Source organism: Anas platyrhynchos, chromosome 14 (assembly GCF_047663525.1).
Source record: "Anas platyrhynchos isolate ZD024472 breed Pekin duck chromosome 14, IASCAAS_PekinDuck_T2T, whole genome shotgun sequence".
Taxonomy (NCBI): domain Eukaryota; kingdom Metazoa; phylum Chordata; class Aves; order Anseriformes; family Anatidae; genus Anas; species Anas platyrhynchos.
Window position 1 is genome coordinate 23,517,068 of NC_092600.1, and position 72,089 is coordinate 23,589,156.

The window sequence follows — 72,089 nt, forward strand, 5'->3', positions numbered from 1 at the left end:
AATATGCCTACTCATACTACTGTACAAACACAAGATTTGCATTAATTTATGAAGTCCTGCAGCTTTTGATACTGTACATTAATTAAAAATGATTTGTTCACAAGAGAAGAAGAAAGTTTCACAGGAATTTACAAAGAACTTTCTGCAGTTTCTGGAAGAGATGTAGGGGCTCTGGTTTGGGGTAGGCTGGGACATCGTGGGGAGGCACTGGGAGCCCATGGCACCACTGCCTGTCATGAGCAGGTGAACACTGATACAACTTGCATGGGGGTCACTCAAAACTCCCTCTCTGATAAGCAGTGCTACATTTAGTAGGCTGATACTGTGCTCAAATAGCATGCAAAGCTACTTAAGCAGTCTATCTTCGACCACAAAAAATATGTGTCTGTTGCTCACTGACATGCCAGATATGTGATGCTCCCTTGCTTCTGGGAGAGGTCCCAATTTATTCTCTGTTTCCCTTGGAAATGACAGGTTTCCCTACAGTTTCTTAAAGGATTATGGTAAAAAATAATCTGTCCTTTGTGATGGTTATGAATAGTCAAATGTAATATCAAGGACTCAGAACCAACATTGTTAATCTAAACTATCTCTAACTGAAAGCATCTGAACAGAGGCTCAGATGAGTTTCTGGAGAAAGAAATAGTTTCTCTACAGAGAAACACTGGACGCAACTGCATAATCAAAAGGGATTCATTTCTTGGTTCATTCAACTCCTAGGTTTTAGTTTTAAAACATGTCTGTCTTGGCTTAAAGCACTCTTCCAATCTCTATTTCCAGTTCCTAGGATTTCCTGAAATAGGGAATCCCACTTTTTCCTTTTACAATATCCCAGTCTCTTCTTTTTTACCTCTCCCCAAGAAACTTAGCACTGCTCTCTTCATACTTGACAACTAGATATGGAGCTGTATCAGCCAGAAGGAAGTTTCCTTCACACTTTCTGCTTCTTACGGTATCTGGGCTCTTACCTTTACACTTACTCACCCTTCCTACATTAGCACAAAGAAAGCTGTTTGGGAGATCTGATGTCTTGTTTTCCAGAAACTGCCCTGAATCACCTTTACGAGAGCTGTCCCACGCTGCGAGCACAAGTCTTGCAGTCTGGCCAGATATTTGCCTTCTAAGTCAATAACCAAATCTGTTACAAAGGTAAGAACATGTAATTAATGGAAAGGAAATCCTTTTATCCTTTTATTTTGATCCAAATTCACTTTTTTTTTTTTTTTCTAGTCCAAGAATGAATCGTGGAGAACCACCAAAACTCAGGTGAGAAATGAAATGACAAATGTTAAGGTCAGGAAGCTTGCCCACTGCCATTGCTACCCTGAAAGCAGATGGAGTGCATCTTCATACGCCACAGCCTGAGACACTAGTCGACAGGCCAGCCCGTGTGAGGAAGTCCATTGCTGTCCTGAATTTTAACATGACAGGGGGACTCTTAAGCCTCTTGTTTATGCTTTAGTACTTGCGGTCTATGGGAGGACCACAGCACACTCTTCTCTGTCTCCCCTTATTTGTTGATCGTCTGTAGGAAGAAGAGAACGTGCAGAGGCCCTCACCCGTACATTGGGTCTGTTCTCACTCTGTGCAGCTCCATCATTGAGCAAAGTACCAACCTTGAGGCTTCTGTAAGGACTTGACACAAACTACAGAATACTACAATGAAGCATTCACAACAAAACCACATTTTTTTCCTCAGCCAAGCATCAAAACACTTACAGAAGGGCATGGTCCCTCTCTGTGCACCTCAAGGGGAGATCCACAAATCCTCACGTGGTTTCATCGCATCCAGCACCCTTCTCTGTGCCTCCCAGCTAAACGTGCACAGAGGCAGCTGTTGCCAAAGTGCTGTGGTGACACAATTCAGTTCTGTTTCTGAAGTCATCACCACAGGCGCCTCCCAGTGACGGCACAACACTCTCTGTTGCTAATGCGTCTGTCTCAGAAACAGCTAGGGAAGTACCACTATGCCCAAACTGACTTGAATTAGAGTAGTTCCCAAATTATTCTCTGCTCCCCTACATCTGTGGAAGGTGGGTGATCAATCTTTTCCTTGAGAAAGGACTACAGAGCAAAAGAGCTTGATTCTGAGACGTTGCCCGTCCTTGTAGAGCAGTTCACCTTTGATTTCCATGTCAGAAAAAAGAAGGTGAAATCAACAATTCCCTTCCTCTGAGCTGGGAATAGGAAAGAAGCCCAATTCTCCAGGAAGCCTTCAAAAGGAAACTCTGCATTTCTTTGTTAAACACCTTGTTTAATTTCTTGAAAGAAATCTTTCCCAGGACTTTGCAACTGCGGTGGTTCAAAGCGGGTGGGCAGCCGAGTTCCACCACGGCCGCTCTCTCACTCCCCCTCCTCAAAGGGAAAGGGGGAGAAAATACGATGCAAAGGGCTCCAGGGCTGAGATAAGGACAGGGCGATGGCTCAACAAGTATCGTGACGGGCAAAGCAGACTCAGCAGAGTGACCCTCAGGGTCCCTCCCTGCCCCTGCTCCCCGTGGGGTCCCTCCCATGGGATGCCGCCCTTCCCCAGCTGATCCCACACGGGCTGCCCACAGGCAGCAGCTCCTCAAGCACTGCTCCCACACGGCTCCGTCCCACGGGCTCCATCCATCCATCCATCCCCCAGGAGCAAACTGCTCCAGCACGGGTCCCCCACGGCTGGGCGGCAGCTCCCCCCAGCCCCCCTGCTCCTGCGGGGGCTCCTCTCCATGGCTGCAGCTGCGGCCCGGGGCCTGCTCCTGCGGGGGCTCTCCACAGGCCGCAGCCTCCTCCAGGCCACAGCCACCTGCTCCACCGGGGGCTCCTCCACCCACAGGGGGGCAGCAGCGTGGAGATCTGCTCCATGGGGGACCCATGGGTGCAGGGGGACAGCCTGCTCCACCAGGGGCCTCTCCCTGCACAGCCCGCAGGGGAACTGCTGCTGTGAGCCTGGAGCACCTCCTGCCTCCTGCTGCACTCACCTTGGGGGCTGCAGGGCTGCTTCTCACTCCTTGCTCTTCCAGCTTCTGTTGTGCAGCAGTATTTCCCCCTGCTTACATCTGTTCTCCCAGAGGTGCAAACAACATCGCTTATTGGCTCAGCTCTGGCAAGCGCCGGGGCCCTTTTGGAGCTATCTGGAGCTGGCTGTTGTCTGGACTGTTCTCACAGATGCCATCCCTGCAGGCCCCTGCTACCAAACCCTTGCCACGTAAATCCGATCGAAGTGTATGCAGCAATTACAAAGCCGCTGTGCTTTGGGCTGTCACGATCCTTCTGCAAGTGCAGGGGAGGTGCAGGGTTGCTTTGCATTTCCAAAAGGAGGAAGAAAGCCTCCAACCCCACTGGACCTCAGCCACTTGCAGGATCCAAGCAACGCTCCCCACTTTCAGTTATCTCCCTCCCATGCACACAGTGGGAGCAAGGTTGAACAAGCACATTTTTGAAAATGTTTATCTTAATGAAGAATAAAAGAAGTCTACAACACCCAATCCCTCTGTGCACCCAAGGCAAAAATCGTGGACTATTCTGCCTCAACACTATTTTCAGACCCAATTTGTCAAGTCATCTAGCAGAGGATTTCTCTCTTGTTCACTCACTAGCTTAGTAGAGCACCAGTTTACATAGGTGCTGGAGCAGATTCTTCAACCATCTGAAGGGACTTGATCCCAGAAAAGTTCAAAACTGCAGATGACTCATGATTTTGTGGTGAAGCATCTATTAGATTAGAGCTGTTCCGCTTAGGGCACAGTGAGACAGTGTGAGAAGAACCCTGTATCTCACTGATTGAGGCTTTATAACTCTACAGAATTGTCAGTCAACAATAAATGGAAAGTGCAGGAGATATGTTCTTTCTTCCTCCTTTCCCTGCCATACATTAGCAGAGAGATTGTGGTGGGATATAGGTTCAGAGCCTCACAGAAGAAGGATTTGAACCCAGGCTCTCCACAGTCTGCACCACTGCCTTCCTGACGGCTTTTGACTATTTTAATTTATTCTATTATTTTATTTTATTATTTTATTTTATTTTATTTTATTTTATTTTATTTTATTTTATTTTATTTTATTTTATTTTATTTTATTTTATTTTATTTTATTTTATTTTATTTTATTTACTTTATTAGTATTATTCTTATTTTTCTGGATGGTGTCTAAGTGTTGGGGGGGAAGAACCAACTGTGGGAGGAGGGAATGCTACTACTGTCTGTGACAGTGGTGATTTCTGGACAGTGTTAGCAACAGAGCTTCTGCAGAGAAGAGAAAATGCCAGGCAGTGTCTCTTGGTATTCCATGTACTGAGTACTGAGTGCAGTTTTGGGCTCCACAGTGTAAGAAAAAGTATAAGAACAAACCAGTGCACTGTGATAAAGAGACTTTAATAGGGTACAAAAGGAATAAAAACAAACAAAATAAGAAATGAGAATATTGATAATTTATAATGTATCATAGAATCATAGAATCATAGAAGCATAGAATATCCTGAGTTGGAAGGGACCCTTAAGGATCATCAAGTCCAACTCTTGACACCGCACAGGTCTACCCAAAAGTTCAGACCATGTGACTAAGTGCATGGTCCAATTTCTTCTCAAATTCAGACAGGCTCGGTGCAGTGACCACTTCCCTGGGGAGCCCGTTCCAGTGTGCAACCACCCTCTCTGTGAAGAAGAGATTCTTCTTTCCCTCTCCTTATGTCAAGCCTAAATTTCCCCTGCCTCAGCTTAACCCCGTTCCCGTGGGTCCTGTCGCTGGTGTTAATGGAGAAAAGGTCTCCTGCCTCTCGACACCCCCTTACGAGTATAAAATATATAAATATTGTTTAATTAATAATATTAAATACTTATCGTTTTATAATAATGAAACAATGCCATACTGTACAACACAGTCAAGAAAGTGGATTTAATTAAATAAATAATAAAACCCAGGAAATTAAATAAAATTTTAAAATGTAAATTTAATACAAATAAAACCCATTTTTCCCATCCCAATGAGTTCCTATCCCCATCATCACTTCCCATCCCACTGATCATTTCCTATCCCAATAACCTCCCAGTTCTGATCCCAAGGCTGAATTCCCAACTCCCACCCAGCCAGCCATCCAGCCATGCACCCATTTTCTGCCGTCCGTGCTGGCCATGTCCACATCCATGCCCGGCCTGAGCATGGGCAGCGGGAGCGGGCTGCATGAAATAACTGAACATGAAATCATGAAATAACATGAAATAATAAATGAGGTAACTTAATTGTTGCTGTTGTTAACATTGCTTCATGACAACAGATGCAAACATGGATCTTGAGTTGAGGGCAAAGGTGACCTTGGATCTGAAGCACACAGGCGTTCGCTAATGTCCCCCCATCCGGAGTGAATCCACAACGACTCGGAAGGAAAACTTAAGTCCAAACCAGTGCACTGGGATAAAGAGAGTTTAATAGGGTAGAAAAGGAATAAAACCAAACAAAATTAGAAATGAGAATATTGATAATTTATAATGTATAAAATATGTAAATATTGTTTAATTAATAATAGTAAATACTTATCATTTTCTAATAATGAAACAATGCCATACTGTACAACACAGTCAATAAAGTGGATTTCATGAAATAAATAATACAACCAGTACATTAAATAAAATTTAAAAATTTAAATTTAATAAAAATAAAACTCAGAAATTTAAATAAAATTTAAAAATTTAAATTTAATACAAATAAAACCCAGGAAATTAAATAAAATTTAAAAATTTAAATTTAATACAAATAAAACCCATTTTTCCCGTGCCAATGAGTTCCTATCCCCATCATCACTTCCCATCTCACTGATCATTTCCTATCCCAACAACGTCCCAGTTCTGATCCCCTCGGTGTCCCAGTGCAAGAAGAGCTGCAGGCAGAGGCCTTGCTGAGTGAGCACCTAAGGAGAGGAATGTAATCCAGAAGGCAGCAAAGAAGAGCAATGCCCCGAAAGAAGAGCTAAGTCTTGTCTCTCAGCCCTTTGGTGTCCCAAGCAGCAGTTGCCATGGGCAAGCTTTCCCAGCCCAGCTGCTGCCAGCATCCCCCCAGCTTGCCATTGCCACCTTCCTGGGTGAGGCGCGCGCGCATTTGCCATTGGCATTTGCCGTTGCCCATCCCTGAGAGTGGCAAGCAGTGCGTAGGTCCAGCACGAGAGAGGGGAGAGGGCAAGCGAGAGGGGCAAGGGCTGAGGAGCGTGGCTGAAGCTGGAGCAGGTGCCTGCAGAGGTCTCTGTGCCTGCCTGCGTGCTGAGCGGGCCTGGGTGCTGCGGGGGCCATCGAGGAGAAGCCCGAGGTCGGTCACGGGTAGCCGTAAGAGTAGGCTCTGGCGTGGTCCTTCTGCCGCTGCTCGAAGAATTGCCCGGGGCCGATCCTCATGTGGTGGGCCGCCCGCTGCCGCTCCTCCTGGGCCAGCTTCTTGAGGCGCTCCCGCTCGGGACGCTGCTGCGGCGTGATGGGCACCGACGACTCCTGCTCCTCCAGCGGTGTGGGCGCTGCGTCGCCGCCCGCCCAGGGCCCCACGCAGGGCACGTAGTCCCCGCGGGGCTGCGCCGGACGCTGCAGCGTGCGCGGCTGCGTGGGCAGAGCCGTGGGCAGTCCCCTCCAGAGCGGGGGGCTCTGGAGGGGACTGCGAGGGGGACTGGGCAGGGCTCTCCTGAGGGCTGGGAGAAGTTGAGGCCTCTTGAGGGGAGCCAAGGGAGGCTGGGGCAGGGTTCTCCTGCGGGCAGGGATGAATTCCTGCAGGGGGGGCCTTTTGGGCAGGGCTCTCCTGAGCTGGGGCCGGGCTGCAGGCTTGAGGGAGGAGCTGAGTGGCGGCACAGCAGCTGCAGGGGGCTGCAGCGCCCGCCCAGCCTGCACCTTGTCGGGGTGCAGCCCAGGGCTTGAGGGGACCTCACCCAGCGCTCTGGTGGCTGCCAGTCCCTGTGTGCTGGGCTCCTCGATGTCCTCGCAGAGGTCGGGCAGCTGCGAGAGGAAGCGCTTGAGGACAGGACTGCTGGGGACAGCGGCGAAGGCGTCCTGGGGCTCCACGGCATCCAGGCAGCTGAGCAGCTCCTCCAAGCCGGAGCTGTCCAGGTCGGCCGGGAGCTGGTCCTGCAGGTGCTGCAGCTGCTGGCTGTCCCCTGCCAGCTGGGGAAAGGCCTCGGCGAAGGCATCGGGGCCCAGCTCCAGCAGCTCCAGGGGCTCCTCAGGCACCTCTGCAAGTGTCGCCGCTGAGGAAAAAGCAAGCCAATGCAATCCCCCAAGCATCCCCCGCTGCCAGCTTTGCCATGGCCCCTGGGTGTGGGGCCACAAGCGGCCGGCTGTGCCAGCCCCAAACTCACCGTCGGGCGTCACCGTCTGGGTGCTGGCGGTCGCTGGAGCCTGGGCAGGCTCGGGGGGAGTGGGGCCGGGCAGCGGGGGCCCCTGGTCCTCGCTGAGCCCCACGGCATGCAAGCAGGGCTCCGGCAGCTGCCCCCGGCTGCTGCTGAGGGTGCGGGGCGTGGGGAGCGCCTGCCCCCGCAGCGGAGGCCCCGGCACGAGGGGTTGCGGGGGGTTGCGCTGGGCGGGGGCCTGCAACAGGCAGGTGCCTGCGGGGTGCAGGAGCTCCCCATGGAGCACGGCCCTGGGCCCCAGCCCCAGCGCATGGTGGGGCACCAGTGTCCCCGTCACCATGGGCTGTCCCCACTGATGGACGGGGGCACAGGGAGGAGCGGTGTGGGGGAGCTGCCCCACGGCGGGGAGCTGCACCAGCTGCAGCTGATGCCCCATGGTTGGGAGCTGCACCAGCTGCAGGTTATGCCCCACGGCGGGGAGCTGCCCCCCAGCAGGGAGCTGCCCCATGGCGGCGGCGGGGAGCTGCCCAAGCTGCAGGTGGTGCCCCTGGGCTGGGAGGTGCCCCCCAGGTGGCAGCTGCACCCTGGCGGGGAGCTGCAGCACCTGCCCCTGGACCCCCGGCACCACGTGCCAGATGATGGCCTGGGGCAGTGCGGAGGGGAGGGTGGGTACCTGGGGGGGCTGCAAGGGCAGCGCCGTCGCTCCGGGGAGGGAGGGAAGCAGCCAGGCAGCCACCGTTGGCGGCACGGCTGGGACGACGAAGGGGGAGTTTTGCGTCTGCGCAACCCGCAGAAGCCGTCTGGGGAAACCCTTTGTGGGAACAAGGGCGCTGGGCTGAGCTCTGGGGCGCTGGGCTCACCAGCAGGGCCGCAGCCCCGGGAGGAGCGGGAGCCGGCTGCTGGACCTGCCATGGTGGCTGGAGAGTGGGGCGGTTGCTTGGGGAACGCGGGCAACGGGGGTTCCGTCCCAACGGCTGACCAGCCCCTCGCCGACATCTTGGGGAGGACTGCAGGCTTTGGAGCCAAGCAGGCTGCCCAGCGCAAGACTTGGCCATCCCCAGCAGGCTTTCCCTCCCACGCAGTACTTGCCATGCCCACGACGCTTCCACACCGCCTCTTGCCCGTCCTGAGCATTTCCCAGCCCAGGACCAGCTTTCATCCTCATGGTCATTTCCCATCCTGACAAGTTCACATGAGAACAGATTCCCATACAAAAGATTTCCCATCGACACAAACAGATTTTTCCCTTCATCCAAAGAGATCTCGTCCCAAAGAATTCCCCTCTCTTGGAGGACTTCCCCATGGTTTTCCTACTTCAATAAATGTTACCCACCCCATTAAAGATTTCCCATCCCAGTACTTTCCCATCCCAGGCGTGACTGCCCATCCCAATGCTTTTGCTTCCCAATGCTTTCAAACCCAGAGAACATTTCCCATCTCTTTCATTTCCGAGCCCAATGCCTTTCCACCCCAAGGAAGTCTTCCCATCCCAGCAAGGATTTCTCGGCGCACACATCCTTTCCCAACCCATTCCCATTTCCCACTTTCACCATCCAACACACAGCTTAGCCAGCCCACAGCTCTAGAGAGGGATTTGGACGATGCTGATAGACACAAGGTCACGGGGATTTGCTGTGCTGACGATTGCTCTTTCTTACAGATCAACACAGATCCCCAGTCCCAAGGGCGCCAGGCAGAATCTGGCCAATATGTAGATACGAGGCTCTTCCATTTCCTACCGGGAAAGAAAGAGATCTGTGCGTTTCTCTCTCTCCACCTCCGGAAAAAGAGAGGAAGGGGAGAGCGCTAATGAACAGGAGCATGCTCAGCTCAGCCACCGGCATGGAGGCTGCCCGCTCCTCAGCACCTCGAAGCAGCAGCACCTTCAAGTCTCCTCCTGCAGCAGCAGCACATCAGTGTCTCTTGTCCCACCAGCAGGACAGTGGCGTCTCGCATTGCACCATGCCGACCTCCACGCCTCGAGTGCCAGCAGCAGTCCTCAATGCGAGCTGGACGCTCAGGGCACTTGTGGCCACCCACCTTTGTGAGCTCCAAGGCTGACAGTGACTCTCTGCTGAGCTCCCACGGCTCCCAGGCGTCCCGCTGGCAGAGCTTATGGCGCTAAGCTGACTGCCAGGAGAAAAGGCTCCTGTGAAATGGCTGCTCCACAATGCCAGGAGCAAGGTCTGCTGGGCTGGGGGTTCGCAGAGGAGCTCGGCCTTGGGCCTGGCAACTGCGCCTGGAAGCCAGGGACGGCCTTGGTGTGCAGCTGGACACCTGGGCCTGAGAAAGCAAGGTCTCTTTCAAGACGCTTGGCACCATCGTCACCCAGTGGCTGTCTCAGGGCGACGAGAGAAATGCACAGCATCTCTTGCTGCCCTGCAGTGCTGCTGTCCTACGCCCTTGGGTGTCTCCGGGATAGAAAAAGGGACGGATTTTGCCCCAACACCCAGCTCCTTTCTATCAAAAGCATCACGTCCTCCTCTCTTTCTTGGATTTGGCTATGACTTTAGGAATCCCTGCAATCCCTGCAGCTGTGTCCCCTGCCAGCTTCTTGTGTGCCCCAAGCATCCTCGCTTGCAGGGCAGTAGAAGATGCAGAAAAGGCCTTGCCTTAGTGGAAGCACTGCCCTGCAGGAGCTCCAACATCCCTCTTAGCAGCACGCTGTAGCCCCCAAATGCCCCCGAAACAGCACATTTCAGCTCCTGGGAAGGAAATGAGCTCGCTCAAGGGGAGCTACCCGCTCAAGGCCCAGGTGTCTGTGAGGCGGTGTTGGCAAGGAGTCCTGTTGTGTGAGTCCATTCTTTGTGGGTGCTCTGTCCCCACAAGGCTTGCTTTGGAAGGCCCAGGAGAGTCTTGTGGGCACTGGCCTGGGGTCCCAGGCTGAGCCAGCTGCTGGCTGGCAATCAGGGAGGCTCGCTCAGTGTCTCGGCTTGGGTTTGCGTGGCCAGGCTGTGGGAGCGGGGGGCTGCAGGGGTGTCCTCTGTGAGAAGAATGCAGCAGCTGCCCCATGGGAGCTCAGGGCCGCTTCCAGGAGGCTCCTTCCAGGAGGGACCCACCCGCTGCTGCCCAGAACGCAGAGCAAAAGGATGATGTTTGCGCCTGGGGGAGAGCCCATCTAAGAAAGGGAACAAAAGCTGCTGCCCAGCAGTGTCTGGCTCAGGGAGGAGTGGGAAAGCTCTGTGCAGCCCCCAGGGGCCGTGCAGCAGGAAGCAGGAGGTGCTCCAGGCTCACAGCAGCAGTTCCCCTGCGGCCTGTGCAGGGAGAGGCCCCTGGTGGAGCAGGCTGTCCCCCTGCAGCCCATGGGTCCCCCGTGGAGCAGATCCCCACGCTGCAGCCCCCCCGTGGAGGAGCCCACGTTGGAACAGGTGGATCTGCCCTAGAGGAGGCTGCGACCTGTGGAGGAGGCCCCAGAGGAGCAGGGTGTTCAAGGAAAGGTTGGAGCTGGTGCTTAGGAACATGGTTTATTGGGTGACATTGGTAGTACAGTGATGACTAGACCGGACAAATGTGAAGGTCTCCTCCAACAATAATGATTCTATGATACCTCCACCACGTCCTCCTCCTCCACTTCCTCCTCATCGTCCACGGCCTTTTTCTTGTCCACTGCCTCCTCCTTGTCTACCGCGTCCTCCTCGCCCCCCGCCTGCTAAACCTATTTCTCATTTTCCTCCTCCTTCTCCTCCTTCCCTGCCTCTTGCACCTCCAACACCTCCTCCACCTCCACTGCCTCTTCCTCCTTCTCCTTCTCCAGCCCCACTGACTATTCCTCCTCCACAGCCTCCTCCACCTCGGCAGAAGCTTCCTGGCCAACTTCCTCTGCATGCTCCTTGCTAAGGCATGCTGGTAGCAATGATCGTGAGCCCAGAAATGGCAGGAGGAGTTGCCAGGAACCAGGTGTGCCAAGGCGGCTTCTCTGGGAGGCTATGGCTGTGAGCGCTGCCCACCGCTTCTAATTCTAGTTCCATTTGTCACCCCACAGGACCATGGCACTGTGACCCTGTAAGGTAGCAGCTGGCGGCTCCTATCATCTTGATGACGCTCTGTGATGCGTTGCTTGTTGCCTGGGTAGCGATTGTTAGCAATTATGCAAATGGCTTGTCATCAATCGGGGATGTGGCTGCTCCTCCCTATAAATGGGCCAAGGGGGGCAGTGGGAGCCAGAGTGTTGCAGAGGGGAGATGGGAGAAGGTGGAAACAGAAAAGGAGGAGGATGAGGAAGAGGCATAGGTGGAAAAGGGGGAGTAAGAGAGGAAGGGGGCAGTAGAGGAGGTGGCAGAGGAGGAGGTGGCGGAGGAGGAGGTGGCGGAGAAGATTGAGGAGGTGGCGGAGAAGATTGAGGAGGTGGCGGCATGAGTAGGAGTGGTGACAAAAGAGGAGGTGAGCAAGGGATAGGCAGAGGGACACGATGGAGGTGGAAGAGGAGAAGAAGGTGGTGGAGAAATAGTAGAATACTAGAGGAGGAGGTGGTGGCAAAAAAGAAAAAAAAAAAAAGTGGAGGAGGAGAAGAAGGTGGTGGAGGAGGAGGCCGCCAAAAAAAAAACAAAAAAACAAAAGAGAAGGAGTAGAAGGTGGAGGAGGAGAAGGAGGTGGAGGCGGTGGAGAAGGAGGTGGCAGTGTCGGAGGAGGACGAGGTGGCGGAGGAGGAGGAGGCGGCGGAGGAGGAGGTGGCGGAGGAGGAGGTGGTGGCGGAGGAGGAGGTGGCGGAGGAGGAGGTGGCGGAGGAGGAGGAGGTGGTGGCGGAGAAGGAGGAGGTGGCGGAGGAGGAGGAGGTGGCGGAGGAGGAGGCGGTGGAGGCGGAGGAGGACGCGGTGGAGGTGGAGGCCGTGGAGAAGGAGGTGGAGGCGGTGGAGAAGGAGGAGGCGGTGGCGGAGGAGGAGGAAGTGGCGGAGGAGGAGGTGGCGGAGGTGGAGACGGTGGAGAAGGAGGTGGAGGCGGTGGAGGAGGAGGAGGAGGTGGCGGCGGAGGAGGAGGTGGTGGATGAGGCGGAGGAGGAGGAGGCGGAGGAGGAGGCGGTGGAGGAGGTGGAGGCGGCGGAGGTCGAGGTGGCGGAGGAGAAGGAGGTGGCGGAGGAGGAGGTGGCGGAGGTGGCGGTGGTGGCGGAGGAGGAGGTGGCGGCGGAGGAGGAGGCGTAAGAGGAGGAGGAGGTGGCGGAGGAGGAGGAGGAGGAGGCGGTGGAGGAGGAGGAGGCGGTGGCGGAGGAGGAGGTGGCGGAGGAGGAGGAGGAGGAGGCGGCGGAGGAGAAGGCAGCGGAGGAGGAGGTGGAGGCGGAGGAGGAGGTGGCGGAGGTGGAGGTGGTGGAGAAGGAGGTGGAGGCCGTGGAGAAGGAGGTGGCAGTGTCGGAGGAGGACGAGGTGGCGGAGGAGGAGGAGGCGCGGAGGAGGAGGTGGCGGAGGAGGAGGAGGTGGCGGAGGAGGAGGTGGCGGATGAAGAGGAGGTGGTGGAGGAGGAGGTGGAGGCGGAGGAGGTGGTGGCGGCGGAGGAGGTGGTTGCAGAGTAGGAGGTGGCAGAGGAGGAGGTGGAGGCGGAGGAGGAGGAGGCGGTGGCGGAGGAGGCGGTGGCGGACGAGGAGGTGGCGGAATGGGAGGTGGAATAATCCAAATAATCCAAATGGCAGCGGTACATTAAATACATGTTAGATTTCCAGTTTTCCAGAAAGGTCCAGGGTGTGAACGGGAAACTTCTCCAAAGCATGCAACACCACGGGTGCCACGTAAGAAACCTGGCTGTACCCTTCTTTTCCTACTATTAGCAGACGGGGCCGGCGTGATGTTGGTTCACAGAAAGCACTCCTAGAACAAGAGTAAAGAAAACAAGTTTATAAATGAGGTGCTGAATAGACACACACAGATGTTCCAAGTAATTTTCCTATAGACTTACTTTTCCATCCCCAAATAATCCAAATGGTAGCGGTACATTAAATACATGTAAGATTTCCAGTTAAGTTATTCAGTCATTCCAATTGTTTCATCTTCTTCCCTTGTGTTTCCTATTCTTTACTGAACCAAGACTGCAAATTAATATCCCTGCAATCTTGCTTTACTACTAGGAAATAAATTTGTGAGGAGCATTTGTTTCCCCACTACAATCAGGCTGTACCTTTGCTGGCTTAAATCAAAGATGCTAGAGACTTCGCCTTGCTCTAGAGGACAGAAAATCTTCTGGACAGCACAGCAATAGAAACTGAGAAAAATAACTGATCCAGCTGTGACAACATGATCTAACTTTCCAACAGTGGGCTTGCATGACTTCCATACTAAAATACCACAAGATTAACACAACTTGGTGGCTTAACAAATAAAGACACCATTCAGATTTTTCTCAAGGTGTTTTAACAAGCCATTTCTCAGTTTTCTTTCTGCTACATAATTCACCATTGGTTTAAGAATCCTGGAAAACAGAAGGGCAAAAGGTGGCAACACAAACCCATAAAGTTGGGGTACTTTTAGCTAAAAGGACAGACAGGACATTTATGTGGTCTTGAGTCTTTCAAAGAATGCCATGGATTAAGTCAACGTGTTCTGGTAGTCTACGGATCACTTTGGCTTAGGAAGAGAAGCCTGGGCTTTTCAATTTGGTCATTCAGAGCAACTTCATTACCACTTGAGTCCCTTCACCCTTTCTCCTTGTGAATACCAAGCACCCCTTCAACACACAAACTTGATGTTACCCCTTCGTCTACCACCCCTCGCACTTTTAACAGCTGGAACTGTTTACAAAGACTCAGCAGTCCTGAGAATTTAAACATAACAGGGATCTATCTTTCTTTACCTGCTGAAACAGAGGCGTTTTTTCTCTGGTCTGTCAGGCATTCCATCTTTTAATTCATCTCCAGAAACCAAGGATGCATCGTCATCACTGTCGAACGTATCATCTTGTAAAATAGGATTTAAATGGTCTGAAAGACAAAAGAGGTTTGTTAACTTTCCTGAATAGCCTTTGTCTCGTTCTCTTACATGAATACAGCTTCTAAATCAGTGCCAAAACCCTTTCTTCATTTGAGAGCACACACTGAAAGCTATTTCCTAGAGTTCATCCCACCACAGATCTAAGGAGATGGCACAAGGCCCTACAAAGCTGTACTAAGTCCCACTGATGTGTACGTATAAGGTACGCTACTCTTGGTGATTTTTTTCTCCCCCTTAGAATAAAGGAGATTACAAACAATTTCCGCAGTTGCTAAATAGCTAAAAACAAACAAACAAACAAACAAACAAAAAAAAGACCATTTCTTTCTGGAGGAGGTTCCCACAATGAAAGCACGGGGATTAAGGATGTGATGGCCACAGAATTCCATTCATCTAGTAAATATCAATGCTAATTGATCTCACATGCACATGTATAGTACGATCCACAAACATTTAAATTAGGAGACTGGTTAAAAACGATGATAGCTAAAACAATATTTAGCTTAGACCAGTTATACTTGTATCCTGGTCCCGACATTCTTCAGAAAGGAATTAGAAACATTGACCTAGAAATGCTTCCCCTCCAAATATCTGAGTTTTGATTTTTTAAAGAAAAATAGGTGCCTTATACTTCAAACCTCAAGTCAACCTCTACAAATGCTAATTATCTTAGCTGCCGTCAGAAGCAGGATGCTTCAGTAGAGAACGCATCGTCCTTTACTGTGTATTGAGTCATTCAGGGCTTCCATTTGGCATTTCAGTTTCGAATCCAGAAGAAAACCTATGCGTTATCTTCCAGACATGCCCAAAAGAAAGACATGCACATGCAAATAATAAAATTCTACCATCATTATGTCTGAAAGGTTTAAGTTGATTGCACAAACCACAAGTTTTTGCTTTAGCAGAATTATAAAGAAGTGGATGCTGTGGTTATACCTTGCTGTCGGTCCTCCTTTAGTGCGAGCTGTGCATGCGGGAAGATCTTCTGCACAACTTGTAAAATATTCGCTCCTGATCTTTTAAAAAGTGGCTTGAAAATGGGTGATAGTGCTTGTCCGGGTGAAGCCACGATCCTGTTTGATGCCGGAACAACCTTCTTCAGAGCCATGAAAAAGTCCTTTGCTTTTATTTTAATAGAATTAACATCTAGTAGCAACTTCTCCCTACTTGCATAAATCTGAGGATAGCATCGACGTAGAGAGCACAGCGCAGCTTCAGTACATAAAGATTTGATATCTGCACCACAGTATCCTAACAAACAAAAATCAAACGTTACATCAGTCAAGGCCCAGGTTTACAACATGCAACATTTAAAGAATTTGTAATGCCAAAACCAAACAGGTTAACAGGGAATTCAAAGTGCTACCGCTCTGCAGGGAAGTTTCATGTTGCTCACTGCCTGATATCCTGCGCTTATGCAGCTGAAGCAGACTCCTCATCAAAAACTATACTCTTGAGGAAGATGCCCCAGAACCATTTAACGTTCTCAGACAACAAAAAGAACGACAACAAAGAGTAAATAGATGAAAGCATCTAACTCTGATTGCTATGAAGGCGTGCCAGCTGCCTCGTTGACTAGTTGTGCAGCAAGGCACAAGAGCTTGGGTACTGCCTGGTACAAGCTAAGGTTCTTTACAACTTGCTCACAAGCAAGAATCCATTTTGGTTTCAGTCTTACCAATGCATTTCTCAGCTAGTTCATCAAGCAACATGTCCGGTGGCTTAGGGGTCCAGTCACGAGTATGAATCTTGAAAATTTCTTTTCTAGCCTGGAAGCAAAATCATTGCGTTTTAGCTTGTCCCAAGTTTTCCTTAAAAATACCAAGAAACAAACAAACCAAAAAGCAAACAAACAAACAAACAAACAAAAAAAACCCAGTCCTTCCTCAAAACCCCTCATCTATTAATACGCTTTTCTTATTTGCTCAACTCTCAAGTATTTTACAGTTATTTAATATACACTCTGCATTTTCAACCAGGAAATTGAATATTTCTTATTTGTTATACTGAACTTTTTCTAGGAACCTACAATGAAAGAAAAGGCATTTATAGCTTCAATAACAAGTTTCCAAACTACGGGACCTAATGACCCAGAGGAAAATACTGTAATGAAAAATTTATCCAGAAACATTTCTTTGTTGTCCAAAAATCTTCTCTAAAACTTAGCAAGCTTTCATTGTGACAGTCTCATTACTTCATCACATTTGCTTTTCAGGCAGTAAATTCACAGAAAGCACTTCTGGCACAATGCTTCAAATTGCTACAATTACTATAAAGAAGAAAATAATTATGACTCAAACTACTACCACCGATCCGGGGCACAATCAAATGCAAACACGTCCCCTATTCATTCATAAGTGAAGGATTGAGACCAAAAACACAACTTCATGATGAAAACGCCCAAGTGGACTAAATAATTAAGCAAACAGGTACAACTTTGGGAATGAAAGGTTTGATTATAGAACTAACTACTTGGTGGTATCATCCTGACCATATATATCCAGTACCAGATTTGCCCTCCATGGAACAACGCAGTGTCTCCACATATCACTCTTTTGTTCAAGTTGTCAATTATTTTTTTTTCCTATAAAGTTGGACTTTGCCATGGTAGAACTAACGTTGAATTTAAGTTCTCACCTCTTTATTTGGCAAGTTGAAGAGGAACTCTCTGCCAAAGCGTCCTGGTCTTCGTAAAGCAGGATCTATAGAATCCAGTCTGTTGGTAGCTCCGATTACCACGATCTCCCCTCTGTTATCTGTGCCATCCATAAGCGTCAGAAGAGTTGAAACAATGGAACTAATAGAAAAATATAGTTTTTATTTACTGGTTCAGTAAATTTTGTTACATTCCACATGACTTTCTTGATGCCGGAACAACCTTCTTCCTAGTAGTCATTCAAAAGTGGGAAAAAAATAGTCTACCAAGTCGGGTTTTTTTTTTTGGTTTGATAATACATCTGCAGACTGGTAAGTCATCAAGCACTTCAAGACTGTTTGAAATAATCTCTACATTAATGGAAAAGGAGTACTGCACACTTCTGCTCAGGAAGAAAATCACGGAAAATGTTCCGTGATGTTCCCTCTTGCTTTGGTAATGCTCTTTCTCAGTGTTTTTAGTCTTGTCCTTTCTACCTTGGCATCTCTCTGCAATAGCTGAGGAGGAAAGCTTTTTAGAGCTACATTCAGTGTCACACTTGAGAGAGGAAGTTTGCCGCAATTTCTCACCAGGCTCAGAAGACTCTTTGCCGTACAAAACATTTTCTTTTGAAATAAGGTCACGTTCTTTTGATCTTCTTGGTTTCTCCTTGTCTCCACCGTCATCACATTGGTACTGTGCGAGGTATTCATCCTTCCCAGTAGATTTCGGAGGGTCCGCGACACTGCACAAAATAAAATCACATTTCTCACTTCTGCTGAAGGACGTGAAGATTAACAGTAAAACCTTCCAAAGGCAAACAAACAAACAAAAACCTCCAGACTACAGGAACACTCGCAAAGATATGCCATTTAGAAACCTCTCCTGCGATAAGGACACCTTCTCCAGCTCCCAGAGAAAGTGTTTTTTCCCCTCTTGCTTCTGAAGCCATTGCACTAAAAAAGCACACGCATCTGTCTCCCTCCACATGCTGCTGCTCTGAATAAGAGCCAGAAGATTCAAAACCACCCTATTTGGTCTCCCCACATAGCCGAAAAAGACACCAGTTGAAACAGAGTTTTCTACCTCTCTCCCAAGAATTTACATTCACATATCTTGTGACTGCAAAAATAGAAGGCGGGGCTCAGGAGGAACAGCCAGTGTTGGAAATGAAAAAAAGCAGCCCGTTTCTTCAGAGTCTTAAGCCTATTCTACTAGGAAAACAAAACAAAACAAAACAAGAGGAGAGGAGAACAACAGCGGGAAATTTACCTATTCTCCAGGTGTTCAATTGCAAAGCCTCCGCTGGAGGATCAACAGCTGTGAATTCAGCGTGCTTAGGAGAAATCAGATCTACGTCTGAACCACAACTATTTCAGTAGTATCACTAACTTATGTTACTCTGAAGAAGCAGTCAGCACCCTTTCTATGTTAGGAAATAGCTGAACAGAGTCTGTTATTCACAGGAATTATTCAGGCAGGCTTCTTTAGGAAGGCTGGGTTTCACTAGAACATTACTAGCCTGTAAGCCTCATGGCATCACCTTCCATCTTGACTGCTAAACCTCCTTGCTCCCTACTATCTTCTTTGCCAAGATACAGCTGTCCACGTTTACTTTTCCTACTTGGCTGGACTGAATTTAAGAAGGGATCTTGCAACTCTTCCTCTTGTTTGCCACTTAATCATCACACCAAATGAAAACTATTTGCCTTTCACCTCTTTATTTCAGGCATTCTTTCCTAGTGGTCATTTAAAAACGGAAAGAAAAAGTCCATCAGCTTTTTTTTTTAATATCCAGCAGACTGTTAAGTCACCAAGCACTTCAAGACTGTTGGAAATAATCTCTACATTAATAGAAAAGGAATTCCTCAGACACACTGCGGCCGCTTACCTTTAATACAATCGTTGGATGAGACGGAGCTGTATTTCTTGCTTTCGCCTGCACTGGAAGGCTTCCCTTCCTTGTAAGGTTGTTTACTGCTCTCACTTCTGCATTGCTCACATGAAGAGCCATCTGGAGGACGGGATTCTTCCTTCTTCTCCCGCGTTATCTTCTGGAAACGAGGATCTAAGTGTTCCAAGGAGCCTTTCACTTTCCTGCTGTTTCTCTTTTTTCTTCTTTTTCTTCTCCTTTTTCTTCTTGTTTTACGCTTGGGATTGGCATTGTCAAAGTGGAGCACACAGAAACACAAATCGTGAAGTCTGAAAGAAACATGCAAGTTTAAAAGAGAAAAAAAGATGTGGCACTTGTTGCCTATATGAAACTTTATTTATTTTACCACAGGTGATGATTTGCAGCATGTCAGCTATTTTGTGGTGCTTTGTGCACACGCAACTTAGTTTAGATGTAGCAAACTTAAGCCCTCAGATTGGAGGACCATAGGTCCTGGTTTGTACACAGATCATTAACAATGGCTAGCTCTGGAATACGTGCAAGCAGAAAAAAACTTTTAACCTAATCCAGAATGGTGTACGGATGTGTTTCCAACTATGTGGTCCAAAGCTAGTGCTCTGAAACAATTCAGCAATAGCTTTCCTATCTTCACTGATCAACCTAACAACATGATCCCCAGCCAGCTGATGCTATCTAAGTAACTTAGAAACTACCAGAAAAAAAAAAAAAAAAAAAAAAAAAAAGAAGAAGAAAAAAAGAGAAGAAAAAAAAAAGGAGAAAAAAAAAAAAAAAGAAGGAATACATGAGAAGCACCCAGAAAAGAATTAGGATAAAAAATGCGGAGTATGCTGGAATCCTTGCTTACTTGGAATCCTTCTCTCCATGTTTATCCTTAGACTTCTTTTTCTTCTAGAACTTGTGATATTTTTGCATTTTTTTCACCACCTAAAAGCTCCTTTTCTATCTTTCTGTCTTTCCTTTCTATTTCACTTTCACTACCTTCTGCACGGGTAGATTTTCTTTTTCTGTTTCCTTCTGTTTCATTTTTCTGGCGACAGTTCTCCAAATGAGCTGACACAGGTGGAAGCGCATGTCTTTCACGAGAATGTCTTCCAGAATGTTGCTGAGATACCGAGCAACGATGCAAGTCTGCTCGGGGTGTGCTAAAGCGACGTCCATCTTCATCTCTCAAGAGGGAACCATGAGGCCATCCACTTTTGTAATGATAATGCTTATGTGACCTGCCGTAGTAAGTTGCAGTCCATTTGTCAAAGGCTGCATCGCCGTGAGAGAACTTTCTCTCTCTACTGTCTCCTGTCGCATGAGGTGAATAGTAATCATTGTAATAGCTACATCTTTCCCACCTCCGTGCTTCATCTCGATAGTATCTTTCTCTGCTCCAACTTCTTTCCCCTTTGGATCGGTAATATCTATTGCTACCTTGTTCTGATCTTCCTCCGCTGCCAGATCTGGACTTTGAATATTTGACTGCTCTTCTGCCATTCTCAGGGCTGTTTCTTTCACCAGGGAAAGATCTGCACCTGCTTCCCTCCCAGTGCTCCTGCTTGTGACGCTTTTGATGAACAACTTCCACGCTCTGAGAACACCTCCTCTTGCTGGAAGGACCTGCTTTTTGACTCTCCTTCTCTTCACTAGGAGCATGTTCCCTCTTGCTTTGGTAATGCTCTTTCTCAGTGTTTTTAGTCTTGTCCTTTCTACCTTGGCATCTCTCTGCAATAGCTGAGGAGGAAAGCTTTTTAGAGCTACATTCAGTGTCACACTTGAGAGAGGAAGTTTGCCGCAATTTCTCACCAAGCTCAGAAGACTCTTTGCCGTACAAAACGTTTTCTTTTGAAATGAGGTCACGTTCTTTTGATCTTCTTGGTTTCTCCTTGTCTCCACCGTCATCACATTGGTACTGTGCGAGGTATTCATCCTTCCCAGTAGATTTCGGAGGGTCCGCGACACTGCACAAAATAAAATCACATTTCTCACTTCTGCTGAAGGACGTGAAGATTAACAGTAAAACCTTCCAAAGGCAAACAAACAAACAAAAACCTCCAGACTACAGGAACACTCGCAGAGATATGCCATTTAGAAACCTCTCCTGTGATTAGGACACCTTCTTCAGCTCCCTGAGAAAGTGCTTTCTCCCCTCTTGCTTCTGAAGCCATTGCACTAAAAAAGCAAATGCATCCGTCTCCTTCCACCTGCTGCTCTGAGAAAAAAGGCATAGGGGCGAGCGGGGAACAGCCAGTGTTTCTCCAGACAGTGGAGAAAAATGGAAAAACATTCTATGAAGGAACACAAGTTCTCCTTGAGGCACCAACCTGCATCAGAGTGATATGCTCAGTGCTGATCATTAGTTCTGTTCGTAACGCTGGACATACAGCATGGAATTGTACTAATTTAAATCCTTCCATTAAATACTATTAGTAGACAGATAAAACCGTAACGAACTTCCATAAGGTCTTGTCTTAATCAGACTGTGCTCATTTTACCTCGTTTCCTCTGACAAGCTGTTCAGCTGGCTGGCTGTGAGGGACTCCGTGATGATTTCTCGATTGACTGAAGGCATAGCTCCAGGCATCTGCAATCAAAACGCACAAGTCAGCAGACAAAAAAATACTATTTGTAGTAGTACTGAGGACTAGTCTTGTCAGAATTTCTCCATTAAATGGTAAGCAAGACCGTTTTGAGTTGTATGCATTATCTACACTTCAAAGATAACCCCAACTCACCTCCCAAAATCTACTTTATGAAACTTAGGAATTTTTATCTCAGCTGAGCTTAAGTTGACAAGTTCTAATGTAAGCTCAGGTCTGCAAATTCTAATGGGATAATACCACAAAGTCTTACAATCACATTTGTGCTGTGTTTTCTCAGTATTTCACCTGAATTAGGAACACAATAAACACTCCCGAATACATCATAGGTGAGAAATTCTCGATGGAGCAAATCTATGTTTCAAGCAATCCATTTGTTTTAGAAAAGAACATCTCAGAAGGTTTAACAGGTTCAACTCGGCAAGTGGAATCATCAAGTTTCAGTCCGTTTTCTTTCGATTCATTAACTAACCTAATAGCACCATTTAGTGAATCGGTTTTTGGCAGCTCATGCTGGGATCTTCCTTCGTCAGCATTCTGACAGGAAGAACCGGAATGCTGCAATGTACGGACTACCTTTCCAACCAAAATTCCATTAGAGGACATTGCATTGCAATTCCTTTTAAATAAGCCCTTTGACTCCTCCTCAGATTTTCCTGAAGATTCTGCACCGTAAGGGACTGTGTTATCAGAGCTGAGTTTAGGATTTTCATTCACTGTTGGCTCCACAAAAATCTCATCAGAAACTTTTTTGCTTGTTTGCATTTGCTTCATTTGCATTACCGAATTTGTAATTGTGGATGAAGGAACAGCCTGGTAGAGATCTTCGTCCTCCGCAGCACTGCTAAGACAGTCAGGCTGTGACACAGTCCGACGAGCAGGCAATTTATTGTGAATACTGGTGGTGATCTTCTGTTTTCTTGACGGATCAGTAATTGAAGGCCTGGTAATTGTCTGGTTTTGAACACAGGCCATCGGTGGTGCTGAAGATGGCCTTTTTAGGGTGACACCAGTGGTCTTTGCGTCCTCTTTTATGGATCCATTTCCATTTAAACGGCTTGAATTCTGTATTTAAAAAGAAGAAATGGCAAGATGGATTAACGCAAACACTGCATTTAACATTTTGAAACACAAAACTCTCCTACTGAGTATTTCTACAAATGGTCTTAACACCTACAAAGAAAAACACACTGCCCTTTAAAGATAAATGCAAGTCCAATAAGCGTATTCAATTCCTGCTTTTGGTTTACAGCCGATTGGAATCAAATTAACATCATCTTTGAAAACCAGCCAAACAACTTAACATTACCTGCTGCTATTCCCAAATATATTTATTTTCCCCTTTAAACATACCCTGAAAAGCCTGAAGGAATTGTTCTGGTGCTCAGGAATAAGACAATTAGTTTTCCCTGTCTTAGCTAAAGTGACGACGATAGGAAAAACAAGTCCTCTTTTAAATGATTCGAGGATTAGTACACTCTGCTTAAATTGTCAAAGAGCGTAGCTCTCTGTGCTTTAGAAAGCTGTCTTGGAGGTATAAAGTAATGGAGTCGCATGGCTGCACAATTTAGCAGTAACCACTGTTTGAATGACTCTGGCTGTAGCATGAAGGCTGTGAAGAAAGCTGCAGCATGGGAAGGAAAACAAAACTAAGATGCTGAAAACCAAACAAAAAACCCCACACCAAACCCCAAACCCACTAGCAGTTTGGTGCCGTTACCTGCCCTCCCACTTCCCTGAATTACCTTAATCATATGAGGAAGAAGTCGTGGTCCCATAAATCCAGCCTGCTTACTATTAGCCCCCTGCTGACCAGGAGGGAATGAACAGGGATAAGATGGTGCTGGCAAGTAAAACGCACGTTCTCCAAGTGTCAAATCATAGCGCCTTCAGAAAAGAGCAGTGATCGTAGTTTAGTTTTTCTTTCAGCCTACTCTTGGATTAAATCCCATCCTATAATTTTAGAGGAACAGTTCATACGATATGGAAGCCTTCTCTACAGAAGGCTTCGCCAAGACTACAAACTGAAAAGGAGAGAACAGTCTTCCTACTAAGACTATCACTTTCAGAACAATAATTCATTCTTACACGACAGATGACCTTCATTTTTCTCCTTCTCTAAATTAGCCAGCTACAGGTAACACATAGATAGCAATTTACACAAGTGCTGCAGTTTCAGGCCAAGCAACAAAAGATAATAAATGACACAGAGAATTTCAGGTTAGACAGAACTGAATTAGACAAATAATAATCTTTCCCTGGGATAGCAAGAAAAACACTTGCAAAACAGAAAAATATCAATAACAGGAAAGTAAATCTCTTCTGAACACATGTTAAGATTTGTTATTACCTGATATAAAAAAGTATGTAAGCTTGCTGACCAAGAACTCTCTTAATGTCAGTACGGACTACTTTAGCATCATTCATCTGATACCAAAGTCCATTACCAGCCTGCAAATAAAGACAACCATTTCTTTAGGTGAATTGCACGTGTTCCAAATGAAATCACGGATAGGAACAAAATACACACGTGTCAAATAAAAATATAATGAAATCTTTTTCCCTAGAAACAGTAGCTGCTAGTCACGCTTTCACTGGTTTGCCAGCACAACCTTTACCCTGTTAGAAATGCTGTTGACTTCTACCTTTACATAGCATATATAGTGTCCTGAGTGACAGCTGACACCGTGATGTACCAGCACCGCGTATAAGGCATAGAGCAGTGGTTCTCCCATTGACTGTGACATGTAGGCTCTCAGGTCCAAATACTCCGGATATTTCACCTCCTAAAGAGAGACCAAGAAGATAGAAAATTATCCCAGAGTACTTCGTGGACTAGCCAGAGAAAAACACTTCCAAAAAACACAGACTAGAATTTATTTCTAGAATATATTTCTAGAAGATATTTCTTGATTCACTACAAATAAGTCTTCCCATAAACAATGTTTAAGACTAGAAGTTGCAGAGAACTGTTTCCTGATGAATCAGCCTTCTCAGAGGAAAGCATATGCTTCTTGTCAAGCGGGAACTTTATTGATATTAAGAGAAAGAATAAGCCATAGTCGTTAGTCTACAATTACTGTCTGAAAATATAAACAACTTTCAGCTTTGGGGGATGTCCCATTACACGATGATGTAGTTGCATTACAGTGGTAAATATACCTTGTTGATCTTTCCACCTGTGAAATCTGCAAATCTTTTCAGTGATATTGTGAGAACCTTGGAAGAACGGTGTATGGTAAATCTCTTGGATGCAGGAACCATCTTATTACACCTTAAAAACAAGCAGAGATAAGTGTTTGAAGGCATCTTCTTTTTTCGCCCCCAAAACAAACTCGTTTTAATGTCTCACGCATGCCTATGCTATTTGAATGACATTTACTTGCATAATAGGTTGGTCTTTTTTCTTTTCATAAACCCATGCACTGCGTGTCAGGTTTGTTAATACAGTGAAGAAGGTAAATTCTCCCAAAACCCCGGGCATAGCAGGAACAGGAATCTCTCACGAAAGGGTATTACCAGGTTGGATGGCAAGGTACCATTTCTTGGTCTACAAAAGTGGCTATTTGAACTCCAATCCTGAATACATTCTTTCAGCTTTCAAGGGAAATACAAATAATGAAAGTGGAACGAGAGAGCCTTGGTCCCCAGGACTAGAAATTGCAAATAATCTCCAACATAGGTCGTCTATCAACATCAAAAATACAACAGAAGCACATGGTCATTCTACAGGAGGGAGACATTTAACAGTAGGAAGTCTTCATGTACTGAGCTTCATGTACTGAGCTTCATGTACTTCATGTACATGTACTTCATGTACTGAGCTTGTCTGGAAAGACACTGAAACTGTCTGCCATCCTTTGAAACACAATAGTTCAGTTTGATACATTGCCCGCTCCAAGGTAGGACCTACAGTGTAAGCAGTGAAAATTAGCCACTAGCCCAGAGAACAACGGAAACTGGGCAGTTTACATCAAGAAAAGTACTGTCGAGAGCTAATAAATAGAAAGAACAAAAGTATCTCTTTTTGAATTCTGATGGCAAAATACGAGCCAGAGAATTGCAAACCCATAGGGAATGCCTCTGAACAAGACTTCCCCCCTCCAAAGAAACAAAAATCCAAGTGTTTTATAAACTTCCACAAAACTCGTAAGTAGATCCAAAGTTTAGAGGTAGTCCAACAGAGTCATGCAACATATAAAACTGACATCTAGGATTAAGACCTAATTCGTCAAAATCTTACTCGCTACATTTATAGCAATTCTCTCCACCCAGCTCTTCAGGTTTCACAAAGAGTTCCAGAGCTCTGGTAACAGATGAAACCGCCTAGAGGAGTGAGAAAGAAGAGCGTAAAGTCACCGTAAATTCAAAATTCCAGAGACGTACTAGTAGTTTATAAGAGAATCTTACTAACATACTCCAGCGATCTACTATGAGCACTGTGAAGAAGGAGGCAGAAAGAGCATGCTCAGCATTGACCTCACCTGGAAGTCATTTGACTTCGGAACAAATACTTTTCCAGTAGCCTAGACAGCATCTATAGTGTGCTTTGTCATCAATACTGGGGACAAATTCATCAGTCTAACAATTAGATGTACATTGGGGTAGAACAACAGAGAAGTATGACAGCATTATAATTTTTGCAGAAAGAGAATTCTTTCCCCTTAAACCCAATGCAAATGTGGAGACTATTTACATGGGCTCCACAGAAGGACAAAGTCCAATCCACTTCCTTAGCACCACCAAGCTCTTACGTTTTAACATTATATGTGGTTTGGTTTTTTAAGGTAAACAAGTTTAATTTAGAAAGTTAGGCATGTACTTAAACATCATGAATTATATTTAGAAAACATCTTACCTTTATATCCAAAGTGATATCAAGAAATGCCTCATACGTATCCGAAACTGCTTTGCAATTCAAGCACTTCACTGGAAGCAAAATATAAATGCTTAACCTTATGTGAAGGAGACTAACTGTCCAAATTCAAGTTGTTGACAGATACTACTTTAGACAAACTACAGACTGCTTTACTACCGACAAAAGACACAGATCAGTTCTAAGGACAGGAATATTTTTTAAAGTACCTCTCGATCTTAGAAATCCTCCAAATATTTGATGAATGATGGTGGTAGCTTGAGAAGATCTGTCCAATCTGGAAATAAATTATAATCAGACCTCAGAAGATTTAAGGCGCAGAGTTAACTCTTCAAAGAGTTTTATGAAAACTAAGGATGATGTAGACTTTCGTTGCTGATAGTAAATAAGGCACTAAAAGGTGCTAGAGATCATTTTTGATAGTAAATAAAGGACTAGAAGGTGCTAGAGAATGTATGAAAGTGAACTTGTTTATGCTTACTCGGTGCTTCCATTCAAGCACGCTTCCTGCATAGCATCAACAGTATAGCGCAAGAACTCGTGTGCGTCTTCTTGACTGCCAAAACGGAAATGTTGTCCTATTCCTAAAGAAGAAGATGATAGCATTCACCTCATTTAAAAATGAAATCATTCTTGTATTTCTAAAATCTCTCTTCTTTCTAGTGTTAAAACCACTTATACACATCAAATAAGTATTTGAAGATTACAAGCTATCGAAAAGAAACACATCTGAAGCCACTTACGACTGAGATTACTGATAACATGCGTAGGCTCGATGGCATCAACAGTGCAACGCAGGGCCTGGTTAATGTGAGTCTCCATTGTGCACATCATGCAAAAATCTTGTTCACGACCTGAAGAGTGAAAGAAGAAAGCATCCCAGTCCAGCAAAATATCCATAACTACAAACAAACATCTAAGTAAAATTTAAACTATAGATACGATATCCACTCTCCTTGCTACATTCTATTCTCCCAAGATGCCAATGTCCCAACAGTCTTGTAACATTTCATTTCACACAACTTTACAGAATAAAAATATCCACTAAGCCTGTATTCAAATGCATTTTGTGATGAGAAATCTAAAAGACTACTGCAAAGTCACATTTGTAAAGGCTGACAGGAATGTGAACTCCACAGGCTGAAAAATGTATTACTCTCTAAAATTACTACTAAATGCATTACTGTCCAATGCACTTCATTATTCCCACGAAGCAATAAATGATCCTTTAATAAATACATAAATAAATAAATAAATAAATTCATTCATTAAACAAACAGTGCATTAATTGCACTCCGTATGCTATTCGGAGCCCACTGCTAATACAGTGCTCAAAGCCAGCTTCTACAGGTAAAATCAGGCAAATAAGCTTGTCTCAGAATCACTGCTGTTCTTTCACCTTCAGAGCTGTCCAACAGATTTGAAATACTCTTAGAAAGTACTCACATGACTGGCCGTGCTCGAGAGAAAGCATGTAATTGGCAAGTGGGGGTGTGTAGGTCAAACACTGTAGAGTAGCATTAAGAAAACATGTGTTGCCAAGATTGTACAGGCCAACTCCAACACTTTGTGTTTCTCGCCAATCCATACAAATCTTCTCAGGTGGAAAAAGAATGCTCTGTGGTGGAGCAATTCCATCATTAACGACTGCAAGAAAGTTAAATTTAAAAAGAGATTTTGTTTGTTTGTTTCTAAGGAAGGTATTTAAAAAAATACTATTCTGCAGGAGCACCTAGAGGAGCTAGCTACAATCCAAGCCAGAAGAAAATTATTGCAGACAGCTTTAATACCGCCAAATTCAAATTGGCTGGTCAACACAATGTTTTGGGGAAAAAAAAAAAAAAAAAAACAGCTTTCGTCAACCATTTTAATTTTTCTAAGGCAAGGCTAACTGCCATTCTGTTTGTAGTACCTAATGCCAAGTTCCTCTCCATCTATAATCTTTAACCTGATTAACTCAACTACTGTTTTTTTCCTTATTATAACTTAAACCACAAGCTTAGACTTGAAATTATACGGAAAAAAGGTAAAAACTAGTAACTAGGAATGACGGTACCCCTACAGATACCAGATCTTTTCCTGAGCAATGTTATCATTCAAAAAACGTGTGAAAAATGGAAGCTGTGAATAGCAACAATCAAACACTTTTCTTTGCAAAACGGAAAAGACATGGATGAATCTGTGCATTACAAAAAGCTCCCCATATTTCTCTGTTGACTGTAAATATATCAAAATTAATTTCTGTAACATCAGTCACTTCAGTTGCCTTAGGGGATTCGCTTTTGAAGTCTTTGTTCACACTAGTCCCCTTCTCTATCAGTGCAACAAGTAAGAACTGCATTTTCTACTTTTGCTTTGAAGAAAATGGAGTCAGGATAAAGCTCACACTTACTTAGATCTCTTGGGGCAAAAGCCTTAGATTTTTCAGATGATCTACAGTAAATAGCACCTCCACGTCCTTGGGCCACAGAGACTTGGCTTGAATCTTCTGCAGGCGGTATCTGGCCCCAGTTTGCGGTGCGTGACATCAGTATTTTAGTACTTGGTTTCTTGGATTTGCCAGACCGCCTTGAAGAGGGCTTTTTAGACTTTGAAGATTTGGGCTTCTTAACTACGGTCATTGTTGACATCTGCGACAGAGACAGAAGTTCTGGTTGACGTAAGAATATCAAGAAGCATTCCAAGAAGAAAAGAATAGCAGAAGTCCTGTCACTTAATCTCAAAGAAACAGCCTTAAGAACTAAATCGCTGGTATGAATGATTTAAAAAGAATCCCCAAACTAAACACACAAAGTGAAAATTTCCATCTAAACTCTATCGGTATTACTTTTAGCTTCTGCAGAACTAGTGGCTGATGCCATTTCTTTCACTTCCGTAGGATTTTAATCCATTACAACTCTGGAGTCTTTTTAATATAAAAATGTAGAAGACATTCTCTGAGGGGAATCAGTTATTTATTGATTTCCAGAGTTGCACAATTATCTGTTAATTATTACCTATGATCTAATAGATAATTGTTGCAATTATCTATTGCTGGCGTTAGTAATGGAACACTATTACTTCACTGCCTGCGTTTTTCTGTTTCGTGTGCACAAAGGTACCCAGAACTCACTGCTCCTTTTCTTCTGTCTTTCCAGGGATCGCCCTCTACCTCACTGTCTACTGCACCAATCATGAGGGGTTTGTTGTTATTCTATAATGAGCCTAGCTTTTAAATACACCTTTTCTGGGCGTCACTTTGTGATAGCAAGTTAATTTGTGAGGGCTCCTCAGTCTACATCATGTGGTCGCTTTTTCCAGGTGAAAAAGCGGAGCCGTAAGTGGCAGTACACTAAAGCCCTGGCATGTTGAGATCCAAGAAGAGAGATGTTTGGCCCTCCTTCTCACTCCTGGGAACCATATACCTCAAAACCCACAGAGGATGGGCTATATCTCAGAGAAATCTTGGGAAAGGAGAGCATGAAGAGCACGTTTGCAAATTTATTTCTCCCTGGGCTTCTTCTGCTTCTCCACGAAATACGAGTTTGAATATAACTTTGGCAGCAGTACTTCTGGTGTTTTACTCCTACCACATTTAAAACTCCTACAAAAAACTGAAACGTTAGACTAAAAAGCAGCTCTTTCCGTTCTGCTTTGTAAAGTTGCACGTTTTCCTCATGCAAAACAACAGGGCAATGCAAGCTAGAAACGGAAATGCTGAATGTAAAACAAAACAAAACAAACCTCAGCCCTCCAGGACAAAAGCCAATAACTGCTACAAAGTCCTTTTTAAAATGCTGATTAGGTTTCAAGGTGATACCGCTTTAAATAAGCATAATTGTGTGTCCGTAGGCAGAAGCATCCATGACAGGATGAACTTCTATACTTCATGTTTTGTTACTGTCTTACTGTAGCACACAGGGACTTGTTACCTATAGGGAAACCACTAACCTAATGGAGCGTTTAAAACATAAGCTAGTTTGTTATACCAAAATGACTGAGAGAACAAAGCATAAAGTGCTTTCAGATTTCTAGCACGCCTTGATTGCTATCCATTAAACTTCAGACACGTTAAACAAAACACAGTAAATAAGAAAACTCCTAGTCCCACAGCTGGCAAATTATGTGCAGAGGTTGTAACTAGAACTTTTTTCCCTTGACATTTTACATTTAAGATTGATTTTAAATCCATTCTATACACACTTTCCGTTCCTGAAAAAACAATACGCAAACCTGAAAAATGCATTTACACGAGAAATGAAGTCGTCCTTGTCCGACTGGAAGACTAAGGTGACAGCTCCTGGGCTCAGGGATTTTCAGATAAGCTCCGATCTTCACCAGTGACAGCTCCTTTTTTCGGATTGAAAGAGAAAATGTTTCAGCAACACACTGAAAACACACTTAAGGGACAAGAAACAAAATTAAGACTGTAGTGAGAAGGAGAAAAGAAAAACAACACTGGGGAAGAAAGGAAAAGGTAAAGGAAAAAGGAAAAAGGAAAAAGGAAAAAAGCCTTGATCTTTATACTGACCAACGAGATAAGCCTTACACATTTTTAAGTTTATTTTTGACAACTGATTGAGGCGTTACCAGGTATTAAGTACGATTCAAGAGCAAATATTAACACTAGAAAGAAGAAATCCGATCCACCACCACTGTTTCAAAATACATCCATTTCTAATGTGGAGATAACGTCTCTCTGACAAGGTAGTAGAAAAACTGTAAATACCGACAGAGCTTCCTCTCCCGATGTTCCATATACATACCGATGCTGTTCCTACACCTACGCTCTGAGCATAAATTTATGTTGACATGAGTATCGGGTGTTACTCCTCTCTTTGTTTGCCTTGAGAGACACACCTCTTGTCCACTGAAAAGTAAACTCAAGATTCCAGATCAGTTAAGACAGTTGCTATCCCCCCATTCAGAGTTCTGCAGCAGCACTGTTCAGATGTGTTTAGCAGCCTCTTTAGAAAACGTTATCACTTAGGACCTGCTTCTCAGTAGGTACACGTTTGGCCTCCGCTTAGCAGAGAGTCAATCCCAGCTTAAGCTTTCGTACAAGAGCCCCTTCACGAAACGGACTTGGGCCCTGACATAACTGAGCTTAACCTTTAACCTTGAAGCTTCCTTAAAGAAGGAAGCAGCACCCAGGCCAGGAAATAGAAATTAATCGTCACTTTACCCTGAAACGCAGTGAGCTATTCTGTGCTGGCAGGATTGCTGCCGGGCTGGCCGACGAGGCGGCGGGCAGCTCCCCGGGGCCACAGGGCCTGTCACAGGGAGCCGCCGGAGGTCTCCAAGGTCCGGGAACAGCGGCAACAGCGGCAACAGCGAGGACAGAGGGGACAGCAGCAACAGCAGCAGCCACCTCAGCCAGGGCCGTCTCCACAACCGCCAAAACGGTCTCGGAATGCTGCCGAACTCGGAGCTCCAGCGTGACGCCTTTTGAACCTGGCCGCTGGAAGGACCTGCTTTTTGACTCTCCTTCTCTTCACTAGGAGCATGTTCCCTCTTGCTTTGGTAATGCTCTTTCTCAGTGTTTTTAGTCTTGTCCTTTCTACCTTGGCATCTCTCTGCAATAGCTGAGGAGGAAAGCTTTTTAGAGCTACATTCAGTGTCACACTTGAGAGAGGAAGTTTGCCGCAATTTCTCACCAGGCTCAGAAGTCTCTTTGCCGTACAAAACATTTTCATTAGAAATGAGGTCACGTTCTTTTGATCTTCTTGGTTTCTCCTTGTCTCCACCGTCATCACATTGGTACTGTGCGAGGTATTCATCCTTCCCAGTAGATTTCGGAGGGTCCGCGACACTGCACAAAATAAAATCACATTTCTCACTTCTGCTGAAGGACGTGAAGATTAACAGTAAAACCTTCCAAAGGCAAACAAACAAACAAAAACCTCCAGACTACAGGAACACTCGCAAAGATATGCCATTTAGAAACCTCTCCTGCGATTAGGACACCTTCTCCAGCTCCCAGAGAAAGTGTTTTTTCCCCTCTTGCTTCTGAAGCCATTGCACTAAAAAAGCACACGCATCTGTCTCCCTCCACATGCTGCTGCTCTGAATAAGAGCCAGAAGATTCAAAACCACCCTATTTGGTCTCCCCACATAGCCGAAAAAGACACCAGTTGAAACAGAGTTTTCTACCTCTCTCCCAAGAATTTACATTCACATATCTTGTGACTGCAAAAATAGAAGGCGGGGCTCAGGAGGAACAGCCAGTGTTGGAAATGAAAAAAAGCAGCCCGTTTCTTCAGAGTCTTAAGCCTATGCTACTAAGAAAAAAAAAAAAAAAAAAAAAAAAAAAAAAACAAGAGGAAAGGAGAACAACAGCGGGAAACTTACCTATCCACAGGTGTTCAATTGCAAAGCCTCCGCTGGAGGATCAACAGCTGTGAATTCAGCGTGCTTAGGAGAAATCAGATCTACGTCTGAACCACAACTGTTTCAGTAGCATCACTAACTTATGTTACTCTGAAGAAGCAGTCAGCACCGTTTCTATGTTAGGAAATAGCTGAACAGTCTGTTATTCACAGGAATTATTCAGGCAGGCTTCTTTAGGAAGGCTGGGTTTCACTAGAACATTGCTCCGCAAGTCCCTTCTATTCCTTTTCCCCTTAGAATCTGGGGATGTTTCAGCTAAAAAGGAGGGCAGAAACACTCTCCGTAGGTCTCCACCATGTAGTAAAACAGTGCTGTGTACCTGGTTAACTTCTGCAACCAGCAAAGCATTGCTATTTGCAGCAGTGCCCTGACCCCAGCCTCTTGCTGAGCTCCGTCCTGTGCTGCTCGGATGCTCCCGCTGCTCAGACACGGGGGCTTAGAGAGCCACCGGGCCAGCACAAGCCCCCGAGCTCACTGTCAAACTTCACTTTTGGCATCTTTCACTTCACCAGCGCCGCCGGACGAGGAGCCCAGCAATGCCTGACGCCGCTCCGGGCTCACCTAAATGCGGGGCAGGAAATTCAGATTCAAAGCTGCGAAGGTTTTTCTTAGTGAAAGCATGGAATGAGTGGCCATCGGTGACTAACCTTACAGGAAGGCATTCACTTTGTGAATGCTGCAGTGAGTGAAGACTGAAGGCGTTTTCTGAGTGACCTAAGGAGAGCCCTCCCCGAAAAGCAGGACGTTTTATTGTCTATGTAACATCTCCTTTGAAGGCTCGAGCATGAGATACACCAGGTTTAAAATCTCAAGACACGGATCTGCCACCACAGAAGCAATACATTTCATCTACTAAGCCTAAATACCGTATTTTGCCTCCTCTGTAGGTTTAAAAAAACACGGCCATGCTTGAAGGAATGCATTCTCAGATATTCTACGTATTTACAGTGCTTTAATTAATACCACAGACATGTTGTGCTGTTGAGGGGAATTTGCAATTACATTTTCATTTCCAACCAAACGCAGCCTGACACAAATTGGGAGCAAAAGGAACTAATCATCTGGAAGCCGGGATATGCATCATTCGCCATTTTCTAAGAAAATGACAAAAATATAAAACCCCAGCAGTCTGAGAACGTGAGCGCTGAGGTAAAGGCCTGATCAAACAAACGCGCACAACTATGATTTGTCCTTTTAACTCAGCAAAAGTCTGCAAACTGCCATGGTAGCAAATGAGGAGAAGGAGCTGGTATTTACAGAAGTTGCAGCTGAAGATTCAGATAAACCATTCGGGTCGATGCTCCCTTCCTGCAGGTTTAAGCTGCGGTCACATCGCCTATTTCAAACCCTTTTGATTTCTACCAGTCACCCCAGATCCCACCTATTCTGCACGTTTTCCAATCAATGAATTCGCTACATGATTTCTGGGGCAGAAGAGCAGGCCTGGTGAAGAGGAGCATGCCTGGTGCCATCATTCAATCAAATCAAAAGCGTCCAGGAGAAGCCCGGGGTGTGGTACTCACAGGGAATGTTTGCGAGCGGCCAAGTTCAGCAGAAGAGAATAGGCAGGACTGGAAGCCCAGGGGAACGAGATGCATCTGTTGTTGCAGGCAGCCCCAGCAAAATGTTACAGCTTCACTAGCCTGGGGCATGATTCCCCCCTTCCCTTTTCACAGCCAAGTACAATATTAGCTTGCCTTTTCTTTTTTTTTTTTATTATTATTATTTTTATTTCTTTTTGCCATCGTCAGGCTGAGGCCGGCTGAGAATATTTTGTGTCTAGACTAATAAATGTTTGTGCAGATTTTGCAAGAGCGGCTTATGGGAACAGAATCCACTTTTTGTTTTCTGCTGGAGGAAAAAAAAATAAAATAAAAATAAAGGAGGAGCATTAAAAGCAACCAAGCACCCCCGTGCATTTGTTTGAAATTGCATATTACGGTGCTGCTATTTTATGTGCAATCAATACATAATTTGGAAGAAAAAAATGCTTTTAAAATTCAGAGCTATCCCTGAGCAGCTAAGGTTCTCTTGGAAACTGAAGGAGGAGTCTGAAATTATTGTTCTTTTGTTTGCCTCCCCCAGTGGGAAAGGCAGCACACAAGTAGAAACCACTGTGCTTTGAGGCGGCATGAATCATTAAGAATAAAGATTCCTCCCCCCCCTCCCCCTCCAATTAAACATGAGATATTAAAACTGAATCTAGGACAAAGGTAAACTAAACAGACTCCTTCCTTCCCAGGCAGTCAGTGGGTTAAATCAAATATCAAAGGGGCAACATCAACCTTATAACTTCCTCTGCCGAAATTAAAAAAAAAAATAAAGGTAACTTCTATTTTGCCTGCCCCGACCCCAATCGCATCGCCCGAATGGGTGCAAACTGCTGGGATATGTGAGGGCCCAAGCCTACATTTTCCCTTTTTCGTATTTGTTGGAGGAGGGCGGGGTATCTCCAGATGAAATGGCTGACCGAGCTTTTTATTTCCTCGCTTTGGGTGGAAATGACTGAATCTTTCCAGGCAGCGGAGCAGTGCTCGACCGGCTCCCTCGGCCTCCCCGCGTGGGAAGAGCTCTGCCGGGAGCAGCCCGCGTAACCCTCAGATGCCAGCCCCATCAGGATTAGGTCCAGCAATGGGATGTTGGCTCCTCTAAGTGAGGACGCATCCTCTCGAAACACATACACAGAGATTTAAATGAGATATTCCCAAGAACACCTGCCTATTCTTTCAGCACGTGTGCAAAGAGTAAATTCATTTTACTTCATTCCTCTTTTTCTCAACTCTCCCCTCCTTCCTCCGGAAGGAAACAGACAAGCAATATTAGCAGGGCCTTCCTTTTCCCCTGGTGGTGTCCAAGAACGCGAGAATTGAGAAAAGCGACTTGTCAGGAATCAAGTTTAAGAAGAGTGTTTGTGGACTGCGAGGTAAAATACCGGAAGCTGTAATCAGAAACACAACTTTTAACTAAAAAAAGCTTCTTTCCATTGTAAATTATTCCAGTTAGTGAAATAACAAATTAGTTCTCTGCTCAGCCACAGCCTCCTCCACCAAATTTAAGTAAAACCTGCAAAGAAGTCAAAGTTGTAAAACATTTGTCAGATGCAAGGGGCAGCGTTGCGTGGGTTAGCATCACGCTCAGATGCCCACAGTACCAACAGGTGCTTTCTTTCCAGAGGCACTGGCTCCTCCACGAGTTCCCCGCACGAAGAACTGAAGAAGCTGCAGGCAGGGTGAGCCTTCCTCAGTCCTCATCCTCACAGCAAGGAGTACTGGGGACGGGGAGCTGTGTTTCGGCTTGCTAAGAAGCAGAAACCCCCCGAGTTTTCAGGCGGGCTCCGCTCAGCTCCCCTTGTGACTGCTGCTCGGGACACGACCCTGCCTTGCTCAGCACCCTCGACTCCAGCAGGTGCTGCTGCTGGCAGCTGCCCTATGTATACAAAAAAAGAAGAAACCAACACAGTATTTTCCTGCTTTTAAGTATATCCCAAGGATTTACTAGGCATTGTGACGTTCTGCAGAAGCCCACAGCTGTAACTAAGGTTTGTGGGGTGTAGAGGGGCTGGGGGCTAAACAAGGCCAAGAAGAGCCACATCTCCTCCCCGTTTGTCTCCCCTGTACTCTTTTTAGGACATCCAACATTCCCAGATCTCGTTTTGTCCCAGTGACCACACAGGAGCCTGGCACTCATGCACTACGCCTTAAAACCTCTACAAACCGTGCGCCTAAGTCACAGCACTCATTATAAGCCGGCAGCTCTTTCTGGTCTCACAAACTATATGTGGCTTGAGAGATGCTCTCCAGATTCAGGGCGCTGAACACCTGCAGCCTTTGCCATAACCATGACAAAGTTCAGGAGCTCCCTGCTGGCTCCAAGGCTGGCTCCAGCAGCGGCTTCAAGCTGTGGGTCAAGAAGGCCAAGACACCCAACGAGAACCTGCAACACCAAGTGGCTTTCTGGAACGGCTCCAAACACAACTGGAAGCCTGTTGGTTTTTTTGGAAGTGAGCTCTTGTGGACCTGTTAGGTGCAAGCAGAAGTCAAACTCTCAAAGCATGTTTGCATCATTAAGCTCTCCATGATCTATCTCCAAGGTCTTCTAAGAGCTAGTAGCAACGTGGTCAGAGTTCTTGCCTGTTTTTCCCTTCACGTTCTTCCACGTCAGCAGCCCTGTGCTCCCTTTGGGCTGACTTCCAGAGCTGGGTAGAAAGGATCCCCTGGAAGCAGAGATGCTGCTTTATGCAACACCTTGCAGCTCACTGCACTCTGAAGGGTACACGAAAAGAGGTGAGTGGTCCTGGTGTGGTTCCTTCCAGCTCTCAGAAAGGCAAGAGAACTGGAAATGAACCATCAGCCAAAGGGAGGCACGGCGCAGCCTTACGAAATGCCATCTGGCTGCTACAGGATAAGGAAAGGAGGCATTTTTGGTGGCTCCCATCTCCACAGAAAAAGAAACAACTATTTATGCAGCAGAGTGGTTGGAGTATTTCAGGAGGCCCTGAGCTACCCCAAAAACCAACAACGAAACCACAAACCAAACCGAAACCAAACCAAACTAACATGATGGACTGCAATAAAAGATGAAAATCAGAATTAATACTACCAATGACAATAAAGATGTTGAAAACTTGAGTCATCACATCCCTTGTGTAGACTGCAGGAGGAAGCACCTTTAGTGCCTGATGTGACAGTGTCAGAAAGTTAATTAATAACACCACAAAACTGGATTCCTGTGAGCACACACTCGGCAAAGGCGATACAACCGACAGCCGGACTTGAACACTGATACTGGTACCTGACTGGGAAACAGCGAGGAAACAAAGGGAGGAGGGGAAACCGTGCTATCCTGAAAATTGCATCACTTGTTTACAAGTCACCGGCAACTCCGAGGCAAACCATCTCGGGCATTTATGGATCAGTGACCTCACGTCTCTGGCACAGGACGGAGAGGGAATACCGACCGTGAGTTCACAGAAGGGAATAGCGCGTCCAGGCCCTCCTGCACTCCGCCAAATGTGGTCAGAATGTCCCCTCCCCTCATCACCCCAAAACTTATCACGTAGGACTTCTATTAAACAGACCCCAAAGAGCTCGTTCTGTCAATTTTGCAACAGGCTCAGCATTTCTCAAAATTAGAGAGGCTAACTTCATAATATACAAAAATACTGCATCTGGCACAGGGGAATTCTCAGCTAGACTTCAGCCTTGAGACAAAGCAAAACTGACCATAGAAATAGAGATTGGCCAGAGCTCAGCCACAAGAGAGTATGCCTCCGTTATATTTATTATGTGCAAACAGAACTAGAAAAACAGTTTACACTGACTTGCTGCTTTAGAAGTTAGTTCCATAAAGATGGAAGAAATTCTCAACTCAAACTTGAAGAAAGCATCAGACTTCAAAACCAGCCGTAGATCTTTGAAGTAAGACTGTTATGAATTCAGAAGTCACATCCAAACAAAAAGATCATTTATATTAATGGTAACTAGATTAAAAAAAATTTAATCCTGTCCCTCAGGCTTTGTAAGTGACTGGGGGAAAAACAGCGCAAGGATAGTAATAAGCCTAAGTGAAACACCACAAACTGCTAAGGGAAGCAAAAGACCCAAAGAAACAGCCTTTTTGGTACATTAGGAACAAAAGGAATCCTAACAACAGCACAAAGTCCATCACTTGACAGAAATTCTTCAGCGTAGAGAAATTTACAAAAGGCAGAACCGTTCAAAACCAAGCTCTAACAGGCTCCAGGGACGCATGGACACGCAGCGATAAACATCGGTTTTCCCAGTAATAACCAGCAGAGATAAATGACGACAATTACGGCTAGCAAACGGAGCGCTGGATGCAGCTGAAGCAGGCACAGGTCATCGAGGGCTTGGCAAGAGAAGAGAGAGCCCAGGAGAGCCACAAGAAGCATTCAAGGAGTAGGAAAGCCTCACAAAGAGAATGCGTGCCCTACCTCCAAGTGTTATGTCTCAAACTTGTCTTTGTTAAACAAGCACAGTGCACAGGTGCTTTACGGAAATGCAAAGGGCTTTTTGGCTGAGGAAAGCTAGTAAGACTGCCAGCCTGAAGTTAGCAGTCACCTCGTTTAGAAAAAATGGCACCTCCTTCTAACGAGCTCCGGAGAACCCAATTAACAGCGTAACTGGAAGAGGCTGCCTTGCTGGCAATGTTTCAAGATGGTAACAAATGGGTTTTCTACATAATGTCTGCTTGTTCGGGGAGGTTTGGACTTACAGCCTATGGCATTTAGGTCCTGGGGTTTGCCTCATACAGGTTGTTCTCCACAGCTGGACCAGGTTCCTCAGAGCACCCACCAGCTCCTCGTGCGTGAAACCCCTCTGAGCAAACACCAACACAGCACAGGCTGCTGCTTAACACCAGCAGCGCAGCTTTCCAAACTCCCCTCTCCTTTCCCCCTCCAGCGGGCTGCTCGTGTTCACCTCAGGCCTTCCACAACATAAGCCCCCTTTGCACGGATCGCCGTGCACTTTGACAGCCCCAAGGCGCTCTCTGGGGCGCCTGTCCCGGCTGGGACCGCCACCTCAGCCTTGACTCACCCTTCAACGAAGCCAAACTCCTCCGTCAAGCCTGACAGGGAGCCCCAGCACCTACCGGGCAGCGCTGACAGCCGCAGCCTCTCCGCTCCCTCAGCGCCCCGCCGCCGCCTCCATTAGGTGCCTCGCCCCGCCGGCTGCCAATCTCCAGCGCCGCGCAGCACCTGGGGGTCAGCCGGGCGTCAGGGCGGCCCCTGGTACCGCAAAAGCCCCCGGCACCGCAAAACCCCCCGGCAGGGCTGGGGACATGGCCCCGCTCCCCTCCCACCGCCACACCGAGCGCGTGTGTGTATATATAGAGGGGGGGGGAGCCCGGTCTCGGCTGGCTCCGTCCCGTTTCAAGGCACGGAAAGCGAAGTTGCTCGCCCTGCCCGTGTGCCCCCCATACCCCCGGCTCTGTCACAGCCCAACCGCGCCCCGTTCCCCCCTCACAGAGCCGGGGAAGGGGTGCTCGCAGCCGCCCCTCTCCTCAGGGCCGGCCGGGGGAGCGCCTCGCCTTCTCCCCGGGGGTCTCCCGTGGCCTCTTGGGGTCGCCTCCCGCAGCCGCCTCGCCCCCCTCTCCTCTCAGCCCTGCCGCCTGCCTCCTCCTCCGCCGCCGCCGTTTTGTGTCTCTGGGAGTCGTCCGCTGCCGGCGGGGCGGGCGCTGAGCCGTCCCCGAGTCCCAGCTCCGCCGGCCGCCCGGGCCCTCGCCTCGCAGCCCGCGGCACCCACTCGCATCCTCCTGGCACCTCGCAGCTTCCCCCCCCCGTCCCCGGGAGGGTTTGAGAGCCGGGCAGGGCCAGGCAGCGGCGGGCCGCGGTGCCTCAGCCTCCCCCGGCAGGGAGCGGGGCGGAGCCACTCCGCCCGGCAGGCGGCGGCCGGCCCGGCCCGGCTCGGCTCGCCTCGGCTCAGGGCATAAAGGCGCTGAGGGCGCCCGGCTCCCCGACCTCGGCTTCTTCTCCAGCCCCGAGTTCCCCTCAGGTGCCCGGTGCTGAGGGAGGAATGCCCTCCGGGGCTGGCTGGGACACCCCCAAAACCTTTGGAGAAAAAACAAACAAACAGCGAACAAACAAAAAACCCACCCCCAACCCCCTTTTTTTCCACCTCCAAGTTGAATAAAGAGGAGCTCTTCCTTCAGTACGTGTCCAGATATCTTAGTCTACGCTTCGCTTTAACTCCCACTACGTCCTTCTCTTCAATACCGCTGCTTTTAGCAATGTTTTTACCTCAGACGCTAAAAGTTGATCTTTTCCCCAAGTCAGAAAAAACAGAATGGGGCTTCTGGGAACCCTTAGCTGTGACAGCTGTTCATGTCCAACCTAGATTTACTCCTTTATATATATTTAACTGTGAAGGTCTTCTTCTCTCCAGACTAATAACGGGGAGAAGTTTGCCCAAAACTTTGAAGAGCAAAAGTTTTGATGCCAGGAACGCTCCTGCTTCCTCGTTGCCTGTCATTCCCTTTTAAGTATGAAATTTTCCAGTTGCAATGCAATGAGCTGACTGTGGTTCCAGAGGTAAAGATGCATTTAGGATACCAGGTTTTCAACATCGTCTTGAAGTGGATAAGAAGAAACACATTTTTGCCTCAATGATATTTTTTTTTCCTCTCCTTTGCCTGGAGATGCAATGAAAGCTTCCTGTTGTCCGCTCAACACAGGCATCTTCTTCACGGTAGCTTTTTAAATACAGTGCTAACAACACAGCTCTTTGTTCCCTTCTGTACATCTACTGAAACGCAGATTAGGTGCCAGGCGTAGGTCAGTCTTGGAAAAAGCTGCCACCCCTAACACACTGACGGAAACGTCGGCATTGAGTTGCACCTGGCTCACGATTTGCCAGTGTTTGCCTAGAAAGCTCCATGGTTTATATAGCATAGATAGATCCTGAAACAATTGAGAAAAGTTAGACTTGGAGCACTGTGTCCAGCAGTTCTGGGCTCCCCAGTACAAAAAAGACAGGGGTCTCCTGGAAAGAGTCCAGCGGAGGGCAACAAAGACGATAATGGGGCCTGGAGCATCTCCCCTGTGAGGAAAGGCTGAGAGACCCGGGGCTGTTCAGCCTGGAGAAAAGACTGAGAGGGGATCTCCTCAATGTGTATAAATATCTGAGATGTGGTGGACAGAGGGATTTGGCCAACCTCTTTTCAGTGGTTTGTGGGGACAGGACAAGGGGCAATGGCCACAAAATGGAGCCCAGGAAGCTCCGCACCAACATGTGAAAGAACTTCTTCACGGTGAGGGTGACGGAGCACTGGGACAGGCAGCCCAGGGAGGTTGTGGAGTCTCCTTCTCTGGAGATATTCAAGGCCCATCTGGATGCCTACCTGGGCAACCTGCTCTAAGGAACCTGCTTTGGCAGGGGAGTTGGACCCGATGATCTCTGCAGGTCCCTTCCAACCCCTACAATTCTAACAAAAAGGACTGGTTCATATTCATACTGGTGCCACAGTGGTGGAAGACGCTTATTAGACTGGCCTAGAAACCTGAAGTAATGTGCTCAGGAGTGCTAGCTAGTATCCCAAAAACTCAGCCCTGTAGAATGCAGTCACGGGAGAAAGATGACAATGCACTTACAACAGATTAGGAAAAAAGCTAGGAAGCAGAAATGGATATTTTTATGGTGTACTCTTTTGAGCACCTCAGAAGTTCTTGTCACCTGTCTTGTCTGTGATTCCTCAACTTCATGTTCATTATATAAAGGATTTCTCAAAAAGTCATTTTAGAGAACAAGAAAAGCAAACCATATACACAATCCCATTAAAAATGTCAAGCATAGATAAAAAACATCATACGATGGGTGAGCAATGTCTGACGGGTAGGGCTCAGAGGGTTATGGTAAATGGGGCTACATCAGGCTGGTGGCTGGTCACCAGTGGGGTCCCCCAGGGCTCCGTTTTAGGGCCAGTTCTTTTCAATGCTTTTATAAACAATTTGGATGTAGGACTAGAAGGTGTTTTGAGCAAATTTGCTGATGACACTAAACTTGAAGTTGTTGACTGTTGAGGGTGGAAAGGCCTTGCAGAGAGATCTGGACAGATTGGAGAGCTGGGCGATCACCAACCGCATGAAGTTTTACAAGAGCAAGTGCCGGGTCCTGCACCGGGGACGGGGCAACCCTGGTTATATGTACAGACTGGGCGATGAGATGCTGGAGAGCAGCTCTGCAGAGACGGATCTAGGGGGGTCGTGGTTGACAGCAAGTTGAGTATGAGCCAGCAGTGTGCCCTGGCAGCCAGGAGGGCCAACCATACCCTGGGGTGCATCAAGCACAGCACTGCTAATCGGTTGAGGGAGGTGATTGTCCTGCACTGCTCCGCGCTGTGCGGCCTCACCTCGAGCACTGTGTGCAGTTCTGGGCACCACAGTACAAAAAGAACATTAAACTGTTGGAGAGTGTCCAGAGAAGAGCTACGAAGATGGTGAAGGGCCTTGAGGGGAAGACATATGAGGAGCGGCTGAGGGCACTGGGCCCGTGCGGCCTGGAAAGGAGCAGGCTGAGGGGAGACCTCATCGCGGTCTACAGCTTCCTCATGAAAGAATCATAGAAACACAAGGTTGGAAAGGACCCACAAGATCATCTAGTCCAACCATCCTTCTATTACCATTACTACCTATTACTAAAATAGCAGTAAGCACAAATGAAAGCTTAAGAACACTTTCTATTACTATAAAAATAAATAATTTGTAATACATGGTTAGTAATATTTAGCAAACAGTGTGCTACCACCATCACAACGGCCTATTACCCCTTCTAGCTTCAGAGGCATCCTTACACATCCAAAATAGAGAGGAGGATATAAACTATATGGATCTCTCTCAGCAGTGGTTTCACAACAATTAGAAGGAAGAAACAGTTGCTGAGAAGCCACAACAAGCTCAAGTTAATTTCTGGACTTTGAATAATTACTCCTTAAGTTCTCTCTCTCTCCATACAGTAGAGCACGCTCCTGACTAACTTGTACAGTGCACTCTGAATAGGAGAGATTTGTTTGCCTAAGCTAAAGGAAGAAATAGAAAACCAAGAAAGCTACTTAACTTTTAACACTTAAATTAAATGTTAAGTTACAAAAGTTCACAGGCCATGAGATAACATAAATAAATCCCTTCTCAAGCTAAAAGATCTCATTTTTTTTTTTCAGGAGCGGCCTCCCTGAATCTAAATAATCCTCTCACAGGCAGAACAGAGTGTCCGTTCTAACTCTTTATCACATGTGGAAGAAGAGATCGAGATGACCAGTGCCTAAAAAAAAGAGGCACTCTCTTTTCAAGGCAGACTGATCGGCACAACAAATTTCATCTGTTCTCAAGCACAAGCAACTCTAAGATAAATGGGTTCAAGGATCTTCAATGTGAAGAGTGAATATCCAAGCGTATACTGGGAACACCTGACTTGGACCATGGACGCCTCACACAGATTTCTGAGGAGTTCGGACAACTCCGAAATCATCTTTTACAGGAAGAGACCAGAGAATTTGACTCAGTGTAAAACTGGCACAGGCAGAAATCTCCCCAATTACAGATGCTCAAGCGCATTAGTTAAAAAGAGATTAGAGTGTGACTAGAGAGAAGTCTCAAACTCTTGTTATATACTTAAATTTCTCTCCAAGGATGGAACAACTGCTATCACCGTGCATGACTGGCTGTAGAGGGAGAGAGCGAGTGAAAGACTTAGAAAAGCACCTTCCCTTCGTAGTCCTCCCGCTCCCAAAATGGTTCCCAAGGAAAACTACTGACAGACTAAGGTTAACTGCTTTGAAAGGGCTGTGTGGGTGGACCCATTGTCTTCAAGTTCAAGCTTTTTCCTGCAGAAACTGCCAACAGTTATGCCAAATATAACAATTGTTTTGCAAGGTGGATAAACGTCTTCCAGACTGAAAGGGAGAAGTCTTACTGTTGTTGTCTGTGCACAGACAGCTAAGCAGTGAAGAGCAATGCTAAACAACCACGATACCCCAGAACACACAAATACTGCGTAACAGTGACAGAAAGTGCTAGAATTCAAAACAAAAATTACCTTCACCAAATCGGTTTTGTCGTAGTCTTCTCTCTGGTTGTAAATACACTGATTAATGACGCCATATACTTTTTCCAGGTGATAAATGTCAAATCCCTTCGTTATCTCAGTGACAAAGCATAACAATTTCTGAAGACAACAATGGAGCAAAACAACAACTTTAGAATAGTACCAGATCCTTTGAATACGCTCTATATGTTTTCGGAGGTTGAACAGTAACAATACAAGTGAGAGCCTACTTTTTCTTACGCTATTAAATAAAATGTGACACTTCAGAGAACAGATTAAATATCCCATGAGATTTCAGCAGGGAAAATGAGTTAATTTTTCATATTTCAGAGAAAGGAAAGGCTGAAATTTCGGACAATCTTTTACTACTAACCAATCTATCACATCAGTGGTTGTAATTGTAAGTCGACTGCTCCCAAAGCAGCAGGGAATGACACGATCCTCTTTGTAGGACAGCTGCTGCCACAGCAAAGCCACTGTTGCATTTCATTAGAGAAGCATTGCAGCAGCGTGGGGCACTGTAAAAAGGCTGCAGATCTTGTAGATACAGCTGTGCCAGCTGGAAAAGGAAGCACCCTTAGGTGATTACCTTTACCCACGTGTGCCATGCCTACAACTCTGCTGGCAGAACAGATTGCTCAAACGCCCAGAGCAAAGGTGGATTAGTTTGCTCAATCCTACCTTTAAATTCAGGGGTGGGTAAATAGCAAAGCGACTGCTTGTAGCAATCACCTCTCTCTCACACAGTCATTTCTATTACCAAAGATGCAGAGATGATAATCTCTGGCACAGCAACAGTGACAAGCTAGTGGCAGCACCTTCTTCCACTGCCACAGCTGTCCATTACCTGTGTGAGCCTGCAAGCATGTAGCTTTAGGGAGCAGCCATACCAAATGGAAATACTACTGCCCCCTGGAAATAATGCTGCTTATCATCTTATCAGCAAACTCTGCCTCCTTCATATATATATATATATATATATATATATATATATACACACACACACACACACAATATAAGAAATTCTAATACTGCACTTTCAAGGAATTTCAGAAAAGTAGTCACTTCTCCATGGCTAGCTAGTTTACGTCAACCTGCTAACTTCAGGTTTAATATCATCACTGCAAGAAATAAAGATCCTTTTCAGGTTCTTAGTACATCAAAGCATGAAAAAAAATCCCCAAATAAAAGCCCTCAAACCCATCATAAGAATTATGAATCATTAAAATGATATCCATAATAGTACTAGCAGGTTGTCAGTGTGGTATTTTAAAATTCAGCAAGGCCTTTTGTCTTAAAAATTAGGCAAAGAATCTGTCTCCTAAACTACAGATAACCAGAAGCAAATGGTAGCCTACAGAAATCTCCATGAGGTGTGGAAACTAAACAGTCACAGTGCATTAAAGGCTGAATTATTTCACTATCTGTATGTCCTTCCAATTAATTGTTTTAATTGGCATTGGTTAACAATGGGCTTAATTTGCAATTTTACATGACGCAGGAATATGTCCTATTTGAGCATTAAAAAAAAGCTGAAATTAGACATACTTTGAGCTCATAGCGATCCACAATAACTATGTAGTCTGTCTCCGTAGGGACTTGTACAGTGTTCTCATCACTTATCTGTTGTTGGTCTTCTTCCCAAGAACGTTCAGGAGTCACCGCTTGAAATGCCCAGGAATCTGGAAGGACACAGATTTCTTCAGTCAGGTTTTCTGTTTATCTAGAATACAGTCTCAGTGAAGTATCCTGTACCTGCCAAACAGTCTCTTTCTACAAATACAGAGACAGAATTGTTATCGTCTTCACTGAGAAATACTTGGCTTCTCCCTTCTTTCCAGCTAAAGTCACTGCTCCACAAAAATTAGAAACTAAGACAAAAAAAGCAAACAAAAATACCCACAAACAAACCAAAAGCACTAATGAAAAGCTTAATAGTGGAAAAAAATAGTCATGTTGCCAATTCAGGTTAGGGAACACATCTTAGAGTACAACATTAGGGCTTAAGTCTCCTATTCCACATGTTACTCTGGATCCATGCATCTTGAAGTGCAGCTTTTTCACCTAAGCTGCTCGTTATTGGAAAGCACCTCGTACAATAAAAGAATGTCAGTGACTGCTGGCTTTCAGTTAGGTACCATTAGAAAAAAACAGACTTCAGAATCAAAAAAACAGCACCTACAGAAACATGCGGGCTTGGCTTGCACAATTAGAGGAGCAACATCATTACGGAATAAACTGTGTGGTGACTTTTGAGAGCTGTAACAGAAAAAATAGAGTGAAATTGAAGGCTAAAGCTAATAAATAGTGCAATCCTCCTCAGCAAGAATAAGGTGCTAAAGGATCCGTTGGACTTCTCCCTTACCATTTGAACTTGGATTTTCATTAGTTATAGTTCCCCATCTTGGTGGGGAATATCCACAAAGCTTAGCACTTTCCTTTTCAGTGTTAAGTTTTACTTGACAGATGTCAGAAACATGTTTGTCCACAAACTCTTCTTCATCACTATCGTTTTGGTCATCTGTTGGTACTCTGTTCTCTGTATCGAATTGAGAACTCCTTCTTCGCTTTGCTGCAGCATGCGCACAGTTGTTCCTTCTGCACTTTCTTTCTGACGCACCTACAAAGAGACAGCATAAAAAAGTAATCCAAAACATAACCAAAAGAATTCTTTCTTCAAAATCCATTATCTTCATCTTACTTGACTGACAAGGAAAACAAAGGAACTGAGCTACCACTGCCTACATATGCTGAGAAAAGAGTTGAAAGTTAATGGGGTCAGTTTGCTATTAAGATTAAAAACAAGCAAACAAACCACACACACTGCTATGGAATTTCATTCACTAAACAGTCACTTTCAGGATTTTACATGCTGAGGATTCTTACTTTGGATTGGCAGTATTAATACAACGTGAGGTTATTTGATAAAGTCACTGTCTTACTGCATGAACTAATACAGATGAACATCATAAAAGCCTCTGGAAATAAGCTCTCCTTCGAGTCTGGTATCAAGCTGAAGACTTCAAAAGCTGAATACATGTTTGGAAGAGATTAATTAATGAGACAATTTTAAGGGAATATTCAAAGGAGAAAAAACGTGAAGACTTATACCTCGTATGCTTCCTGATTCGGTAAACCTTTTGTGAAAAAACAAACTTTGTGGTTTTGCCCAACATTCGTAGTATTCATATAGTATTGCAAAAGGATATGGGTGGAGTCCATGGCAAAATTCCCACTCTCACTAGTTAGACTTCCCTCCTTCAGCTGGAAATCACAGTATGAGGCAGCTAAGATTTTAGCATTTGGGGAAGGGAGGGGTGGAGTGGGGGTAAAAATACCATTTTGCATAATTAAAAACTAGTTAAGTATTCAGAAACTGCCATCCACAACATTTTTTACCTCAAGAATTAGCAATTTAGGGGCGACTAAATGGCAATTGGGCCGTCAAAGTTTTTGTTTGTTTGTTTTGTTTTATTTTGTTTTTGTTTTTTGTTTTTTATATTGTAAACCAACTTTCTTTGAACTTTAATTCATAACTATATTGAATGGATGACCTCTGGATTTCTCTCTCACATTTTGAAGTAAATTTGAAAACAAAATACCTCTGGCATAAAGAGCCAGGCATCAGAGACACCTGTTGCGTCTCAAGAACAGAGAAGGTATGAATGACAAGAGCAGCTGAATAAAATGCAACTTACCATTAGAAATGGGTGTACTGGCATCTACAGGTGCCGCTGTCATCGCCTCATTTTCATTACTCTCTTCATCTGGTTTGTCGTCTTCAGTAGCAGGGTTCTGCTGTGGTGACTTGGAGTTGTCACATGGAGCACATGCTGGAGAGGTGCGACCTTGCATTAAAGAATAGATACCAAAGATCTTCGTTGTGCATTTTCAGTTACAAATGCAGAGACAAGTCTTAAAATCCTTAGCGTTAAAGCACGTACCTCTTTTCTCACGAGATTCTTTAATTTGTTCACAAAGTCGTCCAAACTCTGTATCCATTTTGTTCCTCACCATTGAATATGCAGTGTCTTGCAAAACATAGGCTCTGTGACAATCTGAAATTTTACAGACTTTAACTGAATGTTGTCTACCAACCAATGAAACTGTTTTGATCACAGAAAAAAATTGCTTTCTTCATAGGTTAGTTCCAAAAGGTTATCTCAGTGAATATTTTCAGCATATCAACATAGAAGTTAATTAAAACAAAAGCACTAGTTCCTTGGGAACATTTATATCACAATTCCATGCCCAAGTAGCAAAATGATAAAATATTTACAATGTGGTAAGAGATGTTCTCTGTGGATGTCCAAAATCATCGAATCCATCCAAAGTCTATTGTCCGCACACAGCATTTATCCATCTATACGTTTGACAGATTTTTTAAACTAGGGCTAAAAAGCACATCCTCACTTGTAGATCTTTGATCTGGGTAGTACTCTAAGGCATTGTTACAGATTAGATCGATGTCCTTCAGATAGTCTCCTGCAGCGGGGTACTGGCACGAGTCAGTTTGAGTCAGAACTGTTGAAAGATCCATCGGCTCTTTAATCCTTGTGGCATAGTCAGGTACCTGCAGATCAAATACAAGCATTCAGAGGTTTTCTTAACCTTGCACACTGTCTACCAAAATTACTCTGAAAACTTTAAATAAACGACTTCCTAAAAACCCTGAACATTTGCGATGCATCAGAAGATGCTGAAATTAACCAGTTTGCTTCTCAAAAATGGAAGGGCTCTTTCAACTGGCATTAGAGCTGCTAGGAGAGGACAACAAGAAGTAGGGAGGTCAGAAGCACGTGCATGGTACAGAAGAAACACTGAGGGTGGGAGATTCATTTCACTTTGCTTCAGAAAATCACAACAGTGAAAGCTGAGTAAGCCATCCAACATTCTTTTTGCTGTCGACATTGAGGAAAAGGTGCATGAATTGCACCTGTGAAGTACCTATTGCAGGCATCTACTTTAGAATGAGATAACTGGGCCCAGAGGTGCTGATTTCTTCCCTCAGACCATAAGAGGAGCCTAATGACTAGTTCAGATGAAGACATACGTATCTGTCTAGATTTTTCACAGCTCAAGAACCTAGGAGAAAAGGGGAAGAAAAGCCAGTGGATGCCCACGTGAAGAGGCCTTTGCTGATCCGCAGGTATAGTCAAGTTACACCTGTCTTTGAAATATACGCCCCTAGTTTAGGCTTATCTAATCAATTAAGGAGAAAAAGGGATCTAAGCAGCCTATTGGAGGAAAAAGAAAACACACTGCACTTATGGTTGATTCCTCTTGAGGAGTTCCAGATGAAACAGAGAACAGGATCTCAAAACTTATTTTTACAAACTGCTGCTCCTATTCCTGTTCCCACAGGAACTGACAGTCCAATAAAGGGCTTTAGACTTCATTAAAGTAGTCCTGTAAGTACTGTTTGTAATTATAAGGAAAGATCTCTGTGCTTTTCAGTGCTGTGACATGCCTACATATCAAAGCCTTTTCACGAACAGACTGTGTTGGCATTTGGACTGGCTTCTTAGAATGAAACCAGGGCTTTCAGCGAATAATCCGATAAGAGACATCTGAGAGTCAGCAGAAGTAAAAGCACTGCCTCTGCTTCTTGCAAAATCCTAATAGTGCAGCCCTAAAAACAAAGTTGAACCTTCCCCAAAACGCTGAGAAATACGAACGCTGAGAAGTTACAGACACACACAGATCAGCACTAGTTTACCTTCTGTGGGTCAACGGGCTTTGCAAATTCCCTGAAACGTCTGTCAGTGGCAAGTCTGTGAGTAACGTCCCTCAAGAAAATTCTAAGTTCACGCAAGGCATCCTCCTCTTCCTCCTCCAGCATCCCTACTTCTTCCTCTTGTGGCTTCTGAGGCTCAGCTGGTGGTGCTACAGGCAGGACTTCCAATGTCCGATCAACTTCAATTAACCAGGAAAAATTAGCCAATTTACAGTACTCAAATACAAGCATATGACAAAATTACTGACAGAAAATGACCACCAAAGCAAATCCCAAAGAGCTAGTAACTTCGATAGGAAAGTTTTAGATGTACTTCTTATATCCTCCTCACCTGTTTTCTTTACAGGAGGCTTAGCCACTTGATTTAGAATTAGGTCCTCAAAAAAAGCTGCTCTCTCTGCCCTACCAGGCAACTCAATATTGCACACTTCTCCAAATTCCTTATTAAATAATTTTTGGATCTAAAGCAGAAGGAGGAAAGACATTTCAGATTTAAGGCCACAAAAACTCATCTTCTATTCCAAAAAGATGAGTACCTTTTAAAATGAATAATAACCTGAAGAACACAAACTGAAAAAAGTTATCTTCCTGGCCTTAAATGGCTACATTTTCACAGGCTGGCATGGCAAATTCAAATATCACCTTTAAGAATCACCTGTAGAATTAAATCTTGGTGAAGGGATTGTACGCTACACTGATAAAGTAATGGCTTTCACCACATCCAACATCGCTTCCTTTGTATTTACTGGCCCTGCTGCATCCTTTACTTAGAACCTTTATGGCTATAGAGGGAAGAGAAAGGCTTCAGCAGACAAGTGAGGGCTTTTTGCTGAGTTTTTATTTCTCTACCAAAAGGTGTCTGAAGTAGCTAGTACCTCTACATCTTCCTCCATTTTCAATTTCTAGTATTAAAAGGTAGGTAAGGAATTTCACTACTTATTTTAGAAGGAATTTAGAACCTGTACAAAAACTTCTGTGGGAACTCAAGCACTTTCAAAGCAGTTGATAATAAACACATCTAGGTAAGACCTGTTCTCTTCCCCCAGTAACTGAGACAAAATAATCGGAATGAGAACAGCGTGTTCCTGTTTTGGGCACCTTCCCTTAATGTAAACTCTCAGAAGTCAATGAAGTTCTGCATGTACTTTTACTACAGTTTATTTAGGAATACAACTAGAATTCCATTCCAAAGTTACTTGAGCAGAAATTGGAACTCAGCTTTCCAGCTTGGAAAGCTTTGGCCTATATGAAGAAAGAAACTGATTTTTTTTTTTTTTTTTAATCAAACTGTTTCAATTCTCTACTAAATTGCATTATTAGCAGTTTACCCAACATAGCATGGAATGGCAGACTGTCAGAAGAAATCTCTTCAGTAAAAACATCTTCTTGTCATTTCAAGCACTGCATATTCTTGACTGAACCACTTTGTAGCCACCGGAATTATTGTATTAATTTATTATTTGCATGCATGAGAAGGGGGTGAAAGTCACTTGCTTGACTCAGAAAAAACCTTAAGCAGATGCTTTCACAGTATTCTTTTTCTCTAAGCAAATTTTAAGTGATTTGTTAGGGTGCCTGAGTAATAACAGTAGGCATTTAAGAAAGCGCAGCATTTTGATGCTGAAAGCATTCATAAATTACAAGACACTGAAGAAATAGTAAGAAAAGTATTGACAAATACCTCTTCTGGGAAATCTGAGTGACGTACATCAGACGTAGCAAGCAGCAAAACTGGCGAAAATGCTGGAAGAGTTAGAGTTAGAAAAGTAAGTTTCAAGGCAGGTCCAACGTTGTCCCACCATAAATGGATATCTGGGACATAAATTATGCTTGGTGCTGTCTTCTGAGCATTTCGGATCAGCTAGTGAAAAGGAAAGCTTGGGTAAGAAAACTAAAACACGTAGAATAACCTGTTAATACATAGCTACATAGCCACCTGACTGCCCCATGAAACGAAACTATGTGAACAGAGTGGCAAGCATCCTTTCACATAAGGAATTTCTCTGTGCACCCTTTCAGATTACCAGTATTCGAAGAACTCTAGTCAGAAGATGGGAAGGATATATTCAGGCAGTGGCTAGACACCGTAGCTATATGGCCACAGCCACAATCATCGCATAACAAAGAAAGGAAATGTCCCTCTTATGGGACACATCAGTATTCAGTCGTGTAACATGTCTGTCCTTACTTGTATGGCTCTCAAATGTTCCCACTAAAGGTAAAAATATTTAAAGGTAGTGATGCCAAACAATAAAATGGATTTCCTGCCTAAAAGTAAAAACACCAGATCTGTTTATTTTTTCTAGTTAAAACCACATCAGCATGCAAATGAAGTGTTTAGTGAATGTTAATGCTTTTATTGCACATACTGCAACGGCACAAGTTGTGTATGTCCGTGTGAAAACAAAATAAACAGAAGCCCCAAACCTTGGTTGCCTTACTAATACAATTTAGAAGAAGGCTACAAAAAGTAGCCGACATGCAGTCTGATACAGAGCCATCTACTGGGAGCACACAGTCTTCGGAGGCAATGAGAACTACTTTCTGGATCCCAGGGAGATGAGCAGCATTTCTTTCCACAAAGAGATGTTTATTAGCAACACCGCCCAGCTTCCTGAGCTGCTAGCAACATCATCACTGTAAAATTGGGTATGGAAAATGTGGACATGTACAACATCCAGATTGTTTGTGGTTTTGTCTAAAAGAAAAGGGGATTTTCAGACAGAAGCAAACATCCCAGCACATTAAAACAACGCCACCTCCATTACCAATGAATTTTGCTCACCTTACTTGCAACTCGATTGATCCTTTACATACAGTCAGTGAATCCGATGAGAATAAAAAGAAAAAAGGTACCTGTCTGCAGATCTCTTCTGGCGGTGCAACGTTTGTAAGCAGAACAGAAAGGTCCAGGGTGTGAACGGGAAACTTCTCCAAAGCGTGCAACACCACGGGTGCCACGTAAGAAACCTGGCCGTACCCTTCTTTTCCTACTATTAGCAGACGGGGCCGGCGTGATGTTGGTTCACAGAAAGCACTCCTAGAACAAGAGTTAAGAAAACAAGTTTATAAATGAGGTGCTGAATAGACACACACAGATGTTCCAAGTAATTTTCCTATAGACTTACTTTTCCATCCCCAAATAATCCAAATGGTAGCGGTACATTAAATACATGTAAGATTTCCAGTTAAGTTATTCAGTCATTCCAATTGTTTCATCTTCTTCCCTTGTGTTTCCTATTCTTTACTGAACCAAGACTGCAAATTAATATCCCTGCAATCTTGCTTTACTACTAGGAAATAAATTTGTGAGGAGCATTTGTTTCCCCACTACAATCAGGCTGTACCTTTGCTGGCTTAAATCAAAGATGCTAGAGACTTCGCCTTGCTCTAGAGGACAGAAAATCTTCTGGACAGCACAGCAATAGAAACTGAGAAAAATAACTGATCCAGCTGTGACAACATGATCTAACTTTCCAACAGTGGGCTTGCATGACTTCCATACTAAAATACCACAAGATTAACGCAACTTGGTGGCTTAACAAATAAAGACACCATTCAGATTTTTCTCAAGGTGTTTTAACAAGCCATTTCTCAGTTTTCTTTCTGCTACATAATTCACCATTGGTTTAAGAATCCTGGAAAACAGAAGGGCAAAAGGTGGCAACACAAACCCATAAAGTTGGGGTATTTTTAGCTAAAAGGACAGACAGGACATTTATGTGGTCTTGAGTCTTTCAAAGAATGCCATGGATTAAGTCAACGTGTTCTGGTAGTCTACGGATCACTTTGGCTTAGGAAGAGAAGCCTGGGCTTTTCAATTTGGTCATTCAGAGCAACTTCATTACCACTTGAGTCCCTTCACCCTTTCTCCTTGTGAATACCAAGCACCCCTTCAACACACAAACTTGATGTTACCCCTTCGTCTACCACCCCTCGCACTTTTAACAGCTGGAACTGTTTACAAAGACTCAGCAGTCCTGAGAATTTAAACATAACAGGGATCTATCTTTCTTTACCTGCTGAAACAGAGGCGTTTTTTCTCTGGTCTGTCAGGCATTCCATCTTTTAATTCATCTCCAGAAACCAAGGATGCATCGTCATCACTGTCGAACGTATCATCTTGTAAAATAGGATTTAAATGGTCTGAAAGACAAAAGAGGTTTGTTAACTTTCCTGAATAGCCTTTGTCTCGTTCTCTTACATGAATACAGCTTCTAAATCAGTGCCAAAACCCTTTCTTCATTTGAGAGCACACACTGAAAGCTATTTCCTAGAGTTCATCCCACCACAGATCTAAGGAGATGGCACAAGGCCCTACAAAGCTGTACTAAGTCCCACTGATGTGTACGTATAAGGTACGCTACTCTTGGTGATTTTTTTCTCCCCCTTAGAATAAAGGAGATTACAAACAATTTCCGCAGTTGCTAAATAGCTAAAAACAAACAAACAAACAAACAAACAAACAAAAAAAAAAAACAAGACCATTTCTTTCTGGAGGAGGTTCCCACAATGAAAGCACGGGGATTAAGGATGTGATGGCCACAGAATTCCATTCATCTAGTAAATATCAATGCTAATTGATCTCACATGCACATGTATAGTACGATCCACAAACATTTAAATTAGGAGACTGGTTAAAAACGATGATAGCTAAAACAATATTTAGCTTAGACCAGTTATACTTGTATCCTGGTCCCGACATTCTTCAGAAAGGAATTAGAAACATTGACCTAGAAATGCTTCCCCTCCAAATATCTGAGTTTTGATTTTTTAAAGAAAAATAGGTGCCTTATACTTCAAACCTCAAGTCAACCTCTACAAATGCTAATTATCTTAGCTGCCGTCAGAAGCAGGATGCTTCAGTAGAGAACGCATCGTCCTTTACTGTGTATTGAGTCATTCAGGGCTTCCATTTGGCATTTCAGTTTCGAATCCAGAAGAAAACCTATGCGTTATCTTCCAGACATGCCCAAAAGAAAGACATGCACATGCAAATAATAAAATTCTACCATCATTATGTCTGAAAGGTTTAAGTTGATTGCACAAACCACAAGTTTTTGCTTTAGCAGAATTATAAAGAAGTGGATGCTGTGGTTATACCTTGCTGTCGGTCCTCCTTTAGTGCGAGCTGTGCATGCGGGAAGATCTTCTGCACAACTTGTAAAATATTCGCTCCTGATCTTTTAAAAAGTGGCTTGAAAATGGGTGATAGTGCTTGTCCGGGTGAAGCCACGATCCTGTTTGATGCCGGAACAACCTTCTTCAGAGCCATGAAAAAGTCCTTTGCTTTTATTTTAATAGAATTAACATCTAGTAGCAACTTCTCCCTACTTGCATAAATCTGAGGATAGCATCGACGTAGAGAGCACAGCGCAGCTTCAGTACATAAAGATTTGATATCTGCACCACAGTATCCTAACAAACAAAAATCAAACGTTACATCAGTCAAGGCCCAGGTTTACAACATGCAACATTTAAAGAATTTGTAATGCCAAAACCAAACAGGTTAACAGGGAATTCAAAGTGCTACCGCTCTGCAGGGAAGTTTCATGTTGCTCACTGCCTGATATCCTGCGCTTATGCAGCTGAAGCAGACTCCTCATCAAAAACTATACTCTTGAGGAAGATGCCCCAGAACCATTTAACGTTCTCAGACAACAAAAAGAACGACAACAAAGAGTAAATAGATGAAAGCATCTAACTCTGATTGCTATGAAGGCGTGCCAGCTGCCTCGTTGACTAGTTGTGCAGCAAGGCACAAGAGCTTGGGTACTGCCTGGTACAAGCTAAGGTTCTTTACAACTTGCTCACAAGCAAGAATCCATTTTGGTTTCAGTCTTACCAATGCATTTCTCAGCTAGTTCATCAAGCAACATGTCCGGTGGCTTAGGGGTCCAGTCACGAGTATGAATCTTGAAAATTTCTTTTCTAGCCTGGAAGCAAAATCATTGCGTTTTAGCTTGTCCCAAGTTTTCCTTAAAAATACCAAGAAACAAACAAACCAAAAAGCAAGCAAACAAACAAACAAACAAAAAAACCCCAGTCCTTCCTCAAAACCCCTCATTTATTAATACGCTTTTCTTATTTGCTCAACTTTCAAGTATTTTACAGTTATTTAATATACACTCTGCATTTTCAACCAGGAAATTGAATATTTCTTATTTGTTATACTGAACTTTTTCTAGGAACCTACAATGAAAGAAAAGGCATTTATAGCTTCAATAACAAGTTTCCAAACTACGAGACCTAATGACCCAGAGGAAAATACTGTAATGAAAAATTTATCCAGAAACATTTCTTTGTTGTCCAAAAAACTTCTCTAAAACTTAGCAAGCTTTCATTGTGACAGTCTCATTACTTCATCACATTTGCTTTTCAGTCAGTAAATGCACAGAAAGCACTTCTGGCACAATGCTTCAAATTGCTACAATTACTATAAAGAAGAAAATAATTATGACTCAAACTACTACCACTGATCCGGGGCACAATCAAATGCAAACACGTCCCCTATTCATTCATAAGTGAAGGATTGAGACCAAAAACACAACTTCATGATGAAAACGCCCAAGTGGACTAAATAATTAAGCAAACAGGTACAACTTTGCAGTGTCTCCACATATCACTCTTTTGTTCAAGTTGTCAATTATTTTTTTTTCCTATAAAGTTGGACTTTGCCATGGTAGCACTAACATTCAATTTAAGTTCTCACCTCTTTATTTGGCAAGTTGAAGAGGAACTCTCTGCCAAAGCGTCCTGGTCTTCGTAAAGCAGGATCTATAGAATCCAGTCTGTTGGTAGCTCCGATTACCACGATCTCCCCTCTGTTATCTGTGCCATCCATAAGCGTCAGAAGAGTTGAAACAATGGAACTAATAGAAAAATATAGTTTTTATTTACTGGTTCAGTAAATTTTATTACATTCCACGTGACTTTCTTGATGCCGGAACAACCTTCTTCCTAGTAGTCATTCAAAAGTAAGAAAAAAATAGTCTACCAAGTCGGGTTTTTTTTTGGTTTGATAATAAATCTACAGACTGGTAAGTCATCAAGCACTTCAAGACTGTTTGATATAATCTCTACAGGAGGAACAGCCAGTGTTGGAAATGAAAAAAAGCAGCCCGTTTCTTCAGAGTCTTAAGCCTATGCTACTAGGAAAAAAAAAAAAAAACAAAACAAAACAAGAGGAGAGGAGAACAACAGCGGGAAATTTACCTATTCTCCAGGTGTTCAATTGCAAAGCCTCCGCTGGAGGATCAACAGCTGTGAATTCAGCGTGCTTAGGAGAAATCAGATCTACGTCTGAACCACAACTATTTCAGCAGTATCACTACCATGTTACTCTGAAGAAGCAGTCAGCACCCTTTCTATGTTAGGAAATAGCTGAACAGAGTCTGTTATTCACGTGAAGTAGTCAGGCAGGTTTCTTTAGGAAGGCTGGGTTTCACTAGAACATTACTAGCCTGTAAGCCTCATGGCATCACCTTCCATCTTGACTGCTAAACCTCCTTGTCCCCTACTATCTTCTTTGCCAAGGTACAGCTGTCCACATTTACTTTTCCTACTTGGCTGGACTGAATTTAAGAAGGGATCTTGCATCTAAGAAAGGGAACAAAAGTTGCTGCCCAGCAGCCTCTGGCTCAGGGAGGAGTGGGAAAGCTCTGTGCAGCCCCCAAGGGCCGTGCAGCAGGAGGCAGGAGGTGCTCCAGGCTCACAGCAGCAGTTCCCTTGCGGCCTGTGCAGGGAGAGGCCCCTGGTGGAGCAGGCTGTCCCCCTGCAGCCCATGGGTCCCCCGTGGAGCAGATCTCCACGCTGCAGCCCCCCTGTGGCTGGAGGAGCCCCCGGTGGAGCAGGTGGCTGTGGCCTGGAGGAGACCGCGGCCTGTGGAGAGCCCCCGCAGGAGCAGGCCCCGGGCTGGACTGGAACAGGCTGTGCTGAGCCTGCTTTGCCCGTGACGCTCCTTGTGGAGTGATCTCCCTGTCCTTCTGGCAGCCCTTGAGCCCTTTCCAGCCTCTTTTCTCCCCTTGGCGTTGGAGGAGGGGCAGGGAGAGAGCGCTTGTGCTGGAGCTCAGCTGCCCAGCTGAGGAAAACCACCACGGTTTGCTCTCTCTTGCCGCTGCTGCAGCACACTGGTAGCAGCCAGCAGCATCTGTTCTTCGAGCCTCAGCAAGCCCACAGCATCTTCGTTGAAGGGATCCCTTTCCTTCACGCCTGCCAGGCGCCGCCTCCAGAGGCTGAGGGCTTGTGCCCCGTTTGCAAGCGCTTTCTCAGTGCCCCCTTCCCCAGAGAAGGATCCCAGCTGCTTGGCTTCCCTGCCCTCTGCTGCCAGGCTCCCACAGCTGCTATCCCAGCAGCGCAGCAGCCAGCTGACAATGTGCTCGCCTGGAGGACAGCTGCAGTCTTGTCCCATGGCTCGCAGCTCGCCCAGGGATGGGGATCACCTGCTTGCTGCTGCTTTTCTCTCTGCTCTCCTTTCCAACAGCCTCCTGTTCCCTGGGATGGCCCTACCTTGGGGTAGGCTGCCTTGCCTTCCTCTTGCTCCTTCCCCTTCTTGGGAGGACTTTCTGCCCTTCCAAAACGAGATGACTTCTGCATGCATTCCTTCCCCTTGTGTGTATTGGCGCCTGAGACAGCACCGGGGTAGTCCCCGGAGCCAGCTCTTAGGGCCTGTGCCAGGCTTGGAGGGGCTGCAGGGAACATGCCAGGGGCTCGAGGGGCTGCAGGGCGAGTGACAAGGCTTTGAGGGGCCTCAGGTCCCAGCGCAGTGGTTGAAGTCGATGCAGGGAACATCAGAGTTGTTGGAGGGGCTGCAGGTAAAATGCCAGGGGTTGAGGGGGCTGCAGGGTGCTGAGTCACAGCTTTGCATCAGGTCAAGACGCATTTTCCTAGAACCATCCATTTCCTCCTGAAGGGGCTGAATAGCATGGAACGGTCTTCAAAATGCACAGAGCAGACCCCAGCAAACGTAGGGATGCTGCTAGCAAGTAGGGAACTATTTTGTTGCTGTTCTTAACATTGCTTCACAACAACAGATGCAAACATGATAAGATTAAATAATAATCATTATAATTTTATAGTAATAAAACAATGCCATACTGTACAACACAGTCAATAAAGTGGATTGAATGCAATAAAAATAAAACCCATTTTTCCCATCCCAATGAGTTCCTATCCCCATCATCACTTCCCATCCCACTGATCATTTCCTATCCCAACAACGTCCCAGTTCTGATCCCAAGGCTGAATTCCCAACTCCCACCCACCTATCCAGCCAGCCATGCACCCATTTTCTGCATTTTCAGGTCACAAGACTCTGATGAAGGCCACCTCAGCCTTTTCCCCGAAAATAAAGCTGCTCTTTATTGTGAAAAACTTCACTTTTGCACAACACTGCAGACCCAGCCAAGATGGTCCTGCAAGACAAGGTGAAACAAACATACAAAACCCATATGGAGGTAAATTGGTTCATCTAAACAAATTCCTACCACGAAATCCTGATCCTCAATCTCAGCACCGATGAAAAAAGAGGATACAGTTCCCTCCTCCAAGGTCCCTCTCTGCCCCTGCTCCCCGTGGGCTCCTCTCCATGGCTGCAGCTGCGGCCCGGGGCCTGCTCCTGCGGGGGCTCTCCACAGGCCGCAGCCTCCTCCAGGCCACAGCCACCTGCTCCACCGGGGGCTCCTCCACCCACAGGGGGGCAGCAGCGTGGAGATCTGCTCCATGGGGGACCCATGGGTGCAGGGGGACAGCCTGCTCCACCAGGGGCCTCTCCCTGCACAGGCCACAGGGGAACTGCTGCTGTGAGCCTGGAGCACCTCCTGCCTCCTGCTGCACTCACCTTGGGGGCTGCAGGGCTGCTTCTCACTCCTTGCTCTTCCAGCTTCTGTTGTGCAGCAGTATTTCCCCCTGCTTACATCTGCTCTCCCAGAGGTGCAAACAACATCGCTTATTGGCTCAGCTCTGGCAAGCGCCGGGGCCCTTTTGGAGCTATCTGGAGCTGGCTGTTGTCTGGACTGTTCTCACAGACGCCATCCCTGCAGGCCCCTGCTACCAAACCCTTGCCACGTAAATCCGATCGAAGTGTATGCAGCAATTACAAAGCCGCTGTGCTTTGGGCTGTCACGATCCTCCTGCGAGTGCAGGGGAGGTGCAGGGTTGCCTTGCATTTCCAAAAGGAGGAAGAAAGCCTCCAACCCCACTGGACCTCAGCCACTTGCAGGATCCAAGCAACGCTCCCCACTTTCAGTTATCTCCCTCCCATGCACACAGTGGGAGCAAGGTTGAACAAGCACATTTTTGAAAATGTTTATCTTAATGAAGAATAAAAGAAGTCTACAACACCCAATCTCTCTGTGCACCCAAGGCAAAAATCGTGGACTATTCTGCCTCAACACTATTTTCAGACCCAATTTGTCAAGTCATCTAGCAGAGGATTTCTCTCTTGTTCACTCACTAGCTTAGTAGAGCACCAGTTTACATAGGTGCTGGAGCAGATTCCTCAACCATCTGAAGGGACTTGATCCCAGAAAAGTTCAAAACTGCAGATGACTCATGATTTTGTGGTGAAGCATCTATTAAATGAGAGCTGTTCCGCTTAGGGCACAGTGAGACAGTGTGAGAAGAACCCTGTATCTCACTGATTGAGGCTTTATAACTCTACAGAATTGTCAGTCAACAATAAATGGAAAGTGCAGGAGATATGTTCTTTCTTCCTCCTTTCCCTGCCATACATTAGCAGAGAGATTGTGGTGGGATATAGGTTCAGAGCCTCACAGAAGAAGGATTTGAACCCAGGCTCTCCACAGTCTGCACCACTGCCTTCCTGATGTCTTTTGACTATTTTATTTTATTTTATTTTATTTTATTTTATTTTATTTTATTTTATTTTATTTTATTTTATTAGTATTATTATTCTTCTTTTTCTGGGTGGTGTCTAAGTCTTGGGGGGAAGAACAAACTGTGGGAGGAGGGAATGCTACTACTGTCTGTGACAGTGGTGATTTCTGGACAGTGTTAGCAACAGAGCTTCTGCAGAGAAGAGAAAATGCCAGGCAGTCTCTGTTGGTATTCCATGTACTGAGTACTGAGTGCAGTTTTGGGCTCCACAGTATAAGAAAAAGACATAAACCTGTTAGAGAGTGTCGAAAGAAGGGCAACAAACAAGAGGGTCTCTTTTAACAGGGGGATTGAGGTTTGTGGCAAAGTTTTGGTAGCAATTTAGGGGCTGCACTGTGCTGGACACAGCAACAGACGCACCGTAAGCCAAAGTCAGACAATAAGCCAAGGTGTGTTTACGTGTGGTTTACTGTGGTTTAACGTGGTTTACGTATAGAAGAAAGTTTTCGCCTATTGGTGAGTATACTGCAGATTTGCTGCATTGTTCTAAATTAAATAGCAAGATAAGTGATGGCATCGTAGGCTGGGAAAATATTTCTAGAGTATCAGCGCATTTTGAGCATCATTTTAACTGTTTATGCAAACATGAAGATTATTAAAATCAGTGTTTATTTATGTCTGTATGTAAACAGGTGATCATGTTGTATAGCATGCAGTAAATGGTTTGTGAATGCTGCTTGAAGAATGAAAAGAGTAAGTCAGCTCCACAAGGAATAAATGAATTTTGTTTATTTGTGCAATGCAGAGATTAGAATTAGACCAACAGCATGGAACCAAAGTCTTGCTGTGTGCCTTTTATCTGTAGGACAGTTCATGGAGGCTTCAGCAGCCCTATCTGTTTTCTAGCACTCTGAAATGTCCTCTGTCGTGCTGCACCCAGTTGAAAGCCTGCACTGATTGTGCTGAACTTTCCTAACAGGAGGCACGGGTCCTTCGTCGGACGCTGGCTGGGGATGTATGCTGCGATGCGGGCAGATGATGCTGGCCCAAGCACTGATCTGCAGACACTTAGGGAGAGGTGAGTGCTGGTCCTGAGGGAACTTCGGTATTGTCTGCAGACGCTTCTTCGTAAGTACTCCATTAAAAGCACAAACCCTGAATTTATTAGTGAGACTTTCTTTGATGCCCTGGTAACAGTTCCTAATGAATCAATTCATATTCAGCTGGGTGAAATCATCCCAGCCTGAAGCAGAGAAATAGGCATAGAAGGAGAACAAATGGGGAATCCTGTCGCCATTCTTTTATAAACCTTTTAGTGTAACACCCAAGTTGAGGCCAAGGGAAAACCTGCCACCGTGGGACAGTGCTCTTACCCTTCTCTTCACTCCTCACTTGTCAGCAGCACGAGGTCCAAACCCCCCTGGTGCAAGCTCTTAAGCATGCATGTCACATCCCAGGATGCTGCCAGTGGAGTGTTTGGACTTTCTGTATGGATCTTATGTTGTTATTTAATGGGTGCTTAGAAATCCAACAAGGTCTAAACACAGCCTGTACTTTTAAATAATCTTGGAAGCTCAGAGATACTGGAATGGCTATCAACACGCAGCATGATCCGTCAGAATATGTTTGCAGTTGATGTTTTTGTTTTGTTTTATTTTCCCTGTTTTTACAATCTAGCCTATGATGATAAAGGGCAGCTTGATGACAAATAACAAGCTTGGAATTCTAGGAGCTCTACACAAAATGTAAATATTCGAGATGAATTGAAATGTCTTTTAACATCTCATTATAAAGCTTTCTGCTGTCTAGACATTTGATCAGTGTAATGAAAACGTCACCATTTTTTATTCTATATCAATTTTTCCTTTCAGATTGGCAATGGGAAAAACACAAAAAACAACCAGAAGAATATCACAGAATCCTACGATGCTTTCTCGACAGGAAGGCTTGCTGTTATTCAATCCACCAGATGGGTAAGAACAAACATAAACTTTCAGGTTTTTTCCACTGAAATTTCTACTGTGTTGAATCACTAATTTGCAGTATGTTAATTCATAATTTTAAAAAGTGGATGTGAAGACAAGGTGTATGCTTATACAAAAATAAAAAGGTATGCAGATGGGCGCAAAGACTAGTAGTACAGAAACATTCCCTGAGACCTAAATAAAGCCATGTACTAGAATGTAGCTCTTGATAAACTCTGTAAGCCTTGGGTACCAGAGTCAGTAATGTTAGAATAGACAGTCTTGTAGCTTATTGCTGTAATTTGTAATAAAGGGCACTAACATTTGTTAACTTGTAATTCTCATTGTAGTTTAGAAGCCTTTTGTTTATTAAAGAAACTGGCACTCCCTAAGTTTTGAAAAGAGCATAGATTGAGAAAATAATTGTTATTGCTAAATACAGATTGCAGTTACTCTAGAATGTTTGACAGTCACAGTATTTACTGTATATTGTTCCCACATTCTTTATGGTCTCATTTTTCTTTGATTTTGTGTACGTGTGTCTTTTTTTCACTATGAAAACAGCACAGGTGGGTGTTGGAGAGGGGAAGTCAATTGGAGAATGGTTTGGACCAAATACAGTTGCTCAAGTACTAAAGTAAGTGAGATCATACCAGTCTCATTCAGAACGTACTCCCCTGGGGCAGCCAAGAGAAGGCCCAGGCAGAGTTTTGAAGGCTGCATCTCCCCCTGTCCCACAGTCAGGAATGTACTTGCCATCTATTTACAAGTGCAGCATGGAATGTCATGCCACAGCTCGGTGTGCAGGTACTGAGTTGGGAATGGGTGACCTCTAAATTTTAATAAAGGAAGAGCCTGAGGAGAAGAAACTGCAGGAAAGTCTCCTGCTATGCCGTCTGCATGCCCTCACCAGTCACACCACAGATGTATATTCCTTTCTGCACAGTGGCACAGCTCTGGCAGGTCGAGAGTGCCACCGTGTAGGTCGGAGTGGTGGTGTGAAACATCAGAGAGAAGCCATCTCGGCTGAGGAGGGAACTGAGCTGCAATTCCTCCCTTTCTGAGCAGCAGTTCTGCCAGCAAGGCTACTGGATAAAGATGGGCAGCTCCTCATAGTCTGGGAGCCACACTGAAAGGAACTGAGGCTGCTCAGTTCTCCAGGGGTACGTGGAGGTGTCTTACCTCAGGCAGGGGCTAGGCTACAGGTCCTGCGAGCTCAGCAGCAAGTCTTTGACACCCTGGAACAGGCACATGATCTGAAGAGGGAGGGGAGCTGAAGCATGCCCTGGACTCCAGATCTTTCATGGCCAAGTTTTTCATGGTGAAACGCTCACCCCCATTTCTTTCTGGCTTATTTGAAACAGCTAATTCTGCCAGTGCAGCTTAAGAGTGTAGCTCCCTTCCCCAAAGGTTTGGATTTTGCAGAAGTGGACATAAAACTGTGTGCTGCTGTCTCCCACTGAAGTTTTGGTGCCCCAAACCCTTAGCTGATTTAGCTTTTAACGCCCCATTTCTGCTGTGCACGCAGGCTCAGGCAGAAGTAATTCCACTGAATTCAGTGGAATTTCTTAAGCAAAAAGTAATCTGCAAAACTGGCATAGGAATTTTTTTCTTTTCCAGATGAGAAAAGACACAACTGGGCAAGAACCCAGTGCAGAGACTGTCGAGTGCAATAAAAAGTAATAAACTTGATGTAGTTGGACTGTTACTGTCACTGCACTTAGCAGTAAGACAAAACAGTTTGCACATGGTGCAGCGCATATGTTTTTCCTGGTACCAGTCAGTACCTATTTTTCTAAAGATATTAAACATTTAATGTTTAAAGTTTTCTTTTTCTTACATGGAGACTTTAAAAAATGCAGAAAGGATGTTTTTTCTTAAGAAAAAAAAATAAATAAATCAAATGGTTCTGAGTGTAAAGCTACCCTTTTGATCCAACTAGTTTATATTAATTAGTACCTTAATGTTTTCTAGGAAGCTTGCTTTATTTGATGAATGGAATTCATTAGCAGTTTATGTATCTATGGGCAATACGGTGGTCATTGAAGACATCAGGAAGTGACACCTCATCAGTTTTCTGGTAACAGTTTCTGATTTGACTCCATTTGCCAGCATGTATCTAAACATGAACAAATACTTGGGGGGCCATGGCTTTGTCTTGCAAGGGTAAGAAGAGGGAAGAAGGACATACAAACTCAGTTGTGTTTTTTTGATCCCTGATGCCAACTTCGTGCTCACATCACTGGATGTGAAGAGCTCCTTGAAGAATTTCTACTGTCATCATTGCTGCCATTTCATTTCTCTGGCGTTTTATAGGCAAAGCTTGACACTATTAATAACATTAATAGGACATGTCACTGCAGTCTTAAATTGTCATCCCCCAATCATTTATCTAACGTCTCACTTGGACGTGCCAGCACATACTGTCTGCTAGAATTACTTCTACTAAATAGCTGTAATTGCCATGCCCGGCTCGTTTTTTCTTGGGTGCCCTATAAAGATCCCTGGCAAACTAGCTTAATTCACTACTGAGAGGAAGATCTGCTTTGTGTTCCTCTGTGCGTTGACTGATTTCTAGTTTTATTCCCGCAGAAAAAATGTGCTGGTGCCCTCCTCAGAGCAGCAGCGCGTCCCACAGCAGTGCACATTTGCACAGAAGTGCTCTTGGCCGAAGCAAGAAGGCAGGAGGACTCTGCACAGGCTGGAAAGCCCTCTTGCTTATTATACCTCTATGACTAGGGATAAATCACATAAATCCCGTATATATTGATGCATTTAAAGTAAGGTTTTCTTTCGATTCATTGCTCGTTACTGTCAAATAAGTTTGGGTATCTGTGATGTCAGTAAAGAAATGAATGACAATTTCCTTTATTCCTTTTGAACTCCTAGGAATGCTTTAAGATGCCACAGTCTTTGGGAGCATTAGGAGGGAAACCAAATAATGCCTATTATTTCATAGGATTTTTAGGTAAGGAAAAAAGAAACTTATTCCAAATGTGCAGATGATCAAAAGAGAACATTTTTTGAAGGGGAAATAGTAAGGAGTCTAAGCGTGAACCTCTAGAAGTAAAGAAAGATGAGAATAGAATAAAATAAATGAAGAAGCATATCTAAAAGAGTTTAGAAACAGTATGAGATGATCCTTAACAGGAGCAGAAAGTTAACAGCAAAGCTAGGTGTAAAAATAAGTGATGACATCAACAAGAGCAGCATACTAAGAATAGCTGATAGCATTTGACAAGTGTATTGGTCAAATGTCACTTTTATTTTCTTGTATTTCAAAACTGTTTCTGATAGCAGTATCTTTTTCACCTTTTGCATACCTTCTGTTATTAAGTATTGCTCTAATTAATTTAAAATGCATTCCTTCAGATTTCACCCCACTTTGGGTCAAAATTTTGCAACCCTATTTTGTCCTTTTGTAAAACCTAACCTGTTTTAGTTAGGCTTTTTTGTTCCAATTTCTGAATGAATGCCTAATGGGATTACAGATTGCATCTGTGAACATCCTGTACCTTTTAATCTGTCAAATGTTAGTGTTTACAACACTTGAGATTAAAAAAAAAAAAAAAAAAAAAAAAAAAAGTACTGGATCTCACATGGAAAAATAAAAGTATGTGACAAAGATAGAACATAACCAACCAAAAAATTACAGTAATAGGTGACAATAGGAAGTTATACTAAATACCCTGTGGGAAACGCTGTGTCTAAACCTTCCGATTCTCTTAAAGAATCCCTAGCTGGAAAGTCTAGATTATACTGACTGCAATGGCAATCTAATTTCTATTTTACAGTTCTGGACCAAGTGCTTATTAATGTCACTTGCTTATTTTTAACATACGGCTTTTACCCATCCAGGCAATGAGCTGATCTATCTGGACCCTCACACCACTCAAAGCTTTGTAGATTCAGAAGAAAATGGCACGGTTGACGATGAGAGTTTCCACTGCCAGGAAGCCCCACATAGAATGAAGATCATGAATTTGGACCCTTCAGTAGCTTTAGTAAGTGTCAGGAAATCTGGAATGCATGTACTTTATCTCAAAGTAATGTCTCTCTACATTGGTAAGGGCAGCAATGCATCTCCTTGAACAGAACCAAGATCACAAAGCTGTCTTCTGTGATCAACACATAGTAGTTTGTACATAACTACATGGAGAATCTTAGGGCAAGTGGGGAGCTGTCTGTACTGTAGGAGCTCGCTTTGTTTTCTTTACTGAGCAGCTTTTACTTCTTTCAAGAGGCATTATAATGGTCAGAGCAAGGAACTGAAACAGGTTTACGTGTTTTATTCTATCACTACTTTATGTTTGGTCACCTCTAGACAAGTTACTTAAACTTACTTTCTATCATAAGTTGAAAATGTTTAAGTGGAATTATTGTATTTCACCCCAAATTACAAATACAAATGTATTATTTGTAATTCACCCAAAATGTCATGGGGGTACTGTGGTATTTGAAAAAATTGGATCTGATCCCATGCCAGTATCCTGTGATTGGGTGATTGGCAGTTGTCACCAGTGGGATGTGTTTCTAAAGCTTTAAACAATCTGTAAAGATACCGGTATCTGTCATTCATTCACATACCTGTTTTTTAATACTGCTGCTTTTTAGAAAGTTTTTTTGTTTTGTTTTGTTTTGTTTTGTTTTAATACTTAACTACGTAACTGTGCAAAATGTGGCATGATGCAACGAGACAGACAAAATCATAATGAAGAGCAAATATTTTCAGTATAGATACCAGAATGGAAATGTTCCTTAGGTGGTCCATCATCTACAAGTTTTCAGCTTCTGCTGATACCTGGACTGTAGGAACTGGGTGGCGCTCCATGGAGGAGCACACAGGAGCTGCTGCTATTTTTTGCTTGACTATTTCGTTAGGGGTTTGCAGGGCCTTGTTCTCCCCGTGGGTTCTCTCCCTAGAGCTGCCACATATTTGGAGTCTTATATCTACTGATCGTACAGGGCATTACTGTATCAGAGGTCAAACCGCCTTACCTGCTGGTACCACATACCTACCATCAGCAAAGGTAAAACTCTGTGTGTTTGTTTTTTCCCCTAAGGGCTTCTTTTGCAAAGAAGAATGTGATTTTGATAACCGGTGTAGTCTTGTACAAAAGGTAAGAGTGGGAACTTAGCATCTCGATTTGTTCTTTATAAAGTCTGTTTTTTATTGTTTGTTTTTTGTAAAATTTTCCTTTGCATTTTCCTTTGTATACAAATTGTATGAGCCATGGAGAAGAATGCATTAAAGCATCAGGGTAAGGCAATACTACTGAATTGCTAATTGGAAATTGTTCAGCACTTTACCAGCCACAAACCCTGCCAGTTGGAAAATGGGTGTAAACATCCACACTTGAAGGTGTTACTGGGTGACACTTGCTTTTAACTTCTAACTCTCACTAAATGACTAAGGTTTAACTGCCATATTGTAGTGATGTATCAATGATTTGCTTCCTGATCCTTTTTTATTGTTTGACATAATAGATTGCGTGTTCTAATTATGACTGTTAGTCCCTGCTATCTTAAAGATCTGATTCTGTAAGTGCTGCAGGCCTCTAGCTCCTGCTGATCTAGGGAGAACAGAAGGTGCTGGCTGCCACAGGAAACAGACTTGAGGATGTTTCTGCATGCAGCTGTTAAGCTAAGCACCAGACGTCTGAATGTAAAGTACCATCAACCTCTAAAGGCATTTATTTAAAAAAAAAAAAAAAATCATCTAAGGAAAACAGTTTGTAAATAACTGAAATACAGGACAGAAGGTAACTTCTCTTTGAAGAGGAATAGCGTTTGGCTTCAGGAACACCTTTTTTCCTGACCAAAACCTGTCCTTCAAAATCTGATGCGTTTTTTTTTTTTTTTTTCCCCTTTGGAGGAGCTGATAGATCTGTCTTTTGTGCTATTGATCAACAGAAAACTTGAGGAGAGTTCTATGCAAGCAACTTCCTTTTAAAAAGCAGAAAATATTGTACATTCCTAGTGTGCTTGCTACATGTAAACAAAATTACAGGTTTGCAGATATCAAAGCTGATATCAAAAGATGATAAGACTGATAATTTGTAGTACAGTTCAAGAGATCTGTCTTCCAGATGTGTTTTAACTAGGGATGTATTACAGAGACCATGGTGCTTGGATTTCACAGTATGTCTGTATAAAGACTTTTTTTTCCTGATGGACATGCGTAATTAAAAAACACTTTCAATTAAGCAGACACGTTTTGTGTTTGAAGCGTCTCCCGAGCCAGCTTTTAAAATGAAAGCATTCTGTCCTCAGGAGATTCTAAAGCAGCAGAGTCTACGGATGTTTGAGCTGGTCCAGAAGCACCCGCCACACTGGCCTCCTTTCATACCTCCAACAAAACCAGAAGTGACAACCACAGGAGCAGGTAAGGCACCGATTAAAAGCCTAATTGTGCAATGTTATGTTCCTCGTTAGCAAATAAAAGAATAATCACAGGTAGAATAACTATCCTTTGTGAGTGTCAAGCAATATATAGCAGGCATGTATCCAAACAAGCCATACAATTGCTAGCACAGATTTTTTTTTTTTCACTCTTACAAAGTACTTTTCTGGAATGCGTCTTTCAAAGTTTTTTTTTTAAGTGAACAAAATCAGGCATGTCTTTAGAAGCATTTTTTTCTTTATCTTTTTTTACAGAACTCATTGAATCTACTGACAAGCTATTTGAATTGGAAGAAGAATTTGAAATCCTGAGTGTGTGAAGGAAACTGTGGTGACTCTTCTGAGTGTTGAATATATTGGTAATATTATTGCATTGACTTAAACAGCCATGTTAGCCCCGAAGTGCCTGAAATTATGGATAACAGAGCACAGAAATCTAGTAGCATCCAAAACTCCAAGGGCAGTTTAACACACAAGCTTCCCCGGATGGAAAGGCAGTAAGAGATCTTGTGATAAGATGCTTAAAGGGAATCTCTTTTTAACGTACCTTACCTGGAGACAAACGGGCCTTTGAGATTAAGGCAAAAATACATGTATCACTGGGCAACATGTTTGGAGAAAGGGATAACCCAAATGGATATTTCTTGCTCTCATCTAATAATGCAATAGTTTAGTTCTTCAAGCAAAACAGTCTTCAGTTCAGGAGGATGTTTACTTCTGTTCCCTCCTGTGGGCTGCGTCATAGGAAAAATACATTGTCTTGTTTAAAAGATTGACTGGATCAGGAGAAAATTGTTTCCTTGTTAAATATTTTAACATGTATTTGAGCAACCAGACTTTATTACAAAAATGTTTCTGTAAAAGGAACTATGTCTAATGGATACACTTTGCAATAGCCTTCCTGTTTCTGGGAGACCTCAAGAGGAACAGGAGCCTCAAATAGTTGATACAGATCACAACCACTGTTATAGTTATGGTATATTTCACCTTGACCTTAAAATTCAAATGATTAAAACTTAGGTTATTTCTTTCCGAGTTAAAACGAGTCAAAGGTGGTTTAACTGTACCTTATTTATTTTAGAATAGATTTACACAAGTTTCTCTGTTACAGCACTTTATCTGTGCATCTAATAAATTTCTTAAGCTTTTCTTAGGTTGTATGCTGCTATGTTTGGTTAATTTGTGTGAACTAAATATAAACCAGGTGATCTTAAAACTTAATATAGAAGCGTACACAGATTACTGAATTGTTGCTTTTTGACTTCTTGCCGTTTGAAATCTGTTTTGGTAGAAGTGCCTTAACCCTGCAGGTTTATCAGAACAGCCTGGGCAGTTTTATTTCTAAGGCAGAGAATCTCTCTCTAGCAGCCATAAGAAAAACAGTTCAGAATAAAGAAAGGCAAAGATTTTTAATCCATGCTGAAGTTCCTTTTCACTACCAGACAGTCCCCCTTGTGGTCATGTTGTCATGCTAGTGTCATGAACATGAACTGCAGACTTTCATCTTCACCAATAAATGACAACATAGAGAAATACTGAATATTGTCTCCTCTCACTTGCACCTCTCGATCAGGGCCACTGTTTTTTCAAACAAAAGAGTTAACGAGATCCTATTGCATCTTGTTTAATGTTTATTAACTACAGTTTGGAAACCACAAACGTAGAAAAAAAATATCATTTCCTTATTTTATTAAAACATATATAAAACATATAAAAAACATATATAATATATATATATAACACATATTGTGTTGTAAAGCCCACAATTCCCTACCAATGACAACAAAAAAATCATCTAATTGAGCATGCAGTTTTCATTAACCTGTTTTTTTTTTGTTTGTTTGTTTTTTTACAAATACCCAACAACACATACACATGTGTTGTGTTGTGTTTTTTTCCATCATTTCTCACTGAAGCAATACCCATCCCGTATCAGATCTGTGTCATTACTCTAATTTTTGTTCCTAATGTACTTGAAAAACTTCTTAACTCTATTGATTGCAACAGTGGATTTTTTTCCCTCCGATCTTAACTCCATTTATCAATTACTTATTCTCTTAAAATCCTGCTTTTAAGAGATGGTTAGGTATTCACCATCTCTCACTCTTATTTATAGATTTTCTTTTCTTTTTCAGTAGTTCAGCCCTAGTCAACTCGGAGGTGGGCAGCAGCAGCTTCTATGGAGCTTCTATGCTGAAAAAAAAAAAAAAAAAAGTTGAGCCTTGAGGGAAAAGGAAGGTGGGAGAGCCAGATGGGGCAAGAGGAAGGGAGGTGGTTTGACCAGGACACCTTGAGGGTCTGGGAAGAGAAGAAATGGATGGGTGCTTAAGAGATGAGCAGCATCACAGCCTACATACGGAAGAATTGTGACGAGCAGTTTAGAAATGTGAGCGATTGGTGGTCTTGTGTTGATCGGCAGCTGTGCTCCATGGTTATAGCTGTAATTTCAGCAGTTTACTGTGTAAGCCGCATGTTGCCACTTCCTTGATCAAGGCAATGCTGTTCAGTTGCAGGGAAGAGGGGCAAGACTCAGGGAAGAAACGGAACGGAGAAAACTGTACACTGTGGATATGCACACGTAGCCATAAAATCAGTGCTGGACAGAAAGAGAGAAAGAGAGAGAGACAGACAGAGAGACAGAACGAAAGGAGGGAAGGAAGGAAGGAAGGAAGGAAGGAAGGAAGGAAGGAAGGAAGGAAGGAAGGAAGGAAGGAAGGAAGGAAGGAAGGAAGGAAGGAAGGAAGGAAGGAAGGAAGGAAGGAAGGAAGGAAGGAAGGAAGGAAGGAAGGAAGGAAGGAGTTGTTGGAGGGGCTGCAGGTAAAATGCCAGGGGTTGCGGGGGCTGCAGGGTGCTGAGTCACAGCTTTGCATCAGGTCAAGACGCATTTTCCTAGAACCATCCATTTCCTCCTGAAGGGGCTGAATAGCATGGAACGGTCTTCAAAATGCACAGAGCAGACCCCAGCAAATGTAGGGATGCTGCTAGCAAGTAGGGAACTTTTTTGTTGATG

The 72,089-nt window shown here is 44.4% G+C and overlaps 1 pseudogene; it reads right to left on the reverse strand.

The window, feature by feature from the left end:
* Positions 1 to 18,705: 18,705 nt before the first annotated feature.
* LOC139998700 (uncharacterized) lies at positions 18,706 to 31,814 on the reverse strand (annotated as a pseudogene).
* Between the last annotated feature and the right edge of the window lie 40,275 nt (positions 31,815 to 72,089).